Source organism: Phoenix dactylifera, chromosome 5 (genome assembly GCF_051530095.1).
Source record: "Phoenix dactylifera cultivar Ajwa chromosome 5, Ajwa_hap1_PhDact_Kaust_v1.1, whole genome shotgun sequence".
NCBI lineage: Eukaryota > Viridiplantae > Streptophyta > Magnoliopsida > Arecales > Arecaceae > Phoenix > Phoenix dactylifera.
In genome coordinates this window covers 33,498,823-33,551,880 of record NC_143194.1, presented here as the reverse complement: position 1 = coordinate 33,551,880, position 53,058 = coordinate 33,498,823, and the positions used below count along the sequence as shown (strand labels likewise).

The window sequence follows — 53,058 nt, the reverse complement described above, 5'->3', positions numbered from 1 at the left end:
CTAAACGAGCCCTTAGTCTCTTTCTTACTTTGGCTAGGGTTGGTCTGCCATCCCCTCTCTCTCAATCCTGGCTGTTCTCTTTACCTCATTGGAGCTAGTTTGCTTGTCGTGAGCTACACCTTGAGGCTCGACTTAGGTTTCCAACTATTTACTTGTTATGTTCTCTATATCAGCCACTTGTAGCGGTGGTCGATGACTTAATTTCTGATTCAAAAGATCCCGAGGTTCTCCAATCTTTATGATTTTCAATTAATAATATTAGAACTATGTTGATTATTGAGTTTGGATTTTGTATTTAATTAATTGACCACTCGTATTTCAGAGTTTGGATTTTACTTTTGTATTGAAGGCCCAGATTTAGGTTTTGGGGCAGGGTGAACGGATGGTTATGGACAACTACAGAATCCGGAACATGGATTGGGTGCCCAAATTTACACTACTGCAACGATTTATTGCAAGCCGGCCTGACTCCGGTCAGATGGGTCTAGTCCGTTTATGATCCGTGAGCAGGGACCGGTTACCATTGGCTGGATTGGATACCGCAATCTGGGGTAATGATTGCCGGATCATAAAGAACCCGGCCCCCCTATCACCGACTTCCGCAAGTGCGACCGTTAATAAAGAATAAAGATCTCCGATCAAGGTTGTTCAAAAAGCCGTCCCCCCTTCCCTCCCCTCCCTTCTCCTTCCACACCGACTTCCCCACTCCCCTCAGAGGGAGAGAACCCCACCACTCTTCCCTTCCGTCCTCCCCCTTCTTCCTTCCTTCTTCCTTCCATCTAGCAATAAAAAGAAAGAAAAGGCGAGGAGCAAGAAAAGCAAAAGCAAAAAGAACTCGCCAATCACCCAAAAAAAAGAAACCCCTTTCTCCCGGAAAAGAAGAAGATAGCGAGAGATATAGCCCCCGAGAAGGCATGGGGATCGGAGGCAGAAGTACCCACGACTCTTCGCCGCTTAATGCCAGAGTTAAGATCGTTCGAGAATGTCGGAGATCGTCCCCGAAGGCCCTTCCCACCGGCCGATCCGGCCCTCCTCCACGCCGCCCTTGTGGCAGCCGTCGAGGGACCCCGACTGCGTACCGGAGCCCTTCGACAGCGAGAAGCTGCCTCCCACTCTACTGCTCGATATCCGGCCCTTCCTTCGCGTTGCCAACCAGATTGAAAGGGAGTCTCCTCGCGTTGCCTATCTCTGTAAGAAATTTGGGGTTTTTTTTCATGAATCCTCTTCGATTCTTTCTTGTTTCTTGCTCTTGTACTGTAACGCTCGTCTCTGTTTCTTGATAGTTGTTTTGATTTGCTTGCCTGTATTTGTTTCTCGATTCTTGTTTTGAGGCTTCTTTTTGCCTCAATCTTGGTTTCCTTGTGCCGTTCAGAGTTTCTATCTAGCTGTATCTGCTTCTTGATTCTTGTTTTGAATTTCTTGGTGTTTTGGCCCGTTTAATCTGCTGTCTGATGTGGAAACATGAATTTCTTTCTCTTTCTTGGGCTGTTTTATATCACCAGTTGCCTCTTATGTGTTTCTTGATTCTTATTTGATCTTTTGGTGGTCTCAATCTCCATTTCTTTCTGTTCTGCTATTGCTCTGTTTTTCCCGACCTGTTTTTGTTTCTTGAAGTCTTGATACGAGTTTCTTTTTATTCTTGGTCTTCTTAACTGCTGCTGATTTCTTTCTCTTTTTTTTTGTGTCTGTTTGCATTGCCTTTATCTGTTTCTCGATTTATATTTTTTGGAGGTAAATGTTTCTTGATTCTTGTTTTGAGCTTCTCGGTCTTCTTGCTCTCACTCTCAATTTATTTCTGCTTTCTTTTGCTGGACTGTGTTTCTCTCTTCCTGTATCTGTTACTTGGCTCTTATTTGCAGTTTCTTCGTAGTTCTAGGCATCTTAGCTGATGAATACTTGGAAATTTCGGTTTCTTGGGTGCTCTAACAGTATTCAAACATCATGATCAGGGGAAGAAAAATAAAATTCACGAACAGATGTGCGTTATAGGACTGATGATGATTGTGGCAAAAATCATGAAATTTTTTTTAAATCGTCCAATTTTGCTAGGATTAAGATTGTGCTGTACATCTTGAAGGAGTCGGATCATATTGGAGTGTGAATCACAACATTTTTTATACTTTTAAACAGTGAAGGCACAGATAAACATATTCATAAGAAATTGATAGCTAATCATTATTAAAATGAGGAGTCATCAAATGGAAAATAACCAAAATATTATGTAATTTATTATGGTATTACCTAACCAGAGGTTTATTTTCTCTTTTCTTTTCCTTAAAATTTGTGAAGTTTTGTTCCCTTTTTATATTCATAATAACATAATCTTCATGAACAGGTCGTTTCCATGCTTTTGAAAAGGCACACTTGATGGATCCTCATTCAAATGGACGAGGTGTTCGGCAATTAAAAACTTCTCTTCTTCAGCGTCTTGAAAAGGTTCTTGTATTGTTATGATGTTTTTTTGGAAGATGCTAAATACATTCGATGTGTCTAATCTTACTTCCCTTTAGGATTGAAACACTTGTATTGTTGTAAACTGGCCTGTAGCTTAGGTATTGCAAACTATTGCAACCCTCCTCTACACAGGAGTACATTTTTGGTCTAATTGGTGGTGCTGTCTCCCTGGTATTTGACATGGTTAATCTATGAGGTGGTGTTCCATTGTTGTTCTTAAACAAGGGAAAAAGGTACCTCTATAATTGTTGCCAGCGAAAGTATCACGCTCACAAACATGTAGAGCATGAAAGTCCATCTGGTTTTGTTAAACTGAAAGCCAAATTGCAGCATCATATTTAGTAAAATTTCTCAGGAATTACTTCGCATAATGGTACAGGGAGAGAGAGAGTTATGCCTCCGTAATACTAGAAGTAGCTTATCAGAATGAAAATCAAACAACTCGCTAATGTCACAAATAGGACTAAACCATTATAATCAGAATGAAGTAGCTTATCCAATTTTGCATCCAGCTTAGACTAAACCTGTTAGAGGAATATTTTGAGCCTGTGGATAGATGTATATATATAACGACATGACACCATCTCTATGTTGACCACATTATAGGAGTATACAGTTTGGAAATGCAAGCCCTCCTAGTTAGATGTCTCGAGGACTGGTCCTTCTGCAACCATGTAACTCTTGTATTGAAAAAACTAGTTAGATCACCATGACCTTGCCACATCGCCACATGTTTCAAGTGCAGGATGTTTTAACTTAATAAGATGAAAGATTCTAAGTAAAACAGAAATATCCAATCCAATTTAAACATGCCTTTTGCTTGCTTCAGTTAAGGAATAACGTGTTAGTTAAGGAATTCTTCTGCCTTTTGCTTGCTTCTCCTGATATATGTTTTACCAAATATCTCTGCCCAAGCCTTCATGGACATCTGGGAATACAATAGTGTTTTTTTTAAATATTGTGTATCCTTTTCTTTTTTGATGTTTTTCATAAACCTGAATCATGTTTTTTATGCCTCATTGTCTTATATTATAGGACGAGAAAGCCACTATGCAGAAGGGAAAACATGATGCTCGAGAGCTGAAATCATTCCTGCACAGGTATGAAGTATGAACTACATGCATATGCCATAATGATCAGAGAGTAGTATTACTTATTCTCTACCTAATGCATAGTAGTTCTATTCTATTAGGATCCTAGCTTTTTTCATTTCCTTAACTTTTTTTTCTCAGTTTTTTTAATTGATTTGTTTACAGAATGAAAAAGATGAATCAACATGAAATTGCATCTGTTCTATCTGAAGTTTTGAAGGCTGTTCTATCTGGAGCTCGTCCTGAGGTCATCTATAACTTTTTTATTCGTTTGTAGACTAAAATAAACATTCTTGGAGCTGCATTACAGACCAATAAGTACCTGAAAATTTTTCTTCTTATTAATGAAGGTTCCATTATTTTTCCAGGCTGGTGAAGAAACTGAAGAAAAGTCAAGTTTATATAGTCCATATAATATTCTTCCACTTGATTCTAGAGGTGGTCAGCAAGCAATTATGCTTCTTCCAGAGGTTGAATATACCACACTGTCTAAACTCTTCAAATCAGTATTTTCTTTCTTTGGTTTTTCTATCACAAACTTATTCTAATAAAAGTTGGATTAGTTTTGCATTCTTCAAAATTACTTATTGCCTTGATTGTTAAGTAGAATTACTATCTATCCACAATCTTCCGTCCAAAGCACTTCCCTATGACACTGATATTTTCACTTTACGACATCTTTGGTTAACATAATTATTTGTAAAATAATGATCCACAGATCAAAGCTGCAGTTTCTGCTGTCCGTAACATACGAGGTCTTCCCTTAGCAAGTAATCATCAGGAAACAGGTGCCTATGCAGATATACTAGAATGGCTTCAGTGCTGGTTTGGGTTTCAGGTAGACAATTAAAAGTTATGTCTTCAGTCTATACGACCCCTACACGTTACAATTTTAATGCTAGCAGCTATGGTGGGCATGTAGGACACGGTTGTTGCTTAGGTCTTCATTATCTATACTGTCCTTAAATGTTGATAGTGTAATGGAGTTGATGAAGTTATTTTTTCTTTTTAGAAAGGAAATGTGGCTAATCAGCGGGAGCATCTAATTTTGTTGCTTGCTAACATACATGCTAGATTGAATCCAAAGCCTGCATCCATGATGAAGGTATCACCTATTGGATTTTTATCTGCCAAGCTCAAATATTATTTCTTGTGGAATCTGAAAATAACTAGAAAACACTTCCTGTTTCAGCTTGATGATAGAGTTGTGAATAAACTTATGCTGCAAATATTTAAAAATTACTTGAACTGGTGCAAATTTTTGGGCAGAGAAAGCAACATTAGGTAAAATTTTGAACCGCCTACCTCGCACTTGTCCATTAGCTTGAGATGATGAGGATCATTAATATATAGCTAATTCTATTAGTTTTAACTCATTCAAGTTATTATTTCGATCACTTTACTTTCTCTAGCTTATTGCATTTGTTTGCCTTGCAGGTTACCATCTGTGAAGCAGGAAGTACAACAGTATAAAATATTGTATATTGCTCTTTATCTTCTTATTTGGGGGGAGGCTTCAAACTTGCGGCTAATGCCAGAGTGTCTATGTTACATATTTCATCATGTAATATGCATTCTATCTCCTTATTTGCATGATACAACTCTTTTAAGCCGGACATGATCATCTCTTTTGATATTATTATTCCTGTTTTGTGATGAAAAATGTGAAACTATTAGGTTTGGAATCTATTGAGATAAGTTTCACATAATTTTAATTTATCTAGGAAAAATGTGAAACTTCAAATTCTGCCCTATATCCTTTAATGTCATCATCTATTACCAATATATGCTGCTTTTTCCTCCATTCATCAAGCAGAATTCAGCCATAGGAAACATATTCTAGTAAACTTCAAAATGATTGAAAACTGCAGAATCTAAGGGAGAAGGGATAATATAATAGAAATAATTGAACTTAATCATTTACATTAAACCATGAATTTTTGTTGCCCCCATTAAGTTTAGACATATTAAAAATCATACCATTAAATGGAAAATACCCTGTATAAGGCAATTGTTGGCTTAACCTTTTTTCTAATAATCTCCCTTGCGATCTACTGAAAAAAAAACTACATACCCAATTATGTGCCAGACAACCTAGGGTCTTAGGAGGGGCAAACTGGAGACAACCTAACTTTTGACATTTATTTTATACAAAGTGTCTGCCCCAGGACTTGAACCTATGCCATTGCATTTTTCAGCCCAAGCTTTTATCATTGCACCAAGCCATGGCCCCTTAAATCTCCCTTGCAATTCAAGGGGTCTAATTCCTTCACAAACTGGGTGGTCCCTTTGGAGCAAAGAGGTACCGAAGAAGGAAGCATTGTGGATCTTGATCGAAATTGTGATAATAATATCTGGCTATTCATAGCAGGCAAAGTAACGATGGTGAACTTGTTGTGAAAAACTTGCTAATTTATAAGTAATGATAGTTGAGAAGAACATTTCTTCAACTTTGACATCATACACGTCAATATTGGTGTTTTTTTTTGCTTTTTTGCAGTGCCATTTTCTTGATGGTTCTAATATTGTCTTGACCATAGGTTCAGTCTCATGAATAATTGTTATTGGAAGAATTTTAAAATGCATGCGGCTTTAAGTAGGAGAATATCGAACATGACTGTGGTTCCATGATGGAATAGTGTTTAAATATGTTATCTGGACAAAGGGATTATACTCTTAATATTCCATTTGGCTTTAAGTTAAAATTCGGCTATACAATGCAAAGAAGCAAAAAGACCAGGACTCAATCCTCAGTTGCATATCATTGATGATCTTATATCACCAAGACTATATGGAGGTTATGAATCAAGCTTGAGTATCATTGACCGGCCAAATTTATTTATTTAATCTTATTGATGTCTAACTGTAGAAAATCCATGCATCAACATGGCTTTGCTGTCATCTGATTTTGCACCTGTGCAATATCTGATATATTTAAAATATACGTAGGAGCTCTTGTAATCTAAACTTACCACAAGTAACAATCCTGATAATTACAAATATTTCAACAACTGTACTGTTAATGCCATGATTTCTAGAATTGTCACAGGCTACACAAGTAATAATGCTATATATTAACATAGCTGTAATCATCCATCCTCATTTCAACTATTTGGGGTTGGTTTTGTGGAGCCTCCACTGCTAATAATTTTTATTAAAACTACCTTTTGTGTTATTGCAAGTTTGCCAAATCCTTTCTTATAACTTTCATCCACATGCTACCTTAGGTCCTCACCTTATGTTTTCCTTCAACCTTGGTTCAAGTACCTCTTCTTTATAGAGCCTTGTTAAATGCTGCTGTACATATCCATACCAGTTCAATTGGTTCATTGTCGCTCTGTCCATATTTTCTATAGCTTTTATTAGTCTGATATATTCATTTTCAATATCTCCCTTCTAGTTTAACCATATATCTACTCTCAACATTCTCATTTTCCTACATTCATTGTGTTCTCATGGATCTTTTGGTCGCTGAAGCCATATAAAACTATTGTTTTTTCCCCCTCTTTATAGACCTTTTTCATGGTTTCCAATAAACGTTGATGGTTGATCACATGACAAAATGACACCATAGAAGTACCTCTCCACTTAACAACCCATCTCTATTTATACTATATGTTTTCATCTATTTCTCTGTTCTTTTGTACAAGAGATCTTGAATAATGAAATTGAACACCGTGTGATATCTTCTGTCCATCAATCTTGATTGGAGCATCATACTCATTTTCTTTTTCTCTCAACTTGTATTACATATACTTCGTTTTCATTTTGCTGATATTCGTATTGTTTTCAAGGGCTTTCCTCATTAATCCAATCTAGCATCTAACCTTGTTTCATCTCATATATTAACATTATATTGTTGATCAACGGTAGTAGTATATTGTAACAGCTACAATTGAAGTCTTGAAGTTTACAGAGGTCTTATAGGGGAAATTCTGCTGGCTGGCCCTCTGGCAAAAAACTCTATGTAACATAATTTCTTTCAATTAGATGGGCTGCTGAATGAAAAAAAATATTTTGCGATTATTATGTGTATGTCAACAACTTAAAGACATCCACCATGGTGCCACTGAATTTGTAGCAAGTATGATGCATGATCTCTGATTTCTCCATGTTTCCTCTGATAAAATTAATAAAGATTGATGATTAGAGGTCTGCTGACTATGAGACAAAAGTGTGCATCATAGGACTTGATGTGAGCTTGACTATCTGGAATTTGAATACTATCTGATGTGATGTGGTATGGCCAATTAATAGCATCTCGCTTTATCATTTTTTATTACAATTCCTTGTTAACGTGAGATGCTCATCTATTGGAAAATATTCACTTTAATATGTTTGGCATCTCTCTTGGGTCTGAACCATGCAACAGTTTATTGCTGCATGCCTTCATAATCACATTCTGCATGTCATTTGCTATTCTTAGGGAAATCCCAGGTTCATGCTATTTTTGTGCGTTATATGTTAAGCTTCTACTCAATCATCAAATTTACAGTTGTTTTGACAGATGGTGCATCATTATTCTTTATCATGAATGGAAAGAAGCAATACATTGTATCTTGTCATAGACCAATGTGGATTGTGCAACTATGCTTTGAGTTTATGGATGTGGACTATGCAGCTATGCTTTGAGTTTATGTGTATATAATAACTTCTTGCATTGTTATGGAAATCTTTAAGCCCTTACCTTTTCGGGTCAGTCCAGGAGCTGAGATATATGTTATCAAATCCATTTTCTTGATACTTTCTCGTTTCTAAATGTTATGCAAAATGTATTTTACTATGTAATCATGGTGCCTGCCAGGAGGTGCCAGTGCTTCCATTTGAATGCCTTCTTTTTAAACAAACGAGACTAGTCTGTTACCCTTGTTTGTGTCAAATGTTTTGGTTTCTTGTGTTTGTATACCTAATTGTAATCATTTTGTTTTGTGATAGGAAGCTACGGTAGAAATTATTTTGGTCACAAAATGAAATGGATAATAAAAATCAAGTAAATAGATAGGGTAGGATACATAATAGGTCAAGAAATTGTATTAAGTTGATTTTCCATCTTGATTGCGTGCTGGCTGTTAATGCAAATTAATGCTGCTGAAATTACATGGTACTGAATGTAAATACCAAAATTAGTGTCACTTGAAAAATAAGCTGGTCTTTTTTCTCTTTAATATATTTTTGGTACTGAATACTTGGACAATTAACTGTTTTTTTTCCATTTTTGTGTTTCTTAGTCCTTTTCACTCTTTATTTTCCTTTGATGTGATTAAACTCTTGCATCAGATGGCATATGAGGTATATGGAGTGTTATCTGGTGCTGTTAGCGTGAACACTGGAGAAAAGGTTGTACCTGCATATGGAGGAGAATGTGAATCTTTTCTTAAGAATGTTGTTACTCCAATATACAGGGTCATATATGAGGTTCTGTATCACTTCTGAATCTCTATTAGTGTTGCATATTTGTAAATCCTCAAATATTCTTATTTTGGTTTTGCTAATGAAGGAAGCTCAAAAGAACCAAAATGGGATTGCTGACCATTCTGCATGGAGAAATTATGATGATCTTAATGAGTATTTCTGGTTGGCAGTGTCTATCTATTATTTTAGCTCTCACGTACCTCTAATAATGTGAAGTTATATTACTTGACTGCATCATTTGAATATTCTACAACCTGTGCAGGTCGGTTGATTGTTTCAAGCTTGGTTGGCCTATGCGTCCTGACAATGACTTCTTTTGTACATTGTTTTCTACTAAAAGTGAAAAACCTAAGGTCTCTTGCAATCATATTCCCTTATTTATATCTTTTTTTTTAAAAAAAACTTTATTTTTCCATATGGATTGCTATTGTCGGCTGGTAACTTCATTAGTATATAACTATATATGGGTATAAATTTAAAGATTTGTTCTTCATCTCACCTATTTAGATGTATCGCTTGTTTTTATGTGCTAGGTTAAGGGATCCAATTGCTTTATACCATAACATTTAAAGAAATATGACAAAGCATTCAATTAGTTTTTGAAAGACCAACATTTTGGATTTTCAAGTTGTTGCTACATACGTAACATTGTGTTTCTTCATTTCTTTTCTAATTTTCATATTTTTTGGTCTCAAATAGGCTCTTCGTGCTTTCTTTATTAAGTTGATTTAGTTCAGTTTTTGAATAGATGACTTGGTGCAATATGCGTGCTCATGTCATTTTTGTCAGGTGATCTCCTAAGGGTGCACTATTCATGCTTATTGTGGGTAGCTTTGATTTACTGGAGATAATTTATCATATGTAGTCTATTAAGGAGCAGATGCAAAACCACTTTTTAGCACGAAGACCTTGACTTTCTTTTGCTACTTTCTAGGCTTGCTGTTGCTTAGAGTAATAAATCAGTGTTCTTAATATTGGTTACTTTGGCAGTCATTTCCATGCCTACATGACTGACACCACGAGAAGATGTGCTAAGCAATTCAACTGAGAGCTTTTTTGGTAGGTGGGTAATAGTTAGGTACATCTTGACCTTACTAGCTAACATCAGTTCACTATGGGTTTCATTTAACTTACCATCTCGAGGCTTGATGTTTTCTTGCTCAACACCATCCATGTTCCTGAGCCAAAAATAGCAATACTCTTTTTTGTCCTTTTATTCACTCCATGTCTGATTCATAGTGCTGTTTATTGGGTTGATGATGTCATTAGTTGGTGGTCCATCACCTGCTAACTTTATCTTACTTGTTGATTTTTCTAGTCTATTGTAAGGCTAAAAAGTCGGACATAATTCTACACTGCCGTGGGCAAGAATTAGCAGGAATTGAAAGAATGAAGATGATGATGTCTCAGCCTGAATTGGTACTCTTATGATCAAGCCTAGCCCAAGAATGTGTTTTGGTGAAACAGTTGACTGTTTCTTGTTTCTAAGTTTCATGCTGACATAATTAAACAAACTATAATACCATTGTTGGCACTTTTTCTTTCATTCAGCTTTAGCAAACCTCTCAAGGCTGACCTGGGGTTTCAGTAGGCATGCTCTGCATACGATCGTGAAACAGTATATTTCTAGAGATTCAGTTTTTCTTACTAAAAAACATCACGATTGTTCGCCAACTTCACTCGACATCATTCTTGAGTTGCTCTCCTTGACCTGCATCTTCGCTCTATTGTTTCCAATTTTAAGATGAAGCTTCCCATTAAGTAGTTATTCTGGGCATACTTTTCAGTCCTTTTGAATGTGAGAGGGGAACAACTCGGTATTCTTGTATACAAGATTTATATGCTTTGTTTATATTCTTCAATTTGTATTCATATGTCACATTGTTTTCATCGCTGCAATCACTGACTAGTGGATTAGTGCATTTCATGGTCTTTCCTACATGTTCTCCTTCTAACAGATTTGTTTTACTCTTCTTTAATTGACTTTTACTAATAACTAAGTATTTGAAACAATAGTACTTTTAGTTAAAGCATGATGTTGTAAACAAGGAAGGGAAAGAAAGGAAATGTAAAACACAGCAAAGAAAACAAACACGAGGCAGAAGAATTCCCAGCATAACAGGGAATCACTCCCTAGGTCCTCACACCTGTTTCTCATTCCTAATATGCAGAGTAAGAGAAAAGGAAATTGAAACTTTCACCCAGAAAATAAAAAATAAAGTATGTACATTATTAGTAAAACAAAATCTCTTTATTAGTGGTGTTGGGAGGAACATTTATGTAGAACCAGTAAAGCCAACCTTTTAAATAAAACTGTTAATTAGTTTTTTCAAGCAGTAATGATCTATGCAAATGAGTCCATAAAAAAATAGGTCCGACTAAAGTCATGACTGCAAGCGCATAACAAAAATAATAATCCTGACTCTAACGTGATTCCAATGCTTCAAATCAGCTTCCAATCATAAGATAAAGTTGCAATAATTCTTCTGGAGGCTTGGATGCATTCTTACATTCCTCGTTTACACCTGAAATCCATCGTAATCCCTGTTAGATCATAGGATAACTATAATTAAAATGTTACCTAAATATATTTGTTTATTTTACTGATCATGGTGTCTCCTTTAATTATTTAGTGAGCATAGAGTCTTGATTAAGAAAATAACTGTTAAACTTCATCTTCTTTATAGCAAAATCATAATCATGACATTTCCGATTTTCTTTACTAATTGCTTTTGTATTTCTAATCTTTTTTTTTCTTTTTCTTTTTTCTTTTTTTTGACATGGTGGCATGGCACGCAGGCTGCTACAAATACATGTTGTCAGCAGAAGTGGTTGGGGAAGACAAATTTTGTAGAAATTCGATCATTTTGGCACATTTTTAGAAGCTTTGATAGGATGTGGACATTTTTTGTACTTGCACTCCAGGTTTAAACCAACTGCTACCAATGCGTAGAACTTGTGCATTCACCCTTTTTCCTTAGGTGATCATTATTGATATTTAACATTTGCTATATTTTCTAGGTAATGATAATCATGGCATGGCATGACCTGGAAACACCTCTTCAGTTGCTTGATCCAATGATCTTTGAGGATATTTTGAGCATTTTTGTAACTAACGCAGTTCTGAGGCTCATACAAGGTCTGATTCAATATATTTTGCTTATTTAGTTTTCAATTTAAACAATCAACTATATTTAATTTTTTTATGTTAGTCTTTATATATTTCTGAGCAATATGAGTCTGCTAATAGGTTATCTTTTGAATCTAAATATAAAATGTGCCATGCTAGCTGAAGTTTTTCTTCTTTTAGTTGTCATATCTAAATGGTTGCATTAACATTATACATTTGACTAGGTATAACAAAACTGCGGCCAAACATCGTTACCCAGGAATAAAATTACTTTGGAGGGATATTGAGGAGTAGGGATACCCATTGCACCTTTTCCTAGCACATTACAAAACACAACCTATATAGATTATTTTAGTGCCTTAATCTTTAATGAATCTTTCATTTTTACTACATATTGTGTTTTTGATGTGACAACTGCTCTTTCTAGTTTTTTTCTTAATGAATCTTTGTTAGAATTGTTTTTATAATGAAAATATCTTTATGGAATTTGCTTCATTGCAGTGACTCTAGACATTGCTTTTGCATGGAAAGCAAGGAACACAATGAACTTTAATCAGAAACTAAGATTCCTGGTCAAGTTTTTTATTGCTGCTGCATGGGCTGTTACCCTTCCAGTTTCTTATGCCACTTCACGTGGAGATTCTCTCTGCCACACCAAACATTCTGAAAACAATCTTGACATTTTTTGTTTGTCATCATATATGATTGTCGTTGCAGTATACTTGATGACCAATGTAATTGGGATGGCATTATTTTTTGTTCCTATGGTTAGCAGCTACATTGAAACCTCAAATTGGTGGGTGTGCAACGTTCTGTCATGGTGGGCTCAAGTAAGTTTTTTTTTATCTGATTCCTGAATATATGCATAATCTTCAAGTTCAAGTACTACATTGTACGATCACAAATTAATTTCTGCATAACATATAAGAACTGGAACTAGAACAATTGATGGATTAAGATTTAAATTAGTGTGGCAGTAACAGTTTAAACTCATCAAAATAAAGCAGTCTTTTTGGCACCAACCACTATCTCCTAATCCAATCTTTAAGTCGAAAAGTTTGAATATAATTGTTTTATGTATATGTCATTATTAACAAAAATGGACTGCTAAGATCCTTGACCATTATATTTGCAATTTTATAAGATACAAGGACCACTGTTGCTACACTGATATTTGCAACATCACATACACACAGATATTCATGAACGTAAAAATTATCTTGGTATGTATTGTAACCTTTTTGAAGAAAATAATATGCTTCTACATATTATTAAGGCGAGCTGTGGCAGCTCTAGAAAATGACAATGTACAACAGATTATAGATGGTATGCAACATCACAAAGTACTGTCTTGAAACTCAAATGTTTTGATATCTTAAAAGAGATCAACATAGTAAGGACATTGTTTTAGGTGTTCCTGTTTTGGTGTTTTAGTACTTAGGCCTGTACAAAGGCCCCAGAGGGGCCCAACATATTTTGCCCAATATAGCATTACCCAGCCTTATGCTTCATTGGCCCTATGTCGACCTAAAACAAACTAAATTTCCTTGCCCATTGAATAGCCTCTAGAAGAGTGATCAGAGCCGTACCGACCGTACCAACGTACCGGTGGGCGCCGGTATCGGTACGGACCGGTACCACTGGTTCGGCTTGGTTTACACATCCAAAAGCCCCAAAAAAATTTAAAACAGGTACGGTGGGCCGGTTCGGGCCAATACCGATTTTTAACACCGAACCGGACCGGTCAGAGCCGATACCGGTTCGATACTGGCTGAATCGGCCGGTACGGGCCAATTCAGTATTCCTTGAATCAGACTAATGTTCTCTAATACCAGTGGACCCTGAAGTAAGGACCACCTTCATATATTAAATTTGGCATCAATACTCAACGAACTGTCAACCCAAATCAATCTGCGATATGAAATACAATAGCCAGATTCGTTAACAAGAGCTCAAATTTTGGCAAAGTTGGTATTTGAGTGAACTACCACGTACCACCAAACCATGTCTTGACAAGCCTTAAAAATTTTGTTCCCACTGTTACGTGGATATTTAGGGCCTCTCACCAACTTCTATGCCTAATTGAATAAATAGCGGTTTCATCATGAGTCGGGAACACTTTAAGAAATGAACTTATTGTGTGTGTCATACCCCATAATTTATCCCCAAATCTAGCACATATTGATATTCTTTATAAGATTCCCTAAATTATTTAGTTTAACTCTATCAGATTGCTTCATAGTTCTACCTTAATGAAAGTGAATTTATAATCATCAGAGATCAGACAGGCGTAACTTTTTTTTTAAAAAAAATCATTCTCCACTGATATTAAAGAAAACTTCAATCTGTCCTTAAAGACAAGCATTTTGTACTATAGAGTGGCCAAGAAACAAAGCTATGTACCGACAATTAACTGATTAAAGAAAAAAGAAACAAACGAGAGCAACAAAACATTAGGTCTCTTGACTGAAACAAGAAAGTGCCTTGAAACACTTTATATGCAGTCTAGCATTCTGCAGTCTTTGTCATCTGCCATTCATTTGCATGTGTTCAAGATTAGTTCCTGCAAAGCAAAGGAACTTTTGAAAACTGTAGCTTTACTTGAAATACTTACAGATTATTTCCATCTTCTGCTTATGGTGTCTTGTTCAACTCCCAGCAGTTGAAATTTCAGTGTATGGTATACAGAAACATAAGAAATTATAATTGGCTCAATTGAGGAGCTCAAATAATTTATCTATAAATAATTTTGTGACTCATCTCTGTCTGTTCCTTAGCAAGCGGAAAACATTGGCATAATAATTTGATAAGAATTTATAAATCTGGATTAGGAATGCAATTTGTGTGGGTTGTTGATGGGATAATATGTAGAGTGAAATAATAAGTTGTGTTGTGGGTAACCTTAGAGCGTGCTGCATGGAACAATCTGAATAACACAAGATAGGCTCCTCTAATTACCTGAGGAATTGGAATGCAAAGATTTATTGGTTTTCTGATGAGTTGTTTTTTATTTTCCACTATTATACTGCTCATTTTCAGATTATAACTTTTAGCCGATGTCTATCAACTGTTCTATATCCAAGGTCTTTACTTTATTTAATATCATCCTTTCTCAGATATGACTGTGCTCTGATCTGTGATTGAGCATGTTATATCATATCTTTGTTGATTTCTCATAATGTCCAATTATGTTGTATGTTTAGATATAAAAGTTTTAGAATGTATTATTCTATTGATGGGTTCCAATAAGAGTTCTTTTGTGCAGCCTCGACTGTACATTGGACAAGGGATGCTAGAACGTCAAGTATCACTTCTAAAGTAATTTTTTGAATTGTATTTTGAAAATCATTTTATCAATAAAATGTATTGACACTCCCTTTTCTCAGGTATACAATATTCTGGGTAATTTTATTGTCAAGCAAATTTTCATTCAGCTACAACTTTGAGGTAATCAATGATGATTTCTAAAATATTCATTTTTCTTAAATGTGCATTACTTGTCTATTTCCTAGTATATGAAATCTGCAAAAGGTACAGGTTTAACTAACAAGGAATTTGGGAACATAAAGCACTAGAGACTTTTGATGCTTGCTTAACATAGATGCAATGACCAAGTAATGACCTAAAAGCATTGTATGTAAAAGAAGACATGAATGCGGAGCATTATAACTGGGTTTTTGCAATAGAGATTGATGGTTGAGAAATGTTGATTTCTTCAAACTGCCATGCAAAAACAACTAAAAGAACTAAGTTGTTTGCCAATCTCCCATGAGCATTATAGTCAGATCTTTGCAAGAACTCCTCTCTCAAGATGAACAAAAGTCACTACTAGTGTTTCATGTGGCTGACAATTATTAATTGCTGGTGCTGAAGGTGATTAAGTGACAATTTCCACTAAAGATTCAAGAACAATGTATGTGTTAGTGGAGCTGTAGGGATGGGAAATACATGAGCCACTTTGCAAGATTCTTTTCTGAGGTCTCCTGGGAAAGTTGGGAAAGATCTTATTCCATGTTACTCTGAGAACCAGTGTTTGTAGGAAAACATAGAAGTTGGGTGGGGATGGTGGTGGGTTGTTATTGTTCATCCCAGTGGTAAGCATTCCACATTAGAAGGATAAACAAGAATTCTACACTCAATATATCCGGTTCCAGCGGTAAGTGGTAAGTGGTAACCAGTGGTAAGTGTTTTAGAAAAACATAGAAGTTGGGAGGGGGTGGTGATGGGCTGTTGTTGTTTGTCCCAGCAGTATGAGTTCCACGTTAGAAGGATAAAAAAAGGATTCTACACTCAATATATAGTGCAATTTGTTTATGCATTGACACCAACATAGATTGTTTTCACTTAAGACCTAAAATTGCATGCCACAGACCTTTAATATCATGGACCCACTTTGGTTCCAGAGGCATATGTCATTAGATTCAGATACACTGGTTCCTGCATTTTAAGGGATATTTGCTTTCTTTTATTTATCTTTTTTTATTGTATGTTGACTTGCATGTAAATATTTCGGCTACTTAGTTTGTTTAGAGGACTCAAGAAGTCCAATATTACTAAAACTATCTCTACTTGGCTTCCTTGAAATGGTTAATAAAACACATACACAAAATTGCTTACATCCATATTGCAAGGGCATTCTAGGATTGATCCATGGGTGGGGGTGGCGGTGGGGGTTGGTTGGGGGGGGGGGGGGGGGGTGCAAAAACAAAAAAAACATAAATAATAAAAAAATCTTGCTAACAATAAAAAAATTATGTATGTTATGGTTTTTATATCTTTTTACTTTTTTATCAACAATGAAAACCAAGTCCATGTCCATACAAGATTTTAACTTACATTACTTGCACTTCTATTCCTTAATAAACATATCCTTTTATTTTACTATAAATAAGTATACATCTAATTTTTCTTTGAACTATACTTATTGTCTGCTTTAATAGTCGAAAAATTGAAAGACATTAAGTTGTTAAAATGACTGGCTTGTTGTGATTGAAAGAGACCGGAGAAGCCTGTATGAGCTCACGAATCATACTTGTGGGTGCAGTAGGGACAGGAAGTTGGTTCTATGGGTGAGGAAATCTGATCAAATCAAACAGAATGGTGCAAGACAATCGTAATATGATTATACATTGGATAAAAAGAAATTCCACTGCAAACACATTTGCCTCCATGCAAGTTAACCAATAATGATGAAGAGCAACCTGTCGTGGTGCATTGGCGTTGGGCTTCCATAGGAGAACTTTTGCTGTGACTTGTTGATTATTGAGGGGTAATTTTGAACCTATCCTCCTATCGAGTCATTATTGGATTAGAATGGATAGGGTTCTGATTTGGGAAGCTTGCAGACCACACTTCCGTATTTGATTAGAATTTTAATTTTTGATAGGATTTTTTTGGTAAACCATTTTTGATAGGATTTGATATAAATATGTTTTAAGGCTTTAGGTTTGCTATACCGGTGTTTACTGCTTACCATTGCCGAATCAAGACTCAGCACAGGAGGCGTACTAAGTCTTGGTACACCGAACTAACCCTATATTGAGCATACCAACACTATATCAGCATGGTACCAATATAGGATTTGGCTTCGAGATTGTGAACCTTACACAGCTTCCTCACTTGATAAGAGACGAAAATTGTCTTATTGATACAAGACACAATCATGCATTCAAGATTTAACTACAAGATAATCACAGCATGATTTTTGGTCATGAAAGGAGGGCATGCGTAATTTTTTGGAGGGGCTGGAAAATCAGCCTTATACTTGTATGGAGATTTTCAGAATTTTTTTTCCTTTTTTTTTTTTTTGGGGGGGGGGGGGGGGGGCGCTTGCATCCCCTTGGATGCATCACTGCCTTACTGTTCCAGTGTTTGGGGAATTGTGAGAGCATATGACTGCCATTCACATGCTTTTAAAACTAAGCAGCTCAGAATTTTCTGTTAAATCAATTGTTAAGAATGTATGTCTTGTGAGTTTACTTCATGTTAATTTAGTTGATGTCTTTCTGCCTTACTGTTTGAATAACTCCTATCCTTAAAAACTGCTATCTGGTATTTGTTACAGATTGGCACCATAATCTTCATGGTCTAGTATTTGATGAAGATTGCAAAAGTCTAATGGATCTTAGCTTACTAGTACTTTAGTACTAAGTGCTACAAATAGGTTCTAAAACTTAATGTGTATTTGAATATTGTGTGCATGATGACCAACAATTTTGAGTCTTTGACTAATGATATCATCCCCACATCCCCCTACCCCAAAAAATGGAAAAAAAAAAAGAAAAAAAAAACGGTTCTGTGATCAGATTACCTAATAGATACCAAGTGAAGTTAGAGGCACCAGTACTAGTCACCCACTAAGATGCATGACATTCAGGGCTTATGATTATAAGCAAAAAGATTTATTTTGTTTAAATCCATATCTTGTCATGAATGTATTATTTTGAAGTATATTATGCTTTGGTAGACATACTCTTTTCCAATAAATATCTGTTTCTAATCCTTCATATCTGTCTAATGTCAACATACTTCGGGTATCTCCTCTTCTTCATTGATAATTGGAAAAGCTAAAAGTCTTAATGTTTTCATATATTTTTCCCATTTGGTAGGCGCAAACATATTTAAACTTGTGTTGTCTTTATGTAGATAAGAATTGACCTGCTAATGTGCTTAATTCCCATATTTATTGATTCTTTGGACTTATGATACATGCAGATAAAGCCACTTGTAGAACCCACAAAACAAATAATGAAAGTTAGTGTAAACGAATATGATTGGCATGAGCTATTTCCAGAAGGTGAGCTTGATATTTCAAATGTTAGAGTAATTGATAAAATATAAATCTTGTTTACAATAACCATCTACCTTTTTTTGCCTCAGTTAGAAGCAATGCTGGTGCAATTCTTGCTATATGGTCCCCAATTATTCTTGTAAGGATGCTTTAATACATACTTAAAATCAACATTAGCGGAATTGGTACTGGGCACCGTACTGGTTCTCCAATGGGATGAGTCGGTATGGGCCCGCATCCCGCCATGCTAGGCTCGTACCGACAGTAGAAGAGGCGGGGAAGAGGGAGAACGAGAGAGGAACAGAGAGAGAGCAGGGGAGGGAGGGAGGGAGGCCGGTGGAGGGGTGGAAAGGGGGAGCTGTGGTGGTTATGAAACAGGGGTTGGCCACTTTTTTAATTTTGCGATTAAGTGAAGTCAGCAAATCGCTTGCCGACTTCACTTAAAAATTGAAAAATTAAAAAAGTGGCCGACCCTTGTTTCGTTCGAAACAGGAGAACTGTCGTGGCTTCCCCTTTTCGCCCCGGCACCGGCCTCCACCACCCTCCGTCGAACTCCTTCCCTCTCCCTCTCTCCCCCGCACACTCTCTTTTCCTCTCTTTCTTCCTCCTCTGCCTCCGGCAACAGTTTTTGTTTCGGTTGCCGGAACCGTACTAGTGGGCCGCCGGTATGGCTTGGAATGGCTGGAACCATCCGATTCGGGACGGTTCCACCGATCCTGCTTAAAATTCTTGTTTTGGACACTGAATTTCTACATTTTCACAATTTCTCTATGGTCATATTTCTTGAAAAGCCTTGTAATTGAGTGCGCAATTTTCATGTTTACTACAGGTCTATTTCATGGACACACAAATATGGTATTCTATATTTTGCACAATATTTGGTGGAATTTATGGCATTGTTCATCATCTGGGCGAGGTGTGATGCCATCTTATCTGCAAATTTGCATGCTTAAATCAGATGCATATACTTTGCTTATAATTGGGATGTCCAAGTTTAATTTTGGGAATCGATTACCTTTCTTATCCAGATTCGTACGATGGGAATGGTGAGAAGTAGATTTGACTGCTTGCCCTCTGCATTTAATGTTTTTCTTGTACCTCACTCATCACAAAATGCAAACAAGAGGACTTTCAGAAGCTTCTTGCAAAACAACATTTTTAAGGTGAGCGTTGTTACTTATTTTTTATTCATTGTAAAAGAATTTGATCACTCCTTTCCCATGTTAATAACCTCTTTTTTTTTCTTTGCTTGCATCAGGATTCAAAAACTGAAAGAAATGATTTCGCTAAATTTGCTTTAGTTTGGAATCAAATCATCTTCAGTTTCCGTTTGGAGGACTTAATAAGCAACAGGTAGTTGCTAATTTTGCTTTTTAATGCAATATCTTCTGGGACTAGAAAGTTTAACAATTTAATTTCCATGCCAACAGAGAGATGGATTTGATGATCATGCCACTGTCATCAGGCTTGACTTCTGGCCTTGTGCGGTGGCCCTTGTTTCTCTTAGCTAGTAAGGTTGTTCTTTATTCTTGGAAAAATTATCAGATCTATGTGATATCATTTGGCTTTATGACTCACGTGTCCTTTTAATGCCAGTTTTCAACAGCAGTGAACATGACTAGAGATTTTGTTGGAAAATATGAGCACCTCCACCGAAAATTAAAAAAAGATAATTATATGTTCTGTGCAGTTAAGGAGTGTTATGACTCCGTAAAAAGTATCTTCAAGTTTCTTGTTGTTGGTGAACTTGAAAAAAGGTAGATGTCTTCTTTCCTTCTATACACTATTTTGTTTATAGTTGTTTCTACCTTTTCTTCTACTTTCAAAACATCAATTCTGTCGCTTGCTTTCTGTTTATCTTGAATATCATTGTAACATTATATAAGTGGTGTTCCAGGATTGTGGATACGATCTTCAATGAAATTGAAAGAAGTATCAGAAATTCAAGCCTCCTTGTGGATTTTAAGATGCATGAACTGCAAACTCTCCATGATAAATTTGTCCAACTAATTAAATTACTGGTAGTTACAATGTTATAGCTGTTCAAATTTTTATTTTTAATTTACATCTTTTTCTGTACTCATCAGTGATTTCCCTTGTTTTATTTCTCATATCTTCAACCAGTTTGAGAATGATAAAGATCATCGGGATAAAGTAGTCATATTACTTCAAGATATTGTTGAAATCTTGATCAGTGATATGATGGTAGATGGTTGCAGGTGAGATACGGAAACAAGTGCTCTTTTCTGCTCTAATTTAATGTTTGATAATAATAATAAAGCAGACTATATTTCATACAGGATATCGGATATGATTAATTGTTCTCAAATCATGAAGTGGAATGATGATGGCCCCGAACTGAAGCAACTACCTGATGCAAACAACTATCTGGTGCATTTAAGAGACCATGAATCAGAGTTGTTTGCATCAAATGCCCCAAACTCTTCCCTATGTTTCCCGCTTCCAGATGATGGCCCATTGAAGGAGCAGGTTGATATTGACGTATTATTATTTATAAAATGTTTATTTTGCCTTAATCCATTGCCTACTTCATGGCAGGTTAAACGACTATTTTTGCTGCTTTCTGTCAAAGAAACAGCTGCGGATATTCCTACTAACTTAGAGGCTCGACGACGCATCTCATTTTTTGCGACTTCTCTTTTTATGGATATGCCTATTGCTCCCAAAGTTCGCAATATGTTGTCATTTAGGTAATCAGATTTTTCAGATACAATGATCAGTTCTTTGATGTTATTATCCTTAAGCAACTAAAATTGCTAACTGTACTACACATTTCAAAGAGGAACTTTTAATTCTGGACATTACTAGCACTATTTAAATTACAAGTACCGTATCCTTTGCAAACTTTTATGGTTTAAGAAATAAAGATCTCCCATTTGTGGCTTTGTGTTTAAAGCATTGTTGAATCCTAGAATCATGAAGGATGGAAGCAAAGAGTTTAAACTAACTATATTTCACTTTTAGCTATATGCCTTTGAACCAAGGTACGCCATACCGGTATCGGTAGGCATACCGGTCACCTACCGGACCGGTTTGAACCGGTATCGAACCGGCAGTGCGCTCGCGGAAAAAATTTCATGAAACCATTTTTCACGCTAGAACCAGACCGGTCAGGGACCATACCGATTCGGTACGGGCTGAATCAGCCGGTACAGGCCGGTTCAGCATACCATGCTTTGAACACACAATTAACAAGCCTTCCTTGGATATAGACACCAGGGTATATATCTTTGCTTTGGGAGTCTGTTCTATTGTTCTCTTTTCCTATTAGTTTTATACTTTTATATGATTAAGTATCGAGATATACAACTAAATTGTTCTAATAAAAAAATGTTTGCCCCTAATAGTGTGAACAATCATCAAGTTTTCCTGTCCATGCACCGAATACATTAAAAGCTTTCTCAAATGCTACATTTTATTTGTTATATTGAATATAGGCATTACTTGAAAAGGGAAAAGAGAGTGGATTAGCAAAACTAGAATTCTGGAACTTGTGATACAAGAATATAGTTTCATGTTCCTTTTTTGAGAAAAAAATTGGACAAAGCCCAATCCTTAATTTGATAAAAGGGCATCCTAGTGCATGAGGCTTCCACCATTGCAGGATTTGGAGAGGGTCAGATATGCCCAATCATAACGAGAGGCAGTTTCCATGTTTCGAACTCGTGACACCTAAGTCACAATGGAGTAACCTTACCGTTGCACCAAGTCCACCCTCCCAATCCCTAATTTGATGATGCTTTATATTCAAAGGATATGTGCGGCATTTTAAGTTCTACTTACTAGAGAGAGAAGCTTCTTGGATGACATTTCTTGATCTAACTAACCTTTTTTTCTTTTTTGAAATTAGTGTGATGACTCCATACTTCATTGAAGAAGTTAATTTTTCAGAGGAGGAGCTTCATTCAAGTGAAGATAGGGCATCCATCTTATCTTATATGCAAAAGATATATCCAGGTAATTTTCAAGGAGAATTGGAACTAAACAATTGTTTCCTTGAAGATGGTTTTTCTTGTGGCATGATTTTCATGTTCTATTTTCAGATGAGTGGAAAAACTTCCTGGAACGTTTAGGTCCTAAGGTGACCAATGAAGAAATTCGATATTGGGCTTCTTTCCGTGGGCAAACACTAAGTCGCACAGGTGGTTCAGATCCAGCAGTTATTAATGTGAACCTAAAATGTTGACATGTTGTTCCTAGTTGTTATAGTTTCATGTTATTCAAATTCTTGTTCTAACATAAACTTCTTTCCTTCTTTGAACAAACTAGTTCGAGGAATGATGTACTATAGAAAGGCAATAAAGTTACAAGCATTTCTTGACAGGACTCGTGATAATGGTGAGTTTGACTGTAAATATATGAAGTATTTATTTGTATAAGAGGAATTCCGTTCATCACCTTTTTTATTTTCTTTATGTAAATAGCTTGGAATTTATACTTAGAACTCTTCACTTGTGATCTTTTAACATTGAAAGTGGATCCTTTCATCCTCACATGATAAAGAATGCTCAATCAGATATTGATAGAGGACTTATTGCCATGGAACGAGAATACAATAAGAAGAACAGCCAGCAATCATTGTCTGCCCAATTAGATGCACTAGCAGACATGAAATTCACATATGTTATCTCTTGTCAAATGTTTGGAGAACAAAGGTCGTCTGGTGATCCGCATGCTCAGGACATTATTGATTTGATGATAAGGTATAGCTTAATTATTTGCATAATTATTAGCATTTTCTATTTCAAATTTCTATTATTATTCATTTACAAATGCTAATGTCATAGGTATCCATCTTTACGTGTTGCCTACATTGAAGAGAGAGAAGAAATAGCAGATAATAAACCTCACAAGGTTTATTATTCAGTTTTAGTTAAAGCAGACAATAATCTGGACCAGGTAGTGCTCTTTTTTGGTTGGGGAAAAATTGTGTTTAATTTTCATCTACTAAATATACTTATTAGCTTTGTTGAAGGTTTGTTTCATGCATACTAGTAACTCTGTTGAGATATTAAGTCACTAGTAATGTATAATTATGATTGCATGTTTGCGAGAATTCTGAAATTAAATTGATGGAGAGACCACTTCCATTCATTTGAAATTAACAATCATAATAGGGGCATCTTGAGCTGTCTTGTGTAATGGCAAGAATTTATTCTTTAATGATCCTTCTTCGTTATATACTGTGACACTGTCATTGAGAATTGAAGGGAATTAATAGAGAGGCTTAGTGAACAATGAGATTACAGTCTGATTCAGATTGTTTTTAAGTTAATTCCCTATGTTGCCCGATTAATATTAAATGATCAAGTGCATTGCTCAATTTCTGCTAATGAGTCCACTTTTGCCCACTAAGCTAGCCACTGGTTCAAGAACATGGTTGCAAGAATTTCTTGAACTTTCACATTTGCTTAAACAAATATTTGCAGTCTGAAGTGGATCTGGGTAGGAATTGATATCCCAGGTTCTTTAGGAATTGAGAACTTAAATTAAATCTGTCTATCTTGATATTGAGTTTGTGCAAAGTAAAGTTTGGATCCAAACAATAATATCAAAGAAATGGGAGAGCAAGAGAATAAATAAATAAAGATAGAATGGTAGTAAACTGTTCTCTATAAAGTATTGGATGGTAATAATCTGTTCTCAATAAAGTATTGGATGTTTGAACCACAAATTCACACACCGGTCCATGTATGTAGAGATGTCATATGAGCAAAGCCACATTGATTGCTTTGGACTTGTGAGGTAGGGATATGGGGTAGAGGAGTGGCTAAATTGCCGGCCATCTTTTAGTGAGGTTTGTAGTGTGGGTAGTGGGAGGAATAAGAGGTTTCCTAGGAGTGGCAGAATAGGATAATTTGGCACAACAATGCTAGCATTGAATAGGAGTGTGAGTATGGATGACAGGGTGTAATATTCGACTTTATGCCTAATTTTGAAAGTGATAGCAATCAAGAGATAGGATGGTGGTCAGTTTAGGACACGTTTTTAGATCTCTGTGGGATGGGGTGTATCCATGGTACCGGCCAGTTTAGCACGTTTCGTATCGGTTCGGCCCCTGATCGGTACGGTATGGTACGGCGGTAGAAAACGGTTCCGGCCCCTTTGGGGCTGAAACCGACTGGTACGGAGGCGTACCGATGTGAATCGCGCGCGCTGTGGGCAGCGCAGACTGATTCAGCACTAGTACCGAACTGTACCGAACTGGTACTGAACCAGTCTGGTAGGCCACCGGTACGTCTATTGGTACCAGTTCGGTGGACCATGGGTGTATCCCGGCTATTGCATCCCATTCTTATGAGGAAATTGGAACTAGGACTAGGGCGGGATTTTGAAACGCACCTACATGGGCATTTCAATTGTCTTGCCTTTGTCTCATGTGGGACATCCACTTATTTACCGTTTTTCTATTAGATGACAAGGCTGGGGAGACTTGCGATTCGAGGAGAATGCAAGGTCTTTTGAGACTCAAAGTTTGATCCATTTGGCTTTTTTTTTTTAAATAGTGTGGCTAAAAATTAAGAGAGAGAGAGGAAGAGAGAAGGAAAGAAAAAAAAGAAAGCAACGAAGGAAGGAAAAACAGAAGAAGACGAAAAGGAAGGAAATGAAGGAAAGAAGGAAGAAAGAAAGAAAGAAGAGGAAAAGGAAAAGAAAAGAAGCAAGAAGAAGAAGAAAGGAAGGGAAAAAGAAAAGAAGGGAAAAAAGGGAGGAAGAAGAAAAAGAAAAGAACAAAATAAGAAAGAAAGGAAAGAAGAAAAAGAAACAAAGAAAGAAAGAAAGAGAAAGAAAAAGGAAAGAAGGGGAGAGGAACGAGCATACCTTTTGAGATCTCGATGAGGGCAGCCACTTGGATGAGATTGGATGTGACACAAGGTGTCTTGCTTTATGGAGAAACCATGAAGTAGTGGCGGCAATCATGTCGGATTGGGTTGTTTATGGGTCGGTTCAGAAAATTCTAAACCTGTACCTGACCTATTTATTAAATAAGTTAGGATTTGAAACCTGAACATGCCATGCTTATTAAGCAAGTAATCTGATCCAGCTTGTTTAATCTGTTTAATAAATAGGTCGGATTGGGTTAGGTCCAAAGTTCGTTGAACCAGTATCGAAATCCATACCGGTCGGCAATCGATACGGTTCGGTACCATTTCGAACCGGACGGAACCGTCTAGTTTCATCAATTTTCGGCTGGTTTCGGTCGGTTCCGACTACGATTTTCATTTGAGAATCGACCCAGTCAGAGACCGGGTCGGCTCGATTCAGGCTGAATCGGCTGGTTCGGCTCATTTCGGCAATCATTAGTTAGGTCCAACTATTATCTATTTAACCGTAGCTTGGTGCGGCGCTAACATGGAGAAAAGATGAAAATCCAAGCAAAGTGCAAAAATTCAAAAAAGTACTAGATGGTGTTATCGATCCTCATAAAGATCGAGTGGGGGATAGGACAATTTTGCCTCATCTTTTCCTTAGCTTCTCAATCTTGAAGTCCATGGGAAAGAAAAAGATGAAATAGAGAAGACATATCAGATTGAAGATTTTGGAACACTAATTGAAGAAAAAATTCCAAGAAAAAAGTGCAAAATTGAAAGAATACTTATTGGTGTTGTCGGTCCTTATACGGATCCGATGAGGGATAGGGTGGTTTTGGCTTATCTTTTTCTCTTGTTTATTTTGATCCTGAAGGTCCTGTACAACAACTATGGGAAAGAAGAAGAGCAAAAAATTCAAGAAAAAAGAGCAAAAAATCGAAAGTACGTGATGATGTTGTTGGGCCTCATGCAGATCTACTGGGGGATGGGGTGGTTCTCATGTTTCTCTCTAGCTTCTTCTTGATCCTAAAATTCTTGTGTGATGGCTACGAGAAAGAAGAGGAAGGGGAGAAGAGATACCAGGTTCTTTCGAGACCCTAATCAGAGTGCTAGAATACAAAGAAAGAGAGAGATACCATGTTCTTTACGGTTGGTTTGGAGCTCGGCAGCTACAACAGAAAAGGGAAAAACCCTAAGCACGAGAAGGCCTCACAAGAGAGGTTTTTAGCCCTTTTATATGATTGGCTTTTGATGCAAGTCCACAGCAAAGTCTGTTCGTTGTATATATGAAACCAGCAAATAGCAAGCCCATCCAGCTAGGCTCCGCTCTCCATGCCAAGTCCAAACAACCCACTAATTAAATAGGTTAAACGGGATAAATGGGTTAGATCATGGAATCTGAACCTGACCTATTTACTAAACAGGTCAATATGGGTCAACCTGTTTACGACCCAAACTTGTTTAGCCCAAACCCAAATATGTTTATTGTAGGTTAGATACGGATCGGATTGACGAGCTGGGTCAGAATTTGCCAACCTTACTAGGAAGCCGCCTTTACTGGTATTTGAAACTTTCGTTTGATGTAATTGCCTGATGGGGTGTTTTTTGCATGGAGGCATGAATTTGTGTGGGGTTTGGTTGTCGGGAAATATCAGGAGACATTGAAAGGGGAGCACGATTAAACCGCTTGTCTATTTTACGACACTAGATATAGCAAGGTCTTGGGTGTGGGTTTTTTTGCAATTGGCCATTAGACAATGTTCATTCAAACTTGTTAATGGGATCTTGGGTAAGTGGGGTTGTAGACAGATAAAGAGCGAGGAAGAAAGGGGTGCTTTAGTGCAACTGGTCAGGGATTTGTGGTGAAGTAGACTTGGAGTGAGGATGGCGGTTAGGAGGCACAGGGGATAGGTGAAGCAAGGGCAATCGGGGGATATGGATAGGCAGGAGATACAAGGGGTAAAAGAAGATAAGGGCTAATAGGAGTCGAGGGAAATGTTTAATGGAGATCTTACATCTCTAAACTAGAATCCAGCCATCATGATCACTATTTCTCAAGTGATTGTGGGTAGAAGAATCATGAAAGGGTCTAAGAAAATCATGGGTTTGGGTGAGAAGAGGGACATGATAGTTTTGGGGACTCTTAAATTGAGATCCCCAAATCAGATTAAACTTCATAAAACCTAAATTGCTTTGTTCTTTATAGGCTAGGAGAGTTTTTGATGCTAAAACAAGCTTGCTTCCATGGAATTTCTGAGGAAAAAGAGGTAGAGAGAAAGAAGGGGAGAGAAAAAACATAATCTGTTGACCTTTTATTTGCAAGACCATGCATTGGATATTCAAATATTTGACATCAGATACAACAAGGCCCGAGGGGAGGGGGTAGTCGGGGTTGGTCATAAGGTAGTGTTCTGTTCACATTTGTTGATGGAGAACCAGGGTGAGTGGAGTTGTGGGTGGATGGAGGTCATAGAACGCTTTAAGGCAGTTGATTGATGGTGTATGGCAAGAGAAAGAGTGATTTGGGGTGAGGTTAGGCTAGAGGGCATGGAGATGGGTGGAACGAGGGCAATGAGGGTATTTGGGAGGCGAGGGTGACAGGGAGTTAAAGAAGATAGGGGCAATGAGAGTTGAGGAAGATTGTGATAATAATGGAAGTTGATTTGATGATTACAGAGTAGAGATCTCCATCTTTAAACTACAATCGAGCCATCATGATCACTATTTCTCTGGCAATGTTGGTGGAAAAGAATGCATAGAAGAATTTTGGGAAACCATGGGTTGGGGTGAGAGAAGGGATGTGGCAGTTTTAGGATCTCTTAGACTAAGAGCCTCAAAGGAGAGCCCTTCTTTTTTTTTTGGTTGCTGAGCCCTTCTCCTTTATATACCATCCCAATCTAGACAGAAATCATGGATCAGATTCAGCTGCATAAACTTAAATTACTTTGTTCTTTATGGGCAAGAAGAGGATTCTTGGATGTGAAGGCGAGCATGCTTCCACGGAATTTATTGGGCAATAGAGACAGAGCAAGGGAGGGGGAGAAGGAACATAAGTTATTGTCCTTGTATCTATAAAACCAAGTTTTAGTCGCCCTTCAATATTTGATATTGGATATAAGTTGTTTGGTGATTGTTGGTGTTTGCTACAAGGTGAGATTCTATGTGCATCGTCAGTGGAGAACCCGATGAGGGGTGTTGTGGGTAGATAGAGGATGGGGGTTAGGGTTGCCACTTTTAATGCAGTTGCTTGATGACTTGTAGGAGCAAGGGTGAGTTGGGGTGATTTTTTTATTCTGTGGGTTATGGAAGCCTTGGATATGTATGCGAGTTTACTTCTATGGAACTTCTAGGGCAAGAGAGAGAAACAAAGGGAGAGAAGGATCATAATTTATTGACCTATCTAGAAAGCCAAGCTTTATTCACTCTTAAATATCTAAGATTGAATAAGTGAGGTCTATGGCGGGTTTCTGCTCACACATGTTAGTGGGGGCCTTAGGTAAGAGGTGTTGTAGGTAAATGGAAGGTGAGGAAGGGCGCACGGAGGGGAGGGGGTGGCGGGCAGCTTCAGTGCAGCTAGTCAGGGGTCCATGTTGAGAGCTAAAGTGATGTGATAAAAGCAAGGGAGAATGGGAGGAAGGGTAGCAAAAGGAATGGAAGGAGCGAGGGCAACATATGCAAATTTTGGAGTGGCTGATGCAGCATAGGGTGCGACCAACAAGTATTATGACTAGCTAGACTATGCCATGCTCGCAGGAGCCAGCAGACTTGTGGGTGAAAACTTCAACAAGCAAATATTTGAGTCGCACTTCAAAAATTAACATGGAACTAGAAGTAAACTGGATTGAAGATCCTTCGCTTGGTGAAGGAAACTCTCAAAAAAATTTATTAACATGTCAAAAGGCTACCCCTTACAATGCATTAGATGCGTATTTATATTTTATAGAATATGATCCCTAACCCTGATTCGGGCATTTAAACTGATAGAGAATCATACTCTTAATAGGACTCGAGAATATGAAAATATGCTAGAGTTATTGTACTATAAATATGGAATCCTGACTAAAATTCAATAGTCCCTAATCAAAAAATCCATAAGATCCTGTCGCTCGCATGCTTGCTCATGGGATGAAAATAAATCAAATATTTGCTTATTAAAGTCTTCGCTTGGGAATCCAATGGCTTCTACGATGCTTGGCATGATCTACCTAGTCATGGTGCTTGCTGGCTGCACCTTGTGTTGCATCAATGGCTCACAATGAGAGCTAAAGTGGTGTGGGAGTGAGGGTGGATTGAGGGGATTGCTTTGTTTTTTGTAGGCTCAAGGAGTCTTGGATGCAAAAGTGAGCTTGCTTTCATGAAACTTTTAGGACAAGATAGATAATGAAAGGGAAGGAAAGAACATAACTTATTGCTTTGTACAAGGTTTGATGAATCGGTACCAGAGGTCGTATGGCCAGTGATTGGTTTAGGACAACATTGGTCCATACAGTGTCGTTCCAGGATGTACCGAAAATAGGGAGAGGGAGGGGAGAGAGAGGGGAGAGGTTGTTGCCCAAGGTGACAAGCCAAGAGGGGGGGGGGGTGAATTGGTTTCTTCTTAACTTTAGTGCTTTTAAAACTTTCTTAGTTAAATGCGATGAATGCTTACTTAGGTTATTAGAGTGAGTTAAACTAATGCAAGAATAGAAAGTAAAGCAAGAGAGAATGAAAGCACAAACACAATCCAAACACAACAATATATAGTGGTTCGGTGCTCTCCTTAGCACCTACGTCCACTCCCCAAGCGTACCCTTGGGAATTCACTATAATCTCGCGGATTACAGTTGGATTGTTTTCCGGGCTCACAATCCAAAAACCTTGTTGGTTTTACGGGATCACCAACGAACCTATACAACTTTGGTTTTCCGGGTTCACCAAAAACCTTGTTGGTTTTGCGGGCTCACCAACGAACCTTTACAACTTTGGTTTTCCGGGTTTACCAAAAACCTTTGTTGGTTTTGCGGGCTCACCAACGAACCTTTACAAAGTATTCAAACAAATGAAAAGAAAAGATTTAAACTCCTAAATGAGCATATAGAATAATATGAGCAATGAAGAAGAGTTAGAAAGAAATTATCGCTTTGAAGTCGCTTGGCTCTTCTTTGTCAAGGAAGCTTCACTCTTCAATGGGGGAAGGAGCTCTTGATGCCTCTTTGAATCTGCTCAATCCCTTTCTTTGATTTTTGAATGAAGCTCTTGATGAAGAAGATTAGGGCACTTTTGTATTCTTGTGTATTCTTTGATAGACCTCTCAAAAGATATTACTCTCTGATAAATAGTGCCCCTTTAAATAGCCTCCCACCTTCTTTGGTCAAGCCCCAATGGTTAGAATTCAAAAACTAGCCGTTACTGACCTTGGGAAGGACAAAAAGTACATCTGCAGAACTATCCGTTACTGTTCAGCCCGTGTTTGGGTCGGCTCAACCTGTCCTTGGGTCGACCCAACTTGGCCTTGGGTCGACTCAAACATTCCTTGGGTCGACCCTCTCAGAGAACACAGAAACATGAATTTCAACCTTCCTTCACTTGGGTCGACCCAACCATTCTTTGGGTCGACTCAAAGTTCACTTGGGTCGACTCAACTTCTTCTTGGGTCGACCCTCTCAGTAATTCCAGAGAGCCATTTTCTGTCTGTCTTTCTGTCTTCCATTTGGGTCGACCCTCTCAGGGTTTGGGTCGACTCAAAGTTCACTTGGGTCGACTCAACTTCTTCTTGGGTCGACCCTCTCAGTAATTCCAGAGAACCATTTTCTGTCTGTCTTTCTGTCTTGCCTTTGGGTCGACCCTCTCAGGGTTTGGGTCGACTCAAGCTTGGGTCGACTCAACCACTGTGTGGGTCGACCCTCTCAGTAAATCCAGAGCATTTTTCCTTTGCATTTTGAGGTTCTTTGGAGGTTGGGTCGACTCATGCCTACCTTGGGTCGACCCAACTCACTGTTCATTTGTGCTGTTTTTGCAGGAGTGTGCCAGATGATTCCTTTAAGTCCCGGGGTCGACCCAATCAACCTATAGGTCGACTCAATTCACACTTTGCTGCATTCTCAAGATTAGATCCATCCAAATGAACAAGACCATATATATATTTTCAATTAAGCATATGTACTGAGAGTAATGAACTTATAAATGAAGTATCAATTTAACTTATAGCATGCTTTGGATAATTGTTTGTTAATCATCAAAATAACACTATCATCCTCAATCTCCCCCTTTTTGATGATTACAAAATAAAGAGTATAAGCCTATTGATACTTGTCTTTAAAATCAGTTTATAAGAGGGATTAAATTTCTGAATTTCAGCTTTTCATATATACTTGTGAAATCTCCCCCTTTATCATCCAAAAGTTGCCAATTTGACTTTTTGAATGGCTCCCCCTTTCATTTATAATTCATTAGCAATGAAACTTCAAAAATTTTATGAGTTTCAGCTTATGTATCGGGGTGCGAGAGGAGCGTGCCAAATTCTGAATTTATATGTGCCAAATTCTGAAACTTGATAGAAATTTTTGATTTTGTGATTTTCATTGTTGCAAATTGCTCCCCCTTAGATATATAAGCTTTCTTATATAATTTTCAATTTGTTTGCCCATTTATTTCTCTTTTCTTTTCATAACTTCTTTACTCACTCTTTCTCACAAAAGTAATACTCTTTCTTCTCAAATGAAATACTCTTTCTTTTCTTAGAGTGAATACTTTATCTTTTCGTCTCCCCCTTTATATACTCTTTCCTTCTCTTCTCCTTTATATACTCTTTCCTCTTGTCCCTTTATATACCCTTTCCTTCATAACTTCTTTTATATACTCTTTCCTCTTCTCTTCTCCCCCTTTTTGTCATCATCAAAAACATAGATATGGGAAAAGATGCAATAACGAACAAACTTCAAACTTCATTGATCAAAATAGGAACATTTTCATATATTAATGCTCAAAACGATGAAAAGTACAATGTTCTACAATCAAGATTTAAAGGTATAAGGGAAAGACAAGATACATAAGGGAAAAAGCAAGATACATATAAGAAAAGGCAAGATACATACGAGAACTAGATTTCTAGCCTAGGCTCTAAACATAAATGCTAAAATCAGCCTAGGGAGAATCTAATGGCTGGGATCTAGTCCTCATCCGCCTAGCATAAGTGGCGAGGGGAGGTCGAGCCTGGTGAGACTGGGTCTGGCGTGGAGCACGTCGAGCTGGATGACTCTGTGCCGATATCTCTGACTCAGCAGCCTGTGGCACAGAAGGTCCATGTGTCTCTCTCTCTCTCCTGAGTGCTCCAATCTGCTGCCTCAGATCACTGATATCAGCAGACATGACATCCAAGCGGGCGTCCAATCGGCTCGTGAGCCCGTCAGTAATAGTCCTCGCCTGAGCTGACATGAGCTCTGTCATCCTGCTCCAGAAGTCATCCGTATCTGTCGGAGGAGCAGATGACGATGGTCCAGCCTCTGAGGGTGCAGTAGGATGATCCATAGGCTCCTCATCCTCACCCTCTGGTGCCTCTCCCTCTGGTGCTTCACCCTGAATGCCTGCACCAGTATGTATCCACTGCCCGTTCACTTTCTCATAACCCATGCGTATGAGTGACCGTGCAGTGTACGTGTCTGTGGGTTGCAGATTCTTGAATGCTTCCTCCTCGAGAGGTAACCCATGCTGACGGAAGATCAATGTAAGTATCATGCCATAAGGCAATGATACCCTGTTGCTGCTTATTACCTTTCTCATTTGCCTCAATATCATGGCCGGAAGATTTAGGGGAATCCCCCTAATCATGCACTCCATAACTGCAAGATCTCGTTCTGAGATGAGATCGAATCTCCCGGTCTTCGGAAATAAAATTCTATTTATCATATTAAGCAACAACCTCATCTCGGCGGAAAGAGAACTAGCTATTACCTTCTGAGAGAAATCGAAGTTCTCATTTTCCATGATCAGCTGAAGAGCTCTCATTTTGTTATCTGATCTTTCCGGAATAGCTCCCGTGCAAGGTAGGTGTAGAAGCTCACTCAAGCTCTCCTCGGATACACGGATCCGAACCCCTCTAACATCTGAAACAAGCCCTCCCATACCAGTCTTGAGGAAGGCGTAGAACTCTTGGACTAACCCGGGGTATATCACCACATCAAGAGAGCAAAGATACTCCCATCCTTGTCTTTGGATCCATTCCCAAATTCGAAATCCTTCTTGGTTGAAAAACTCCGAATGGATCCTTCTTCCGGTAGTAACCGGCCTCCCCGCAAATCTTGCAAGGAGCACTGAGGGGGAAGGAGGAGGAGGGACCTCCGCACGTGCCTCACGTGGTGGAGACATGGGAGAAGGCTCGGTAGGGCGCCTTTCCTCTTGTTGGACTCGGCTCACTCTTCCGGATCTTTTGGCTACGGCTCGTTTGGGACCCATTTCTCCAAGATCTTAAAGAAATCTACTGTTTGGAGGAGTCTAGTGGAGATTGGAGAGTGGGGACAAGGATTTTCGGAAGAAGACAAAGGGCAAACAGTGCCCTAGATGAGCTCTCGGGCCCCCTTTTAACAGTGGGGTCCCGACGTTGGGTCGACTCAAGAATTTTCTTGGGTCGACTCAACGTTGGGTCGACCCTTGTTCTGGGTTGGGTCGACCCAAGTGCAGAACTTGGTTTTCTCTCCCTTTTTGCTTCTAAAAAGTTTTCCTCGCTTTTAATCCTTATAAGCTCCTTATGGGACATTGATACATGAGTAAGAAATTTATAGACAACAAATTTGACTCATGTTTCATGGGATTTTTGAAGTTAGAAGAATGTATCATGAGACTACTAACTTCCTTTCATATTCATTCAATAAAAGGATCACATATACCTAATTTCCTTCTGAGCATACAGAATCTATCTTCACTCAGTGGTTTTGTGAATATATCGGCCAATTGTTTTTCCGTGCATATATGCTCAATGCATACATTTCCATTTTGCACATGATCCCTAATGAAATGGTACCTTATTTCTATGTGTTTGGCCTTAGAGTGCTGAACTGGATTTTTAGTGAGATTGATAGCACTCGTATTGTCACACTTAATAGGAATATTTTCTAGTTTAACACCATAGTCCTCTAGTTGTTGCTTGAGCCATAATACTTGAGCACAACAACTACCAGCAGCTATGTATTCAGCTTCGGCTGTGGATAGTGCTACTGAATTCTGCTTTTTACTAAACCATGATACTAAATTGTTTCCTAAGAATTGGCATGTGCCACTTGTGCTCTTTCTATCTAATTTGCATCCGGCAAAATCTGCATCTGAGTATGTAAGCAAATCTAGACATGAGTCTCTCGAGTACCATAATCCAATGGTGGTGGTTCCTCTTAAATATCTAAGGATCCTCTTAACTGCACTTAAATGTGACTCCTTAGGATCCGATTGATATCTAGCACATATCCCTACACTAAATACAATGTCGGGTCTACTAGCCGTAAGATAGAGCAAGGATCCAATTAGTCCTCTATAGAGCTTAATATCTACACTTTTCCCTTTTTCATCCTTGTCTAGCTTATTAGTGGGATTCATTGGAGTGCCAATTCCCTTATGATTTTCATTACCAAACTTCTTCAGTATTTCCCTTGTATACTTAGTTTGATGAATGAAAATACCTTCTTTGGTTTGTTTGATTTGTAATCCTAAAAAGAAGCTTAATTCTCCCATCAAACTCATCTCAAATTCTCCATGCATTAAATCAGCAAATTCTTTGCATAGAGTATCGTTAGTGGCACCAAAGATTATGTCATCTACATATATTTGTACCACTAGTAGATTTTTGTCCATTCTTTTGAGAAATAGAGTTTTATCTACATTTCCTCTACAAAAGTCATTATCAATGAGAAACTTACTTAGTCTATCATACCAAGCCCTAGGTGCTTGCTTTAATCCATATAATGCCTTATGCAATTTAAACACATGATTTGGTAATTCATGATTTTCAAATCCTGGAGGTTGTTCTACATATACTTCCTCTTCAATAATACCATTTAAAAATGCACTCTTCACATCCATTTGATATAATTTAAAGTCCATAAAGCATGCAAATGCTAGAAGTAATCTTATAGCTTCTAATCTAGCTACAGGAGCAAATGTCTCATCATAATCTATTCCTTCTTCCTGATTGTATCCTTTAGCTACAAGTCTAGCCTTATTTCTTATAACTACTCCATTTTCATCTAATTTATTTCTAAATACCCATTTTGTTCCAATTACTGAATTATGCTTTGGTCTTTCAGTTAATGTCCATACATTACTTCTTTTAAATTGATTTAATTCCTCTTGCATGGCATTTATCCAGTTAGTATCTTTTTCAGCTTCTTCATAAGTTTTAGGTTCTAATTGTGAAACAAAAGCAAGATAATCATTTAAATTCCTAAGAGAAGATCGAGTTCTTACCCCTTGAGATGGATCACCAATAATTAAGTCTTTGGGATGTCCATGTGCATACCTCCATTCTTTTGGCACGTCTTGGGGTTGTGGTGGCACGCAATCTTCTCCCTTATCTTGATTTGGCACGTCATCTATATTCAACTTTTCAAAGTCTATAATTCCTGTATCATCATCAACAATACTTTCTTTCCTAGCAGACTCACTATCAGACTCATCAAATATAATATTGACCGACTCTTCCACTACTAAGGTTCTTTTGTTGAATACTCTGTATGCCTTGCTAGATGTGGAGTATCCTAAGAAGATACCTTCATCTGACTTGGCATCAAATTTACTTAAGTCCTCCTTGCCATTATTTAAGATAAAACATCTACATCCAAATACTTTAAAATATTTTGCAGTTGGTTTCCTATTGTTCCAAAGTTCATAAGGAGTTTTCTTAGTTATAGGTCGTATTAAGACTCGATTTAGAATATGGCAAGAAGTGTTTATAGCTTCAGCCCAAAAGTACTTTGGAAGATTTGACTCGCACAACATTGTGCGTGCCATTTCTGCCAATGTCCTATTTTTTCTTTCAACAACCCCATTTTGTTGAGGCGTTCTAGGTGCTGAAAATTGATGTGATATTCCATTTTTAGTGCAGAATTCCTCGAAGTGTTGATTTTCAAATTCCGTGCCATGATCACTTCGAATTGCTACCAATGTGAGTTTCTTTTCATTTATGATTTTATTGTATAGTTTCAAAAATTCTGAAAATGCTTCATTCTTATGTGCCAAAAATAAAACCCATGTGTACCTTGAAAAATCATCTACAATAACTAGTCCATACTTCTTCCCTCCTAGACTTGTAGTTCTAGTAGGTCCAAATAAATCCATATGTATGAGTTCAAATGGTCTAGTTGTTGAGACTACATTTTTCGATTTGAAGGATGACTTAGTTTGTTTTCCCAATGAACATGGTCCACATATTTTGTCTTTTTCAAAAGTCAATTTTGGCACATCTTTTATTAACTCCTTCTTAACTAGTTTTGATATTAATTCCATACTAGCATGTCCTAGTCTTCGATGCCAAAGCCAACTAGTTTCATTTTTCTTTTCTTCATTAGTAATTAAGCATAAACCATTTTTCTTGCCTAATTCTTGAAGATCTACTAAATAAATATTCCTTTGCCTTTGTCCTACAAGTACAATACTATTATCTTTAGGATTTGTGATTATACATACAGATGCTTCAAATGTAACTTTAAATCCTTTATCACAAAACTGACTTATGCTAAGAAGATTATGTTTCAAACCTTTAACTAATAAGACATTTTCTATAAAAACAGATGGAGCAATGAAAATTTTACCCTTTCCAATGATATACCCTTTACCATTGTCTCCATAGGTTACTACTCCACCATTCTTTGGTTCCAAGGTGACAAATTGATCTTCGTCACCAGTCATGTGTCTTGAACAGCCGCTATCTAGATACCAACGTTTTTCAACTTTGTCAGCTGCAAGACACACCTGCAATCAAAATCAAGAAGAAACTTTAGGTACCCAAACTAAGTTGGGTCCTTTAGGGTTAGTACTCCATGTTCCTTTTGGAACCCAAACTTTTTTGAATTTTATCTTTTGATTATTACTTGATTTGTTTTGACTAGACTTTCTAAAGTTACATTCATATGCTCTATGTCCTAACTTATTGCAATAATAACAAGTAATATTTTCATTTTTAGCTTTTACAAAAATATTCTTTAATAATTTTTGTTTCCTATTTGTTTTATATCCTAAACCGGCCTTATCATATACAGCTTTTTGGCTATCAAGAATCAAATTTAATTTGGTAGAACTAAGAGTAAATTTATCTACCAAAGTTTTATATTTTTCAGCATCTTCTTTTAACTTAATATTTTCAGCAATTAAGTTCTTGGTTTCATTTTCAAGTTTCCTACTTAATGTTTCGTAGTTATGAGACAGTTTTATCTTATCTTTAATGAGAGATTGATTTTCTTCTTTTAGAGCTTTGTTTTTATTAATTACTTTCTTATGTTCTTCCATGAGTTCTAAAAATGCATCATGTAATTCATCAACAGTAAAATCACAGTCAAGTTCAGAATCTACCTCATCGTCATTGGCCATATGACATATTTGGGCCGTGTCTTGATGATCTTCGTCCTCCGAACTTGATTCCTCACTCTCACTCCAATCGGCCATAAAATTCTTCTTTTTCAATTTTCTTGCCATCCACTTCAAATCTGGGCAATCTATCTTATAATGCCCGGGTTTGTTACACTCATAGCAAATGGGAGTTTCTTTCTCCTTTTCTTTGTCCTTACCCTTTTCTTTGCTTGAGTTACCTTTAATGAAGGGCTTCTTTTTATGGAATCTATTCTTACCTCTCATGAATTTTCTGAATTTTCTCCCAAGCACTGCCATCCCTTCTTCATCAATATCTTCATCATCATTTGAATCTTCCGATTCAGTTTGTTGTCTAGGGGTGGTAGTCTTTAGGGCAATAGGCTTTCTCCTCTTGACCTCATCTTCTGAATTTTGCCTCATTGTCAACTCATAGGTCATGAGTGATCCTAGAAGCTCCTCTAACTGCAGTGTGTTGAGGTCCTTTGCTTCTTGAATAGCGGTTACCTTGGCCTCCCAATTCCTTGGTAGAGACCTGAGAATTTTACGCACCAAATCAGAGTTAGAATAAGACTTTCCTAAACTCTTAAGCCCATTTATAATATCAGTAAAACGAGTAAACATATCAGTTATGGACTCAGTAGATTCCATTTTAAACAGTTCATACTTGTGTACTAATATGTTTATCTTAGACTCCTTAACTTGATTGGTCCCTTCATGTGTGACCTCAAGTCTATCCCAAATTTCTTTGGCGGTGGTGCAAGTGGATATTCTATTAAATTCATTTACATCTAAAGAGCAGTAAAGTATATTTACAGCTTTTGCATTTAACTGTGCTAATCTTCTATCATTTTCATTCCAATCCATTTCTGGTTTGGGTATGATAGTGCCCTCTATGTTAAGTGTGGGTGTGTGAGGTCCTCTAGTGATGATTTGCCATAGTTCATAATCTGAGGCTTGAATGAATATCCTCATTCTGGCTTTCCAATATGTGTAGTTTGTGCCATTAAATAGAGGAGGTCTATTTGTGGATTGTCCCTCACTCATTGCACATCCCACTTGGGTTGTCATGATCTTTAACTCTTGATTGTTAGATCAATGAGTACTATTAGAGCACCTTGCTCTGATACCACTTGTTGCCCAAGGTGACAAGCCAAGAGGGGGGGGTGAATTGATTTCTTCTTAACTTTAGTGCTTTTAAAACTTTCTTAGTTAAATGCGATGGATGCTTACTTAGGTTATTAGAGTGAGTTAAACTAATGCAAGAATAGAAAGTAAAGCAAGAGAGAATGAAAGCACAAACACAATCCAAACACAACAATATATAGTGGTTCGGTGCTCTCCTTAGCACCTACGTCCACTCCCCAAGCGTACCCTTGGAAATTCACTATAATCTCGCGGATTACAGTTGGATTGTTTTCCGGGCTCACAATCCAAAAACCTTGTTGGTTTTACGGGATCACCAACGAACCTATACAACTTTGGTTTTCCGGGTTCACCAAAAACCTTGTTGGTTTTGCGGGCTCACCAACGAACCTTTACAACTTTGGTTTTCCGGGTTTACCAAAAACCTTTGTTGGTTTTGCGGGCTCACCAACGAACCTTTACAAAGTATTCAAACAAATGAAAAGAAAAGATTTAAACTCCTAAATGAGCATATAGAACAATATGAGCAATGAAGAAGAGTTAGAAAGAAATTATCGCTTTGAAGTCGCTTGGCTCTTCTTTGTCAAGGAAGCTTCACTCTTCAATGGGGGAAGGAGCTCTTGATGCCTCTTTGAATCTGCTCAATCCCTTTCTTTGATTTTTGAATGAAGCTCTTGATGAAGAAGATTAGGGCACTTTTGTATTCTTGTGTATTCTTTGATAGACCTCTCAAAAGATATTACTCTCTGATGAATAGTGCCCCTTTAAATAGCCTCCCACCTTCTTTGGTCAAGCCCCAATGGTTAGAATTCAAAAACTAGCCGTTACTGACCTTGGGAAGGACAAAAAGTACATCTGCAGAACTATCCGTTACTGTTCAGCCCGTGTTTGGGTCGGCTCAACCTGTCCTTGGGTCGACCCAACTTGGCCTTGGGTCGACTCAAACATTCCTTGGGTCGACCCTCTCAGAGAACACAGAAACATGAATTTCAACCTTCCTTCACTTGGGTCGACCCAACCATTCTTTGGGTCGACTCAAAGTTCACTTGGGTCGACTCAACTTCTTCTTGGGTCGACCCTCTCAGTAATTCCAGAGAGCCATTTTCTGTCTGTCTTTCTGTCTTCCATTTGGGTCGACCCTCTCAGGGTTTGGGTCGACTCAAAGTTCACTTGGGTCGACTCAACTTCTTCTTGGGTCGACCCTCTCAGTAATTCCAGAGAACCATTTTCTGTCTGTCTTTCTGTCTTGCCTTTGGGTCGACCCTCTCAGGGTTTGGGTCGACTCAAGCTTGGGTCGACTCAACCACTGTGTGGGTCGACCCTCTCAGTAAATCCAGAGAGCATTTTTCCTTTGCATTTTGAGGTTCTTTGGAGGTTGGGTCGACTCATGCCTACCTTGGGTCGACCCAACTCACTGTTCATTTGTGCTGTTTTTGCAGGAGTGTGCCAGATGATTCCTTTAAGTCCCGGGGTCGACCCAATCAACCTATAGGTCGACTCAATTCACACTTTGCTGCATTCTCAAGATTAGATCCATCCAAATGAACAAGACCATATATATATTTTCAATTAAGCATATGTACTGAGAGTAATGAACTTATAAATGAAGTATCAATTTAACTTATAGCATGCTTTGGATAATTGTTTGTTAATCATCAAAATAACACTATCATCCTCAGAGGTAAAGGGAGATTGAGGGAGGAAGGGGATGGAACCCGATGAGGATCTCCATGGACACATCGGGAGAGAGATAGAGAGATGGAAAGGGATGGGGAAAGAGAAACCTTAGCGGGAACCCTTGGAGATGGAGGGGGAGAGAGAGGAAGGGAGAGGGGAGAGCGGGAGAGGGAGGGATAGGGGGCTTACTTGGGAGCGGGAGATATGGTATTTTGGCATTGGTCAAGGGAGCGTGAGACAAGGGCAACTGGTCAGAGAAAGCAACGAAAGCGAACAAGAGAGGGAGAGACAAGTTGCTTAGTTGAAGATTCGAATGTGAGAACGATCCTTTTTTACCCATTTTGAAGCATCGAACCATCCTGGTCAAGGATCGGCCCAGTTCAATATGTCCTAAACTGCCTGATTCGGGATGGTGCGGTGATCCCTAGTTTTATATCTCCAAACCAAATTTTGGTCACTCTCAAATATTTGAGGTCGGATGTAACAAGGTTCTAGGAAGTAGGGCTTTCAAGGTTGGCCACAGGGTGGGGTTTTGCTCGCTTATTAGTGGGGACTTCTAGCTGAGTGGTGTTGTGGATGGATGAAGAGTGAGGAAGATGGTGGTGGGGGCAAGGTGTACTTAAGTTCAGTTGGTCAGGGTCTATGGCAAGAGCAAAAGCGGCATGATAGTGAGGATAGGGCAAAGGGGATGTGTGGAGCAAGGGCAATAGATAAGGGGACATGTGAAGGTTGGGGGGGGGGGGTATGAGAAGTTAAAGAAGGCAGAGGAAGTGGGAATTATGATAAGCATTTTGGGGAGGATAAGAGTGAATTGGGTAAATGCAGGAGGAACATCTTCTCCATCTCCAAAATCAGAATGTAGCCATCATGATTGCTAGTTGTCGGGTTATTGTTGGTGGAAGAAAAGAGTATAGGAGAACTAGTGTTGGAACTAGGCCAAGTCGGGTTGGGTTTTTCTTAAGCCCATACTCGACCTTGAGGTCAGGATTTGGCTCGAAAAATTTTTCCAACATCAGGCCCAAACCTGACCTGAGCTCGAAACTAAAACCTAAATGGGCCCAACCTAACTAAGCCCAGCTGGTCCAAAAATGTAGGCCCAATGGAAGGGAGAATTCGAGAGTTATGAGATCCCCAAGAAGAGAACCGTCGAGGTTGGAGACGGATTGATGGGGCTAGAGAAAGTGGTGGGGCTGCATCAGTAGTGGAGAGGCTATTCCTTTTCTTTTAGGCAACTAGGGCACATAGAGAGAGGGGACCCTTGAGGACTAGCTTAATCCTTCGCTTTCATCGCCTTAAGTTCTAGCTCCAAGTTGGTCGGCATCGGGATTTAGTTGCCCATTCCACGGCAGTCAATCAAGATGTAGTGTAACGGCTACATCTCCCTCGCTCACATCATGTGAACTCTAGATATCATGAGGATTTGAAGTCCGAGGACTCCATTTGACAAAGACTCTCCGAGAGAGATGATCAAAAGATAGGGCATGGGTAGAGTGGGGTGAGAAGGGGGGCTACAAGCATGGGGATTGAGTTATTAGGGCTAGAAATTGAGTCGAGCCAGATCTAGCTCTAAGTCGAGCTTTAGGCCGAGCTTGGTCTACGTCTGTTTCTATATGGGCATTATAACTCGAAACTGAATTTAATATAACTCCTATTGAGTCCAAGCCTAGAACCCAACCCAAAGCTGGCCTAGCTAGATTCGCCTCAGGCTGGCTCAGGCCCATTTTCAACCCTAAGGAGAACCAAGGGTTGGGGTGAGTGGAGGGACGTGGTAGTTTAGGGCCTCGAAAGAAAGCCCTTCTACGGTATGTTGTTTGTTGTCCCAATCTAAACAAAATTATGTTTGATCGATCATATTCAACTTTTTAAAATCTAAATTTGCTTCACTTTTTATGTGTGAAGGGATCCTTGGACACAAAGCTGACCTTAATTTCATGGAATTTTTGGCAATAAACAAAAAAAGGGAGGGAGAGAAGGATCATAGATTGACCTTATATTTGCCAAGCCAAGTTTTAGTTACTCAAATATTTGAACCCCCTTTTTGGGTGTATTTATTGATATGCATGTGATGCGTCTAAACTAGATTCTCTTACTGGAATAATATAAGGACAACTTATTAATATACATCTCTTCATCTCGTATCATATGATACCTTACTAATGAGGTTTTGATTATTGTTATACCCCTCTATACCATGTTGTGTTGACATCACATTTCACTTTTTTTTTATTGGCACAACAGGATACCATATATCAGTACCATAAGGTGCCATAAATATATCGATATTGGTACCCTATTGCAAAGATACTAGTACCGAGAATTGAGATCAAAAACAAAAAAGAATCTAAAACACATGAAACATTATAAGCCAGGCAGATAACCAAGTGTTAAACATTATGAAACATTATTGTAAAGATACTTTTGTTTTGTTTTGTTGTATTTATTTTACTTTTGTTGTGTTGAGAATTTAGATATTGATGCATCCTATTATATTATTAGAGTTGGCTTGTAGGAGAATTGTGTAGAAAATACAGTTGTGTCAGATAGCCATGTGCTTGGATTAATCTTCAGGGTTGTTAAGTGAATTTCTGCGCATAACCAAGTGGGTATCCCCTATCGACATGAGATAACCCTGAGAAGCTTGAAATGGAGCTGAGTTCAACAGCATGCTTGGTTGCAAAAGCATAAAATTGGTTCTCTCAAACATGGAAAGAAGTATCCAGAAAAAGATGCTTGTATTTGATAGGCGCATATATTTTCAGTCCATAAAGTGTGAATTAGAAGGTGGTTAAGATAAATTGAGCTCAGGTTGGTATTAGTCAAATAAAGATATCAATAGACTTGCTACAGAAAACTAATAAAATCACGTTTTGTGTGAGGGTGGGATCTGTCTAGAATGGATGTAATGCCAAAAGTTGATCTAGGTTTACAAGTGAAACAAATATGACTCACCATTGACTAGAATCATCTCCTACAACTAACTGAGTATCAATATATGGGGAATGTACCACACCACTTCCATATCTTTATTCTTTTCTTGGCCTTTCAATATTAATGACTAGAAGAAAATTAATTACAAGCACTCTTAGGTTATTTCATACTACGGATAACTCCAACCATAATTTTTTTAATTTTAAATAACATCTTCTTATCCATGACTAATTATGAAACAATTATCCAGCATCTCATTTTTGTCTCTTCTTATGAAACAATTGCTTAATTATGTGCAGATGAACTCCTTTGGATACCTAATATCCTTTATGCTGCTCATAAGCTTAAGTTTCCTGGTCCTCATGACCATAACAAGAAAAGGAATGATCAAAGTTTTGCAGCTTTTTAATTCTAAATTTATTTTTTAGTGCTGATGGAATTCCTTCACTTGCTTGATTAACCTGTACACACATTTATTTTTGTACCGGTACACGTATTCTCATGTCGGCGATTCTTGGATTCTTCAACTATATTTTGCATGGATGTTTCTGTGTAGTTACAATTTTTTCAATGTCTTTGTTTGCCACTATTTTTAACCCTCTCTTCTCCAATCACATCTATGATTTTTCGGTTATCTTCGGTACAGACAATAAGTCATATGTGCCTTCACATCGAATGTCTGACAAGAAGTTGAGGCCATGCAACTACTTTTAGCTTATCAACTATTCTTGGATTCTTCAGCTATATTTTGCATAGATGTTTCTGTGAAGTTAAAGTTTTTTCAATGTCTTTGTTTGCCACTATTTTTAACCCTCTCTCTTCTCCAATCACTATTTTTGGTTGCTGAGCCCTTCTCCTTTATATACCATCCCAATCTAGACAGAAATCATGGATCAGATTCAGCTGCATAAACTTAAATTACTTTGTTCTTTATGGGCAAGAAGAGGATTCTTGGATGTGAAGGCGAGCATGCTTCCACGGAATTTATTGGGCAATAGAGACAGAGCAAGGGAGGGGGAGAAGGAACATAAGTTATTGTCCTTGTATCTATAAAACCAAGTTTTAGTCGCCCTTCAATATTTGATATTGGATATAAGTTGTTTGGTGATTGTTGGTGTTTGCTACAAGGTGAGATTCTATGTGCATCGTCAGTGGAGACCCCGATGAGGGGTGTTGTGGGTAGATAGAGGATGGGGGTTAGGGTTGCCACTTTTAATGAAGTTGCTTGATGACTTGTAGGAGCAAGGGTGAGTTGGGGTGATTTTTTTATTCTGTGGGTTATGGAAGCCTTGGATATGTATGCGAGTTTACTTCTATGGAACTTCTAGGGCAAGAGAGAAAGAAACAAAGGGAGAGAAGGATCATAATTTATTGACCTATCTAGAAAGCCAAGCTTTATTCACTCTTAAATATCTAAGATTGAATAAGTGAGGTCTATGGCGGGTTTCTGCTCACATAGAATCTCAGTGCAGCTAGTCAGGGGTCCATGTTGAGAGCTAAAGTGATGTGATAAAAGCAAGGGAGAATGGGAGGAAGGGTAGCAAAAGGAATGGAAGGAGCGAGGGCAACATATGCAAATTTTGGAGTGGCTGATGCAGCATAGGGTGCGACCAACAAGTATTATGACTAGCTAGACTATGCCATGCTCGCAGGAGCCAGCAGACTTGTGGGTGAAAACTTCAACAAGCAAATATTTGAGTCGCACTTCAAAAATTAACATGGAACTAGAAGTAAACTGGATTGAAGATCCTTCGCTTGGTGAAGGAAACTCTCAAAAAAAATTGTTAACATGTCAAAAGGCTACCCCTTACAATGCATTAGATGCGTATTTATATTTTATAGAATATGATCCCTAACCCTGATTCGGGCATTTAAACCGATAGAGAATCATACTCTTAATAGGACTCGAGAATATGAAAATATGCTAGAGTTATTGTACTATAAATATGGAATCCTGACTAAAATTCAATAGTCCCTAATCAAAAAATCCATAAGATCCTGTCGCTCGCATGCTTGCTCATGGGATGAAAATAAATCAAATATTTGCTTATTAAAGTCTTCACTTGTGAATCCAATGGCTTCTACGATGCTTGGCATGATCTACCTAGTCATGGTGCTTGCTGGCTGCACCTTGTGTTGCATCAATGGTTTTACATGGTTTCCGAAAGCTGAGACAAGGAGAGAAACGGAGCATGAAAATCCTTAAGGTGCAAATTCTTACCTTCCTAAACAAGCTGATGAAGAGAATACACAAAATTGGCATAAAGAGGAAGCAAATGTAGCATCGCTAAATGGTGGTTTTCAATACCAGTCCATTTTTTCCAAGAGAACCTTATGGATATTTTGAAAACTTTAACTTCATACTGATGTTAACTCTAATGCATGTTTGTAATTGGTTTACTGTTGACATCTACAGGAGATATTTCGTATCAAGCTTCCTGGTCCTCCAATTATTGGGGAAGGGAAGCCTGAGAACCAGAATCATGCAATCATTTTTACTCGTGGTGAAGCCCTCCAGACAATTGATATGAACCAAGTATATGCTTTATATACTTCTTTTTATTCTCTTTCACTGCCTCTCTCTTTCACCTGAACATATTTTGGTTCTTCAGGACAACTATCTGGAAGAAGCCTATAAAATGAGAAATGTTCTTCAAGAATTTCTTAAAAATCATGGAGAGCACCACCCAACCATACTTGGGCTTAGAGAACACGTATTCACGGGAAGGTTAAGCCCTCTTTCCTAGCATATTCTTTATAGATTATGCACCATAAAGACAAGGATCAATATTCACTTAGTTTAATAAAACAATCCTTCACATCTTGGTTTCCCTAAATGCAGTGTTTCATCTCTTGCTGGGTTTATGTCTTATCAAGAGGCTAGCTTTGTCACCATTGGACAGCGCTTTCTTGCGAATCCCCTCAGGTGCGGAGTACACTGAATGTTCATATTTGTGAAATTCTAAAACAGTAATGTCAATAGGTAGATACTTGCTTATTTTTTTTGCATAAGATCAACCGTGTGACATTAGCTATAAATATTCAGGGATTGCAGTTTGAAATAGCTCTGTCTGATCTACTAATACAAAACTATTTCGTATATTTTATTTAATGCATGGCATGATGTCTTTAGTAAATTTTGTTCCTCATCAAAGAACTGTTAATCCAGTCATACACTTTTGTTATATCCAGGGTACGATTTCATTATGGTCATCCAGATGTGTTTGATAGGGTATTTCACATAACTAGAGGTGGCATAAGTAAAGCATCTAAAACAATCAATTTGAGCGAGGGTGTATTCGCAGGTAGAAGTGGACAAGTTTTATTTTATGTTTTGATTACATTTATTATTACATTTTATATCATGAGTCTCTTCACAGGATATAATTCCACGCTACGTTGCGGATGTATAACTCATAATGAGTACATGCAAGTGGGCAAAGGGCGTGATGTTGGTCTTAACCAGATATCCAAGTTTGAAGCTAAAGTAGCAAATGGAAACAGTGAACAAACTCTGAGCCGTGACATTTACCGTCTTGGAAGACGTTTCAACTTTTTTCGAATGCTTTCTTGTTATTTCACCACAGTTGGATTTTACTTCAACATCCTAGTATGTAAAGAACTCTGTTGAAACTCTTCTATTAATGTTCTGTCTGCCTGCATTTATATATATTGGAATAATAAATTCAACGAGAATTCCATTTCTTTACTGTTTTTCCTTTTTGTCTTTTAAATGTGGGCTTCTTTCAATATGCCACTAAGTTTTATTTAGTATAGGAACAATTGATTGCTTAGAAAACTTGCACAAATTTTTTACAGAGTTGTAACATGCATCATTGTTTTGTTGGTTAGTTTTCTGAACCACCAGTTGCTCCATGCAGACCCTCACTTGGATATGTTTATGTTGATTACTCATGACATGGTCTATTCTTACCTGTTGGTTTAATGTTATGGGAAATTTTGCAGATATCAATACTCGGGGTTTATATTTTTCTCTATGGGCAGCTATACTTGGTTCTTAGTGGAGTGGAGAAAGCGCTACTGGCTGAGGCTCAGATGCATAACATAAAATCTTTAGAAACAGCTCTTGCATCCCAGTCTTTCCTGCAACTAGGTCTTCTCACAGGATTACCAATGGTGATGGAGCTTGCTTTGGAGAAAGGATTTCGTTTGGCCTTGAGTGATTTTATTCTCATGCAATTGCAGCTAGCATCTGTCTTTTTCACATTTTCCCTTGGAACAAAGGCCCACTATTTTGGTCGAACAATCCTTCATGGTGGTTCCAAGTACAGACCAACAGGCCGCAGATTTGTAGTTTTTCATGCAAGTTTTGCTGAAAATTATCAACTATACTCTCGCAGCCACTTCGTCAAAGGATTTGAATTGCTTTTCCTCTTGATTGTTTATAATATGTTTAGGAAATCTTATGAGAGCACTATGGTATATTTCATGGTCACATACTCCACATGGTTTATGGCTGGAACATGGCTGTGCGCTCCTTTCCTTTTTAATCCTTCTGGATTTGTCTGGCGGAAGATTGTGGAAGACTGGACAGAGTGGAACAAGTGGATGAAGAATCAGGGGGGTATAGGAGTACAGCCTGACAAGAGCTGGGAATCATGGTGGAATGCTGAACATGCTCATCTCCGGCACTCAGGGCTGAGTTCTAGAATTCTCGAAGTACTTCTCTCCCTGCGCTTCTTCATTTATCAATATGGACTAGTTTATCACCTTGACATATCTCAAGATAATAAAAATTTCACGGTGTATGTGCTCTCCTGGCTTGTTATTGTTGCCGTCTTTGTATCAGTTAAGGTATGTGCATGCACTTTCTTTTTTTTGGTACTTGTTCGACTTTGCAGAAATTGCTAAGTTACTAGTATAATCCCTTTTTTTTGTCTGATGCACATATGACTCTGCTGCAGGCTGTAAATGAGGGGCGTCGGCATCTTAGTACAAATTATCATCTTGTGTTCAGGTTTTTAAAACTGGTGCTATTTCTGGGTGTGATAGCTTGCATGATTACTCTTTCAAGGATATGCGAACTCTCGATTATGGATTTGATTGTATGCTGTCTTGCATTTCTACCCACTGGTTGGGGACTGCTGTTGGTAAGTAGAGTTTGTGCCATGTGATTACTTTTAGCTTGCGCAATGCTTTTGCTGATCAATACTCGGCTATTTCTTTTTCCAGATCGTGCAAGTTTTGAGGCCCAAGATAGAAGACTATGGAATATGGGAGCCTATCCGAGTTATTGCTCAAGCTTATGACTATGGAATGGGTTCTTTGCTTTTTGCACCTATAGCAGCATTGGCATGGATGCCTGTCGTCTCAGCCATTCAAACTCGTGTTCTTTTCCACCAGGCATTTTACCGGCAATTGCAAATTCAACCAATTCTTGCTGCAAAAAGGAAACATAGGTAAATGAAGGCTTGATGTGGTTGCAATTCATGGCCGTTCATGTCTTTCTTGTAAAGTATTCCTTGTAATTTATCTTCACGCCCTGCACTCTTTCATGAAGGTACTGTTATTATTTTGGGATTTAATTGAAATTTGATTAAGCTTAGTCTTTTTTTAACATACGTCATATTTTTAGCGAGTAAGATTGTCGTGCATGATTTTCCCTCGTCGAACACTTTCTAGTATGCTGATGGCTTGGAGCAATGTTGTCTACTGAACAATATAGATAAGAATATGCCTTCGGTCGACTTTCTGCTGAACAGTGTATAAACAAAGTTACCGTAGGCTGTTGTCTTGGGCTCTTAAGCAACGGCCTGGGTGTATAAAGGTTTAAGAATATGCCTGGATGACTCTTGCCTGGGTTGCCATAACGGGTTTGGCTTATTGTTCTATAACAAAGCATGCATTCATACGCATGCAGAGATAAGCACGTGCGCAGACCCACCGACTCGTGCATTCTAAAGTATGCAAGACCAGGCAGAGACATAATTTATAATTTTTTTTGGAAATAACAAATAAGTGAAGCCAGGATGCTCACGTGAACGTAAATCTATTAGGTTGAATCTCAAGTAAGATCAGACTGCATCGGAAACAGACGAGCATAACTTGCACGGTACAACCAACTGAAAAGTGAATAGCCATTTCTGTAAGAAACCCTAGACATTTGCTCCAACCTCAAAAAATATGGACTCTTATTCAAGCTTACGTGGCATATACTTTGGAAGAATATTTGTTATACTATCCTTTTGAACACGAATGCGTTTTAAGGTTTTGCAAGTTTGTTGTAGTTTATGTGAATCACAGCATATTCTGAAAGCATTCCTTGAATGTTATTACCGAGAGAGAGATGCTAAACTACCGATAAACGCTCATGAGCCATTTGAGGTTGTAGCTGTTTGATGTATATAGACATGCTGGGTGGTGTACCCCTACATAAGAAACAATTTTTAAGTGCCGTCCCTATTGTATGTGAGACTTGCTTGTACAGCACTGCTCTGCCACTCGCCAAACTAATTGTTCCTTGTATGTAACAAGACATGGTAAAATGTTGATTTCAATAAAAATTCGAATAAAAACTAAAGAGCGCCTTCATTATGCCTTCATTATATGCTGAATTTTGAGGTTGAAGTTGTTACGTAATATAAGTTATTATGTGATCTCCAAAATCACTCTAATAAAATCATGCTAATAAAGAAAAATAATATAGACTGATATGGAATCACATTAATAAAAAAAAAATATTATGAACTGATATAGATTGTTACATGATTTCTGAAATTACGCTAATAAATATCTTCCTCTCTCATGCCCCATGATCTATAGTCCGTCTCCATCCTCGAATCTCTTTCAAGTCGGCTGGACTGGGAGCTTAAGTTAAAGGTTAGCTTGGTCGATTGGGAGTGAAAGCCAGAAGACCAAGTTCATCACTTGTAATGACTAGTTCTTCATCTGAAAAGGATACTCATAAGGTATGATTTGAATTCTTTGATTTTATATAAATATCCAACATTTCTCTAGTGCGTAACTGATGTGACCCAACACATATCTATATAGAGCTTTACGCACTCCCATCCATTTAAGTTTTAGCACCCTTGGAAGGCTAAAGGTTTAAATTTCAAATCATGGGCCGGCTTCGCCTTGATATCATTTGTAACGATCTAAGATGCCGCTAGAAAAGGCTAACAAAATAATTTATTTAGGTTCTTTAGTCCTTTATAACTACTAGAGATATTCTCAATGCACAACTAATGTGGAATTAAACACGTAGTCACACGGGCTCTCAAATAGATATTAATCTTGTATATTTTTTCTCAAAAAAATATCATATGAAAATAAGCATTATGCTTTAATTATACTTTTCAGTAAAGATTCTAAAGTATGGATCAAGCATAGATATAACTTAATAAGACATTCTAGCTAAATTAATCATGTTGTAAATGTATTAAAAGAACTAGTTAGAAGGGTTTCTCATGATGGAAGTATTTTAAATAAGATTGTTGAATTATGTGATGGTAATACGTTTGAAAGCTTAAAAGCATTTGGAAAATTAGAAAATTGTGTAACGCTAAAATTTGTGTTGCCCAAGCTAGCAAACGAAAAGGAGGATACATTGGTTTCTTTTAAAAAATTTAACTACAGTTAGATTATCTTAGATGCCATGAGTATAGTGTTGTAACGGAGCAGAGCAATGAAGAATTATGTAAGAAACAAACCAATGGAACAGTAAACAAAAGAAAAGAAAGAAGAGCCTACAGAGAACCCACAAAGTTTTATAGTGATTTGGAGCAACCCAGTTCTATGTTCACTCTCCAAACTTTTTCTTAAAAATTTTACTATGTAATTTACATGATTTCATAGCCAACCAACTTCAGAATATGGCCAAAGCTTTTATGCTAGAGTTTCCTTCCTGAAACTCTCAAACGTACCAGCTAATTTGCGAATGCTGGCCAAGCCTATCCCACGAGATCCTACCCTGAATCTTGTAGCTTACAACATAGTAAATAGACTACAGAGCAAAAGCTTCTCCGTAGAAAAGAAGTGGATATCTGCAGTATATGTTTGTCCCTCTTTTTGGCTTTAAGCGCTCTCGCAAATGTTTTTGTGTTCTTGATCTTTTCTTGCTAGTTCTCTTTTTCTTCCACTGTTTTTTTTGTTTTTCATTCTCTTTTTAAATGCAGAGGTTGCATGTACATATAGAGAAGGTCTCGAAGTAGCCGCCGGAGTATATTAAATGCCATGTCGTGCTTTCAATTTTTAGTCGACTAGCCGTTGAAATGGTCAGCGTGCTGCAGAAGGGACGACTTCGGTTGCTTGGGGGGCGACTTTTGTTGCTTGGGGGCCCCTGAAGTTGCAGTGCCGGCTCCCGATGCGTGATGGATCCTGGTCTTGCACAGGTCGACTCCTCGACTTGGGAGTTGACTCCTTTTGAACAGGTCCACTCCAGATTTCAGGAAATAGCTCCTAAGTCTTTACAGTTCGGCTCCTCTATTTAGAGCGTTTCCTCCTATTCTGATGATCAGCTCTTATGTTCGGAGATGACTTCTATGACTCTACAGCTCAGTTCTCTTCATTAGAGATGACTCTTCTTAGGTTGGAGATGACTTCTTGCCAAGCTAGCTATTTTACTCAGCCCTTGAGACAACTCTAAAAATGTGGAGACTCCTGAGCCTCCTAAACACTATAGTACTTGAAGCATCCTGCATTTTTTTAATTTCGCTCCAATTTAAACTCATCAATAAAGTACTCAAACATTCTTTTATTATCAAAATCAATCCTTTATGAGCATCAATTTGTTTTAAATTTGGCATGGTTGAGGGACATCAGAGCCCTTCATCCAGATGATCCTGAGCCCCCGGATTGAGCCAGACCCGTTTATTTGCATATTTATTTTATTATTTTATTTTTGGGCTTATTTGCATTCTAGGGTTTATTTGTGGTTTATTTTATTTCTGGGCTTATTTGCATTTTAGGGCTTATTTGTGTTATTTGTGGGTTCATTAGGATTTATTTCTGTGTAAGGGGGGTTTATGCAAGTTGTGTATTTGGGCCCTATATATAGGGAACTATTTTCATGATTAGGGTTTAATGAATGATTAA

The 53,058-nt window shown here is 37.9% G+C and overlaps 1 protein-coding gene across 2 annotated transcripts; it reads left to right on the top strand.

Annotated features, from left to right (window-relative positions):
• Nucleotides 1–646: 646 nt before the first annotated feature.
• GSL04 (glucan synthase-like 4) lies at nt 647–49,583 on the top strand. Of its 2 annotated transcripts, XM_008785713.6 has the most exons (41): nt 647–1,190; nt 2,336–2,436; nt 3,490–3,554; nt 3,711–3,792; nt 3,914–4,015; nt 4,264–4,383; nt 4,558–4,650; nt 4,738–4,829; nt 4,983–5,109; nt 8,823–8,960; nt 9,043–9,119; nt 9,220–9,310; nt 11,757–11,882; nt 11,979–12,096; nt 12,589–12,917; nt 15,353–15,405; nt 15,474–15,534; nt 18,802–18,883; nt 18,967–19,016; nt 19,707–19,793; nt 19,906–20,040; nt 20,136–20,230; nt 20,308–20,392; nt 20,474–20,634; nt 20,775–20,898; nt 21,002–21,096; nt 21,178–21,367; nt 21,437–21,588; nt 22,749–22,855; nt 22,942–23,040; nt 23,168–23,236; nt 23,415–23,601; nt 23,686–23,797; nt 46,418–46,537; nt 46,614–46,729; nt 46,844–46,927; nt 47,194–47,306; nt 47,382–47,611; nt 47,968–48,816; nt 48,927–49,112; nt 49,195–49,583. In XM_008785713.6, the coding sequence occupies exons 1-41, from the start codon at nt 983–985 to the stop codon at nt 49,423–49,425; spliced, it is 5,742 nt and encodes a 1,913-aa protein (XP_008783935.1). In that variant the 5' UTR covers nt 647–982; the 3' UTR covers nt 49,426–49,583. The 2 variants fall into 2 exon arrangements, with proteins under 2 accessions (XP_008783935.1, XP_038985106.2); XM_039129178.3 differs by lacking the exons at nt 647–1,190; nt 2,336–2,436; nt 3,490–3,554; ... (2 more) ...; nt 4,264–4,383; nt 4,558–4,650 and having other exon boundaries at nt 4,719–4,829; nt 20,308–20,387; nt 20,568–20,634.
• The last annotated feature ends 3,475 nt before the right edge of the window (nt 49,584–53,058 follow it).

What these genes read in the sequence shown, in the direction of transcription:
- GSL04 (XM_008785713.6), top strand. Translation starts at nt 983, where the DNA reads ATGTCGGAGATCGTCCCCGAAGGCCCTTCCCACCGGCCGATCCGGCCC. An exon ending in TATACAGGGTCATATATGAG is followed by an intron (nt 8,961 to 9,042) that starts GTTCTGTATCAC and finishes TTGCTAATGAAG; the next exon opens with GAAGCTCAAAAGAACCAAAA. An exon ending in CTAAAAGTGAAAAACCTAAG is followed by an intron (nt 9,311 to 11,756) that starts GTCTCTTGCAAT and finishes CATGGCACGCAG; the next exon opens with GCTGCTACAAATACATGTTG.